This window comes from Coenobita brevimanus, chromosome 67 (genome assembly GCF_032717465.1).
Source record: "Coenobita brevimanus isolate Jiangsu-jjx chromosome 67, ASM3271746v2, whole genome shotgun sequence".
Taxonomy (NCBI): domain Eukaryota; kingdom Metazoa; phylum Arthropoda; class Malacostraca; order Decapoda; family Coenobitidae; genus Coenobita; species Coenobita brevimanus.
This window is the reverse complement of record NC_137020.1, coordinates 32726817-32798905: the sequence shown is the minus strand read 5'-3', so window position 1 is coordinate 32798905 and position 72089 is coordinate 32726817. Positions and strand designations below refer to the sequence as shown.

Sequence of the window (72089 nt, the reverse complement as noted above, 5' to 3'; positions counted from 1 at the left end):
GGCTAGGCAAGTTGGTCCAGACATTTAAGATGAAAGTGACCAGCCTCACTCATCCCTGAAAGGCATTACATGAGCAGTAAACCCGAACTACCCCTTAGATATAAACCTACACTGGCTCAATCCCATTGGAGCACCTTAATTACCCACTAAACCACCAAGCACCAAATTTGGTTATATGGTTACCACCCGGCATAGTAAGTGGTTTCCTAGTGTACAGGAAACTATTTGGCTTGTCTCTCAGTGTAGAGTCACCCATAGGCGGAAGAAAGAGGAATGAATGAAGGAAAGAAAGACAAAAGACGGAGTGTAAAGTCACCCGTAGGCAGAAGAAAGGGGAAAGAATGAAGGAATGAAAGACAGAAGAGGAAGGATGGAAGCAAGGAAAGGGTAGACACCCAAAGCAGCATTACATCGAGTGAGTGCACCCTTTTCCCATCCAAAAATAAGATCCAGTGTCTATGAGATGAACACACACATCAGTACCAGAACTTACCTAGGTTTGGCAAAAGCCTCCTTGACCCTCCCCATCTTGCACACCCCCACACCTGTTGGTAAAAATGTAGTTATTTAGGTAAGGTCACCACAGAATGAAGTGGTATGTTTATAATTATATTGTACTCAGAAATACCAATCAGTCACAAATGTCAGACTGGGGCGGTATTGATTCATCCTGTCACATTACACAGAACTTCAGTAATAAATACATATTACAACCACAAGTCCTGCAAACAAGTATATATTTATTCCAACATCTTGGGGAAAAAATTAAATAAATAAAAATAATAATAATAATAATACTGTAATAATAATGGTGTGTGTGTCTGTGTGTGTGTGTGGGGGGGGGGTAGCATCACTCACCAAGCATAAACTGCTCTGATCCTCCTTATCCTGCACTCCACTACACACCTGTTGGCAAAGATGAAGTCACTTAGATGAGATACACACAGAAACAAGTGGTGTGTTAACATAATGTACTCAGAAATACCAGTCAGTCACAAATGTCAGACTGGGGAGGTATTGATTCATCCTGTCACGTTACACAGAACTTCAGTAATAAATACATATTACAATCATAAGTCCTGCAAACAAGTATATAATTATTCCAACATCTAGGGGAAAAAATTAAATAATAATAATAATAATTATAATACTGTAATAATGGTGTGTGTGTGGGGGAGGGGGTAACATCACTCACCAAGCAAAAACTGCTCTGATCCTCCTTATCCTGCACTCCACTACACACCTGTTGGCAAAGATGAAGTCACTTAGATGAGATACACACAGAAACAAGTGGTGTGTTAACATAATGTACTCAGAAATACCAGTCAGTCACAAGTATTCAGACTGGAGCGGTATTAATTCATCCTATCACACTAAACAGAACCAGTAACAGCATATATACATTACAACTATATCATTGCAAAACTAATAAAGGTATATTGAGAAAAATGAAAAATAAAAAATAAGGGGGTGGGGGGTGATACTGTAGCTGCACTTACCAAGTAACAGTTGCTCTGATCCTCCTTATCCTGCACTCCACCACACACCTGAGAGATGCAGAGATTTAGTGGAGAACGACACAGACATATACAGTGCATTAACTCACTAATCTGTCTGTGGCTATGATCTGACACAGGAAACTAAACTCTTTTCACTTAAACCTTGCCTAAGATGTTATAGAAATGATGGACGGCCATAGCATTGTCTTCCTACCACCAAGCTACAGGAAACAAACTGGATAATAACAAAAATCTGGGACAAGTTTAGGTAAATTAAATGTATACATTTACTAAGTCAATAAAATGCCTCACAGCTGTTCCTTGGCCTCATGGATACTCCTCATTCTGCAGTCCACCACACATCTGTTGGTTATGTTTATGGGACTTTACTAAGGCAGTCTAAAGACCTGTATCAGGTCAAGTTCTGCAATATACTCAGAAATGTACTAGTCACTCATCCACCTCAGTCTGGGACGATACTGAATTTGAATCATCCTGTCTTCAATGACCAATATAACAATAAAATTAACAAAAACAAATATACCAGAGGCTAAGGGCTGGCCCAAGAAAATATAATGTTTTCATCACTGTAGTCAATGCACTCACCAAATGCCTCACAGTTGTTCCTCTGCCTCACAAGCATTATTCATCCGGCACTGCACCACACATCCGTTGATTAATACGTATGAAAGTCTACTTAGGGAAGTCAAGGGATTCTATACAGTTTAAGTAAACACAACATTCTCTGAAATGTACCAGTCACTCACACACCTCAGTCTGCGGTGGTAATGAATTCAATCATCCTGTCTACTCAAAAATAACTTCAAAATTACAAAAACAAATCTACCAGTGGCTATGGACAAAACCAGGACTCTACATGATGCATTTACCAAGGATCATTGAGTACCCCAGCTGTCCCTCGGTCCTCAACACTTCATCCAGCACTCCACCAAATAAATGTTGCCAATGATGGTTGGCAATTTAATTAAGGTTTCCCAAAACTAACCTCTATCAACTAAATACATACCATACTCAGAAATAATACCACTCAGTCACATACCTCAGGCTGGGGCGGTATACAAAATCATCCTGTCAACTAAACGTACCTTCAATAACGGTACTGTACTGCTATCAAAACAACTAATGGAAGTGGCAATATTACTTCAGTTCAAACACTCATCATCCAGCACACAATCACCAATCTGTTGGCAATGATTAATGGTGATTTAATTAATGTCTCCACAGATTCCTAATCAGTAAATATAACTATCATACTCAGAGATACAAGCACCACTCAGTCACATACCTCAGACTGTGAAGGTATAAAATCAGCCTGCCAAGTACAATATACAGAACTTGTAAAATGCTGAACTTTAACTCCAGTGATTATGAAACTGACAAATTATCTTCTGGTGACTAAATGCAGAAAAACAACTCAAAAATGCACTTACCAAAGTTTGGCATGTACCTCGGCTGTTCATCGGTCCAATACATTCTCACTCAGCACTCCATCCCCGACCTGTTGGTATTTATTTATCATGATTAAATTATATTATTCATAGCTTCATATTCATTAAGTTTACATGACATTCAGATATACCACTCAATCATCTACCTCAGACTGGGACGGTATTAAAGATCATCCTGTCAACTACACAGAACTAACATTTCTGAACTATAACAAGTGATTATGAAATGGACCAAAATATAACATCTACATTGGCAGAACCAGAACTCCAGCAGATGAACTTACCAAGCATTTCATAGTCATTCCTGTGCCTCCACCGTCCCCGATCCTGAACTCCAACGAATATCTGCCAACAGGGGTTTATAGGAACTTAGTGAAGGTATCCAAAAATCAGCATCAACTTAGTTCACCCATCATACTCAGAAATAACAGTCAATCATGTAAATATCAGACGGGGACATTACAGGTCATCATGTCTGGTACAATCAGTTCAATATCACCTGACAAAAATCTGTTACCCCTTCCAGTTTAGTTGATGGTCACATGCTGTCAGAATGGAGGATAAATCTGATTTTATTTATTTATTTTATTTAATCCTAACAACCTAAAAAGTCCCATCTCTCCATCCTGAAAGCCAAATTGTACGATATGACTGACTTGTTTCTGTGGCTAGTCACAAAGAAGTGCTATGTATGAGGAGTGGTAGCATTCTCCTTCTGCCACGGAGCTACATGAAATAAACTACAAAAGGATGAAAATCAGGGCCGTTAGAGTAAAAACAGAATAGTAACCAAGGAGACTCATTATTACATCATGCCCAAAGCTTACTGAATTTTGCACAACCACAATTTACACTTAAGATGTGCGAGTGACCAAATTCATTCAGATGAAAAGAAACTAACCATCACTGCCTCAATAACACATACAGCATGGTCCATGTATAGTGCCTTATATCTGGAATATCCCATGTTGTAGGGACGGCTGAGTCTGTTGGTGTGGTGAGTACAGACACAATTGCTGCTTCATGAAACTGTTGTCAACCATGCAATCAATGGACATAAAGCAATCTACAATTCTCCTTTTGGGGGACAGGAAGAGAATTGAGGAAAGTTCATAAGACCAGAAAACAGGGCCACTCAATGACACTGGTACCACACGTCCCTCTCAAGGCAGGGTAGACGCTGGTTACACTGACTGAGCCATCCCCACGAGAGAATTTTTCAGCTATGAAATAAAGGTGTAATATGACTTAGGACACACACACACACAAAAGCAAATCTACCAAGTGCTTCATACTACTTACCATGGTCTAACAAAAGCCTCTACAACTCGCACTCTCTTCACTCCAGTGCATATCTGTTAATAAAATGCATGGAGTTACAGAGTTGCAAATTCAAATTAGTTATAAGTATATATAGGTACAATATACAAAGGCAAGCAAAACAGCAGCAGACTACTAATTCTATAAGATGACAGGAATAACAAGGTATTCTTTAAGTACATCTATTCTCATTGCCAATACCAGTAACAATTTTTAAGAAACAATGAATCCTCTCTGTACATGGTTACTGAACACTTGAAATGACAATCTAAAGCCACTTTAAATGCATAAAATCTTAAAGGAAAATAGTTTACTAACTACTGTTACTGTAGATTAGTTTATAAACCTCGAATGTAAATCTGAACTCGACTAGCTAAACAGTAACTACATATAACTTTTCCAAGATATGTCGCTAGGTATTAATCAGCACAATCTTTTGGTCTCAACCCTACATTAGCACTGAAAACTTTATTGATAATATATTCTGGTTATGCACACTTAAACAAGTAACTGAGTTTTACTCACCCTCTGTTAAAGAAAGACAATGTCCTGGAGAAAAAATAAAAAATAAAAAACAGCATAATCATTATATCAATTTGTAAACAATTTACAACCCAGCTAAAGCAAATATTCCTTGACTACCACCCAGACACAATAATTATGGACAAGAACAGTAACACATCTTACTGTAATAAATGAGACAGTGAATGCTTTCGAAATCCAGTAAACTGATCTCTGAATCCCTAAACTGCATAGCTGACTAAAAACGGAAAGTTATGCTAATCCACAACCATACAGTAGTTTTAGCTAATCTTTAAGATTCCAGGTCTAATATCTAAATGCTACCTATTTATCCAGATGCCATAATCCCATCAAGGATGGCCAATATCTGAATACTACATCAACACACCACAATTTACACATTATAATGGCCAATCATTAAACTCATAAAATCAATGAACTTGTTAAAAAAAACCTAAATTCAAATGTCGGGTAACAAGGAGAAATGTACCAGAAATTACTAAAAAGAGATGCTTCATGTACTATTAAGGAACTTTCTAACATTAAGAATGAGAGATAACAAGGTGAATGACAAACGTGTTCATTTTTCTTCACTTGTTTACTCTTAATGTACACTGAATCACTTCTTGCCAGTAACAGCAGCATCCTCAGCTGCTTCCCTTGCCTTCTTGGCCCGGATGCCCCAGTTACGCGCATATGACCGCTCCTGCAGGGGAACAGAATTCCACCATTGAGCATCCAAGCAACCATAACGCATTTTTTCCCAACCTGATCAATTATCCCCAACTCCTTTCACTTCAGTTGATGACTCAGTGCACTTAAACTGAAGGGTCTGTTGATCTGACTTACAGCTAAGATAATTCATTCCTACCTCACAACCAAGCTTAATTTAATTTCATGCACTTACTACTGGTACAGTAGCTATTGAAACTGCGGAGCTGCCCAGTTGTCAGCTAAAAACAAACCAGATATAATACTCTTATACCAATATGTTATAATACGCATCAGCTACATACATTATGATTTTGAGGTGTAAGATGCAGACTAAACTGCTAAAACGTTCCAAATCTTCAAAGCTAAACAGAATATGACCACTGGAAGCTTCATAGAACCCCTTCATGCAGTGGCACTGACATAACTGGGTGGCTCTGTTGCCCACCCACAGCAAAAGACCTCTCACTCGGCATCTAGTCTTACGGTATTCCCCGTCTTTCGGCGGTTTTCATAAATAGCCACATTACGAAATTTCTCTGCGCTTCCGGCATATATGTTGAGCTGATCGGTACCCGCGACGGGGTCGCCAGCTTGTCGTTGGTACCCATGTGCCCATAGTTGCCAATCTGACGCTAGATCTAGCAGTTTTCATAATAATTTGGTGCCAACAAATAATACATTTTTTCTGTATCTAGCACGTTTGAAAGTCCAATTCAGCACAAAAATCTGAACAGTTCACCCATAGCTTTGCCCATTTTAAAGTTAAACTTAGCACTTCAGAAGATTTCTGCTTGCCAACACCGCATGCACAGTCAACCACCACGACTCATGATTGTCTGGCTTTATGAGCAGGACTTTTCGAAAGTTTGTAAACTGTCGTGCTATTTTACGGTGTACAGTACAGTATGTATGTAAATACACCTAAGTTAAGGTAAGATCATGTGTACTGTATCATTAACTACATTAAAAGTTGCTTATTAAATATTTAGTGCTTTGGGATGACCAATAATACTTGCTAGACATTATAATTGCATTGCGGTGACCAACCATGAGTGCTAGAAACTTTTTGGGAGGTTTTCCCGGTCATTCGGCAGTTTCTGTTATTTCAGCACCTGTTTGGTCGCAGTTTCTGTTCTTTCGGCACCTGCTTGGTCCCGAAAATGCCGAATGATGGGACTAAAGAAATACAGGTTTAGCCTGCAACCCATTGTTCATGCTGATTAACCTGGTGCTACAACTATTATTTCTACATCTCAAAGTTTCCATTGTATACTCTTTATATTGCTCTAATATCAATGAGTAAGAATATGACAATCATACTCAACAACATCAAGTACACTCACCCTGCGCAGAGCATCAAAGACGCAATACCTGCGTTCACGCTTAGTGACGCGGCGGGCCTTCTCATGAACCACACGAGGCTTCAGTGGCATCACTTCACCCTTCAGCTGTGTAGCCAGGGCAAGCTCCTCTGGCTGTGGAAGAGAAAAATCATAATTATCCTCCTGACCTATTTTTCCTACCTAAGGTTGGGGTGAGGTGGGGCCTAGAAAGAAAGCATAACACAAATATGAAGGAGAACTAACTGACAGCATGCCCAGAGAAAAGGTCAGATACTCGTTCATTCATCATTCGTCTCAACAACCCTGACTCCCTCACAGAGCATCGTCATCATCATCTGGACCTCCTTTCCCACCCTAGGGCAGGGTGAGCAGCAACGTCAAGACAGCCAATGTTTGCCCATTTCAATGGGCCACGCTTCCATTCACTCATCATTCAATCTCTCGAAATCCCGGCTCCATCAGATATACCATCCTCAGTAAATGATAATACTCACCAGTTGACAACAGCAAGTAACTAGCAATAAGCAAGGTACATTTATGGGCTTATAAATGTTCTAATTTAAATAATAAGATTTCACTGGGCCCAAAATCATGAAGATGCAGCCAAACTTTCTGACACTTACAGTTGAGTCGGACTTCTTGGGCTTGGCAGCCTTGCGTGGGAAGAGTAGGAGTTTGGATTTATATGTCCTGAGACGCTGCACATTCTGCTGCAGGGACTCCATGGACTTGTTGGTGCGGCGGTGATCTACAGCAATACCAATGGTCTGAGCATACCCCTTGTTTAGACCAGCCCTCTAAGAAAACGGGAACAGTTAGACAGGAAATAGTTCTAAATGTAAATGCATTATACAGTAGGTAATTATGTCAAGAATGATTAAATTGATGGTCTATGCATACCTTTCTTTAGCCTCTAAACAAAGAGGGGGACACATACCGGTAGCCTAAAAATAATACAGAAACTAAATAAATGTACTTATAAAGGTATAAAGGTTGAAAAAATGCATTTATGGTAACTACCAGTACAGTATATTATCATCCAAATAATATATCTTCACAAAATTATAAATGCTGCCACACATCTGCAAGGATGATTCAGAATAGCAATATATCATATTCTTGCAACCTACAGAATATACAATGTAATATCACAGTTTATGAAAAGGTACACCACTTCTCTACACTAACCCCCCCACACAATGATTCATAATTCATGCCATCCCCCCTTAAAATAAATAAATAAAACTTACATGTACCCACCACTCCCCCTAAAAATAGGCAAAAACCCAGTAAAAACTTATTTGTGCCCGCCATCCCCCCTTGAAATAAACAAATAAAGACTTACATGTATGAAGTGAAATGCAATTCAAATACTTCACAAACAAGCAAAATACATTCTAGTTGGGTCTTAGGCACAGAGAACTAAAACTAACAAAGCTAATTATGACGTGTCAAATAAGCTTGGAATGCACTGGAAAGACCATTCAACTAAGCTATAACTTACATTTTCATCAAAAGCATGTAAATTTAAAAACAAGCAAGCATATTAATCCTAAGACACTTGCTACATACCCTCAACTCTTCCAAGGTGAAGCCCTTGCCCAGACGCTGCTTTGTGTTATACCTGATAATGAAGGAAGTTGTCAAAACCATTACCATACTACTAAATACAGTAAATGAACAAAAATAAAATAGAAATAAGTGCAGGGATCAACTCTAGAACTGCCACACGTATTCTGGAGGTAATGGTAAGCACAAACACATTGAAAAAAATGGAAAGGAAGGGTATGGAAATCCAAAACAACAAACTCTGGCTAACATTCAACACATGTTATATTAACAGTGATATCATAATAAACATATACCTGTATATACTGCCTATATGTGCTGTAGCAGACATCATAGACAAATCTGACATAGGAAGGCAATAGTACTATTACCGAAAAATAACTCACTTGAAGGTGGGGCAACGAATGACAGGCCTAAGCCTGCCTAGGGGTCGCGGTGCAACCTGGCGGGCCTTCTGCTGCCGCTTAAGGCGGCGGCGGTGCTTGCGGGCAGGCTGGTTGAACCAAGTGCGCACATATCGCTGCCAGTCCTTGTGGAAGTGGCAGTTGGGAACAATGTTGTTTCTTTTTGGAGCCATGATTTATCTGTGGACAAAAATATGGTGATGCACTACACTGATTAAACATATTTACAGGTACAATGCAGTTTCTTTTCAAAGCAATAACTGGTTTAAGATCATTTACAGGTACAATGCAGCTTCTTTTCAAAGCAATGACTGGTCTAAGATCATTTACAGGTACACTGCAGTTTCTTTTCAAAGCAATGACTGGTCTAAGATGTCACACCTCAGTCCATACAGTAACCACCTTTTTTTTGCTGTATTTTTTGACATCGCCAACTAGGATGCCTTCTAAATTACTTTTCCATCACAAATGCTTCACTTAGTACTTAGTAAATATGGAAAGGAGAGGGTCCCAAGCTCAGAGCTCCATCCAATACTGCATCTGTCAAAATTACACTGTTATGCCTTCAAAGACTTAACTTGCGTAGGGGTACCTCTCCTCCCTTTACTTACACACATGTGATGGAAAATGCAGACAGGACCCTCCCCCCACTCTGGTAATATAAAACACAAATACAAACACACACACACACACGTTATCTGATTATGAACCAAAACTTGATGTTTGCCTACTTCCAATCCTTTTCACAGCCAACGAAGGTAAAGACCACCCAATTAATGGGACAACTGATTTATCCACACATAAAGAATGACCTCAAGGCCAGGATATATATGCATCCATTAAGGTTCAGGAGCTGCCTAGCATGGCCGAGCCAGCTGACTATGGTTATCTCTTTTCTCAAGTGCTTATATTGTATTTATTTCATCAAACATCTGGGTTCAATGCATGTGCAAATGAGCAGAATGTAGCCTGTCATCTAAAAATGGAGGTATGCCTGGCCCGATTGTGGGATTACTGCACTTTTAAGTCAATACATTTCATATTCTTATATATTATTCAGTAATTTAAAATGCATGCTAACAGCTTTCAAGCACTTTTTGGTGTCTAAATTATACCTTACCATTTCCTCATGAACTATATACTGTATTTACAAAGTACAGGCTTTTCATTTTCTCATAAGCATACATTTACAAACTAAAGGCTTTTTATTACTTGTGTTCTACCCCAACACACTGTCCTAGGCAGAAAGTAACCCAGGATTGAAAGTTGAGAGTAGGTTGTTTTAGTCCTCAGCGAAACCCAAGTAATATCAACACTACATGGGCATTAGGAAGGACAACTTAACATCTGAATAAAATCACGAGAGCACCCATTCACAAATGCTGAAAATCTGTAACAGGTTTCACCCAAATTCTACAGAAATACATATACTCTTGATACCTTCACTTGGCCCAAAATTTCATTCTTCAGTACCTTCACAGTTCAGTGGCTAAAAAAGACTATAAAATTGCTCTAAATATTTTCTATTGCACTTTTCATGACTAGAACATATTATAGTGTTAATCTATTTTTACAACTCAGCACTATGGATGGAGATGTGGCAGTTCTGGGCCAAGCTGAAGTAAAATGATTACATCATATTTCATTCAGGACCAACAAATTCACTACAAGATCAGGTCCAGTTACACTTGATCATGTGTAATTACTGAAGTTCTATAATAATACAACTTAAACATTCTGTACTTCCTCAACCGATTTAACCTTGCATCCCTCCAAAAAAAAAAATACTAAAGGCCGGTTCGATCTATCTATCTATTGCCAGATGCCATAATCCCGTAAGGGGTGGCCATTTGACTCTGAGTTATCAGTTCACATGAGCTAAATTGCAGCCGTTTTTTTTCCCGCCGATTTGCAGAGAAAACGCCGATTTAGGCATTTCTCCCAGCAAGGCGTTCACACGTACTGGGACTGCAGAGGCAGGGAAACAGCAAGTGTTTATAAATGAAGATGGACCATCGTACCCATACTAGGTGTGAAGCTCATGTTCTTCCACTTCACCCACTTCAAGATGAGACCTCACAGCCAAGATTTAGCTTGTGTGAACAGGCCTACTGTCACTTGGCTTTCCAGGGGCTTCAGGGGCCGTATGCATTAATTTTCTTAAGCGCAAAACCATGTATAAGATTCCTTGTGTATACATTTAACTCATATTTAAATAACCGTACTTCAATACTCTTGCTCATACCAGATACACCCAAACTGGAATGAACGTCAGTCATAGTAGTAGTAGTGTAAACACACGCAATGTCGTGTTCGTCATCGTTCCCAGAGGTTTGCCTTGTTCGGTGCTTCAATTGAAATTGGCCCGGCCTCTTTCTCCCAATTCTGGCAATAAAAAGACGGACATGTCGATCTCTCCATAAGGGCAAAAAAACGTGGCTGGAATTTCTACCAAGGAGCAAGTTCCAGCAAAAAATGGCCGCGATTTTGCTCGTGTGAACAGCCCTTTACAGTTCACCAAGATACATGCTATTCAATAATTCGTACTACCGTAGACACTGCTGTACACTGTTATTATTTGATTACCAGCCCCAAACATGCTACACAGTTATATTTAACTCATCAATATTGCCATGGCCACTGACCTACCCCCTTAAACGACTACAGGACGATGGCAACTTCAAGCCCGCTGTCCACCAGATTCACATTTCTGGTAAGTCTGGGGCCACAGGTTGTGGTTACGGTCAATGATGCAAATAAATGTGAAATGAACCAAAAGTCCGAGAGAATGAATAACTGAATGCTTAACAGTACACCACGTACCATATTACCAACATATAACAAATTAGCACTTAGGTTTATGTTTGCCAACAGGTAACCAGTACATGCACAGAAATAGGAGCTTTATTAAGCATTAACCTTAAAAAACTACATAATTCACCTTGCATTGTAATTACAATTTGATTGCAGAATGGATCTTAAACTAGCAAGTCTCTGAGAATTTTCCTTCGCTGCCACCGTTATAACACTTAAAAAGCCAAATGTACCTTCACCTGCCACCGCCACACACCATCACATTTATCTTACATTATTTTACTCATCTACTATCACTAACAATGATTCACCGTAAATTTATCACTACCATACACCTGGGTATTAACTTACAGATTGTATAGTCACGTTGACGAGTAATTAACGCCAATATACTAACAAAAACAAAATTCTTTCGACACCCACCCGCTTGGCTCCCAGACACCCACGGAAAGAGCAAAACAAACCGTGGAGGCTGCATGGTTCTTTTCGTAAATTTCTTCTTGTTATTGATATACTATTTCTTTTACTAAACATATATGCAAAATAAAATTAAATTTATTCTATACTATTAAGGTTGATTTTAATTGGCTTAAACTTTTGCATTTATAATGATGGAGAAAACATAGAAAACATTGAATGGGGGAACTTAGAAACTTAAGAAATATGTAACGCCCAAAGTCTAAACAATGTTTCTTAGGTTGCTAGAATCTCACTGAAGGCTCTTATACCTGTAGCCTCGTCTAAAGACAATCTAGAATCTTATTAAAGGAAGAATGAACCTTAATTACATCTTAAATCTCACTGTATTCTTTTGTCATATGTCTCAGACGAAGGTAATGCTGAGCCTCATCATGGTATTACCTGGAATCTGATGGGTATTAAAACATAAAGTCTATGGCAGGAAAAGAAAGAACAAAGAGCCTGCCTGTGTTTGGAGTCAGTCTCCACTACCATCTTTCTCTCCCTCCCCCCCTCTCTCTCTCTCTCTCTCTCTCTCTCTCTCTCTCTCTCTCTCTCATACTGAGTCTATATGTCACTTTCAACTTCCTAGAGAGTAAAATGTTTGGGTATGTTTAAATAAATAGAGAGAGAGAGAGAGAGAGAGAGAGAGAGAGAGAGAGAGAGAGAGAGAGATGTACAGGGGAAGTCCTGGGATTTTTCTCTTTCTATCCTGGTCTGGCGGAAAAGAGTGATCCCACACCAAGAATCAGGACTTACTCTTTTCACTTTAAACTGGCTTAAAATTGCGGCTTCCTCAGTCTTTCTGACATGACACATATTCGTATTCCTACTGGACGAAGAAGCTCGATCCCTAGCGTTTTCTTCTTACCTGTTTTATTTATTTATTTATTTGTTCATTTTGATATGGCACATTAACATTGCCATATGTGACGTTTAAGCAATAAACTTGTGGATACTAGAACGGCATACAAGAGGAGTAAGGTGTAGCATGGAAACTAAATCACTAAGGAAGGGTTGCTAGAAAACTCCCAAGATTACGGGCAAGACTTGACATAGCCACAGGGGCACAGTGTTGCTAGTCTACCTATCGTTTTGCTAGATTCAGTTACTTTAATTAAGCAACAATTAATAACGTTTAAGATTCCTGCAAAGCCTTTCCCATGGTTACATGTCCTCTTCCAGCAATTTTCTGGAGGGTTTTATGTTTAGCCAGATTCTGTCGTCATTTAAGAGCAAGTTTAGCAGTCTTCATGGCCGTGGATCTGACAGCTCTACGTCAGCAACTCACAGCAACATTGCAACAGTACACAACACGGCGCCAGGCTGGGTGGGTAGGTGAAACCGCGCCTTCTCCACTGCTGCCATTTGACTTTTTGTTTGCGGTGAGTCACGAACATGTGGCTGACGTTGTTGTGATGTTCAGTGGCGTAGACAGGTCACGACGGGTGGGGTGTGCAAGGTGTGGTCAAGTCTGTTTTGAAAGGGTCCGATGCTACACATTATCCACACATGATATAATCAGAAATTTCATTGGGGGGGGGAGGACAGGGAGCAGAGGCCTGTGAGGGGGCCATGTTGGAGTCCCATCAACTGCCACTGAGTCTGTGGAGTGGACGATCACAAACTATTGGCCTGTCCTCAACAACCAAATAACCAAACTTACATCACACTTCACCTGTCTTCTTTGTCACCGTCAGTGCCTTGTGTCTGTCCTACACTCCACCTGTCTTCCGTGTGTTTTTGTCTGTGTTGTGTCTGTCCTGTTCTCCACATCATCTGTCTTCTGCGTCACCGTCTGTCATGAGTCTGTCCTACCCTCCTCCTAACCCCAGTCTTTACCACTGGGGTTCCCGGGCCACCAGTAATTATACCACCTGGTGCTGTACCGGAAAACAGATAATGTGATGCAACATTTATTTACGTTCACAAAATAAGGAAAAACTTTAAATATTCAAGTGTGATTAAGTATATGAAGAGAAGCCGTGAAAGTGTCACCCGTATATAGCTGCATGAATAATCTGTAGTGAATTTTATAGCATGTAATTAAAAGAAATGAATAAGATGAAGATAGTGATCTATTTTTAGATAGGACATCCGCTTGAGAACTAGAAAAGCAAGATTGGAACAGTAGGAAAGAGGATTTTTTACAGAGAAATTTGAAACGTGAGAGGAAAATGAAATATGAAATACTAAAAGGAAATCTATCCACCATACTTTTTCTTTTCTCTATCCATCATGACTATAGGGTCCCGGGGCTTGGCTATTTAATCCCGAAATTTAGGACGAGGTTGACCAGCCTCACACGCCCTTGAGTGGCATGATTTCAGCAATGATCCCCAACCTTCCATCGAATTTAAACTACTTCATATTCCATCCGGTTGGGGAGCCTTGACCCACCAGACCACCAGGAGTAATTGGGTTGTATGGTTACCACCCAACGTTGTAAATTGTTTCCTGGGCTAGAAGGCTACAAGGAGGGGGATGAAGGTGTCTTGGATGATGATGATGATGATGATGATGATATCCCGTTACACATCTTTCCTGGTGATTTATTCTGCACGTTAACCCTCAGTGTTGACTTGCACGTTATTGATGGAAATTGTGTCGATGTTAAGACGATATAAATGGCACACTGGAGATGGTTGTAATAAGCAAATTAGTTGCCATGGAAGAGGTGCCACGAAGCCTCCTATAAACACACACACACACACACACACACACACACACACACACTTCCGTCTCTCTCCGTGAACCTCATCTTTCAAGGATGGCGTGACGCGGACGTAGATGTACAAACAACATATAGTTAGTACATCTCATCACCCTCCCTTCTCTTCTTCTTTTTCTCCTCCTCCTCCTCCTCCTTCTCCTTCTCCTCCTCTTCCTCCTCAACACCATCATCATTATCCTTCATCTTCTACTGCTTCTCCTCTTCTCGTCCTCCTCCTCCTCCTCCTTATCCTCATCCTCCTCATCATCGTCATCATCGTCCTTCTCTTTCTTCTTTTTCTTCTACTGCACCTCCTCTTCCTCTTCCTCCTCCTCCTCCTTCTTCCGCAGTTTACTTCACGTAGTTCAGTGGCAGAAAATGATAATCAGCGGCACTGAGTCCGTTCCATACCACTTCTTCGTGACTAGCATCCTATTCTAGTGCTAATCTACTGCTACATCTCAGCACTGCATATTAAAGGATAATTTTAGGCCAACTTAAAGTGAAAAGAATGTATGATAAATTCCTAATCGTTTAAACAATTGTCCTAATCACTCCTCATTACTGTAATTACTTAATATGCTGATTACTCTCTCTCTCTCTCTCTCTCTCTCTCTCTCTCTCTCTCTCTCTCTCTCTCTCTCTCTCTCTCTCTCTCAATCGGTCACGTAATGCCACTGTTGTTGTGCTAATGATGACGATGATACTGTTGTTGTTGTTGCTGCTGATGATAATGATGATGATGGTGATGACGATGATTATGATGATAGTGATGATGATGATGATTATGATGGTGATAGCGATAACGATGATGATGATGATGATTTGAACTAACTCAACAGTAAAAAGTCCGGAATTTCAGACTAAGAGTATTTCGATTCGGGTTGGGAAGTCCGAGAGAGAGACAGAGAGAGAGGGGAGTGGGAGTAAGCAAGGCAGGGCTTTTGGGAGTATTCAGTATGAACGGTGGGTCAGTCAAGGAGTATGAGCAGTATGCAGAATAAAGCACTGAGGGAGAGTTGCCACGAGGCCCCTATGTCACTAAAATCGCTACGAAAGAGGTGTTACGAAGCCTCCTATAGCCCTTAAAACTGAAACGGCATAAAAACAGCATGAAATACTGCGTTAAGGTACGGCAAGGAAAATAAATCGCTAAAGAAAACGACATAAGCTGCATGAGAGAATGTTAAGATACAAGGAAAATAAATCGCTTAAGGAAACGACATAAGCTGCATGAAAGTCAACGTTAAAGGTACAGCAAGGAGAAGAAATCGCTCAAGTAAACGTGCTACGAAGCTCCTATGTCACCAAGAAGTTTTAAAAAGGGCAGGACATCGTTCAGCAGAATAAACTGCTATAGAGAACGTGCTAAGAATAAAACAAAATCGGCCGGATGATCGCGTGCTGTGGTTAAGGAAAAAAAAATGAACGCGTTACGTGTCATTCATGGTTCGTTGATCGCGTACCTGCGTCACACCTGCGCCAAGGCCTGCGTCCCTATATTCATTGTGTAAATTGCAAAATAAATCGCTAAGGGAGAGGTGCTACGTTGGAGAATATGGAAATTAATCGCTAAGGGAGAGGTGCTACGTTGGAGAATATGGAAATTAATCGCTAAGGGAGAGGCGCTACGAATTTTCCGGAATGTAGAGCAATGGCCTACGTCGTTAAAACAATCACCCTACCTTGACTGGCACTACGAGAGAGAGAGAGAGAGAGAGAGAATCGTAAATTGCTATGGAGGTAAGGGTAGTGCAACAATTCCCGGATGTCCTTATGCTTCCCCACCTGCTGAAACGAATCGTGGCGAGAGAGAGAGAGAGAGAGAGAGAGAGAGAGAGAAACAGACAAGAACAGGTTTGTTGAGATAAAATAGCAATAAGAGTAGGAAAATATTGAGAGAGAGAGAGAGAGAGAGAGAGAGAGAGAGAGAGAGAGAGAGAGAGAACAGACAAGAACAGGTTTGTTGAGATAAAATAGCAATAAAAGTAGGAAAATATTAAGAGAGAGAGAGAGAGAGAGAGAGATGTGACCTTCATGCTAAATGGGGGAGAAGGAGAGGGGGGAGGGAGTAGAGGACGAAAAGGAGGGGAGAGGATGGAGGAGGGGAAGGAAGGGGGGGGGGAAGGGAAGAAGGGACGGAGGGAGAAAACCGGAAAGAGGAGGGGGAGGGAAGTGAGAGGAATGAGAAGCGAGTGAGGGAAGAATGATGGGAAAGGGAAGGAGGGGAAGGAAGGGAGAGGGACGTATGGAAGGGAGGGGAAGGAAGGAAGGAAGGAAGGATGGAGGGAAAGGCGGAGGGGGAGACTGACTGAAAGATATGTAATTATGATCTTTAAATTTGCTACGAGACGGATTTGAGAGAGGGAATAAGAGGGAGGGAGAGGGAAGAAGGAAGGAAAAGGGACTGGGAGAGAATAAGCAAGGAAGAGAATAGGAGGGAGGGGGGGAGGGAAGGAGGGAGAAAGAGGGACTAGGATGAAGGAGGGAGGGAAGAAAACAGGATGGAAGGAGAAAGGGGAGGGGGGAGGAAGAAAATAGGAAGGAAATAAGAAGGAGGGAGAGAGGGAGCTAACTGATATACTAATGCTCTTTTATGCTTCTTTTAATGGTCTCTTAAATGCTATTTTCTATTAACATTTAAGGAAAACAAATAATAATGGTGCTCCTCTTTCTTTTCAGATTTTATCCATTGTTTACATTCGGCTGTGCATTCAACCCCCCCACCCCAAACAAAAGCTGACAGACGCAGTGTATGGAAAAGCAAAATAAGGGAGGAAAGTGAAGGCAGTGCATGGTCAAGTACTGTACATATGGCAGGCACTTTATGACCTATAGGAATCCAGAAGAATACAAGATTCTACAAAATTCTCCATGATATTACAAGATTCTTCTAAATTCTGCAAGATTTTTTAAAGATGCTTCCTGGCAGAGGCATGCACTATCTACCCCAAGACAACAGTACAGTTATCCTCACTAAAATTTCACCTTTGTCCTCTCTCACATTCATTTCCCCGCCTAATAACTCATCACCAACAGCTTCACCAATAACTTCACCACCACTAACTTTGTCACCACCCTCACCACCACTAACTTTGCCACCAACTTCACCACCATTAACTTCACCCATAGTTTCTCCACCACTAGCTTCAGTAAATTCCTCCTCCCCACCTTCGCCACTAACTTCATCACCAGTACCTTCACCCTTCCCACTTACTTCACGAGCTTCAGTAACGTCATCACTACTAACTTCCTCATCACCACTAACTTTATCTGGAGTAACTTCACACCCACCACTAACTTCCTCATCACCACCTACAACACCTGCTTCATCCCTTCATAAGTCATCATCTTCACTATATTCCAATTCATCACCAACTTCACCACTTTCCTCATCATCAACCTCACCACTTCTTGCTTCATCATCAAATTCAAGACGTCTGAGCTCACCACCAGATTCAAAAATTTCCGTCTCAGTTCCATCCTCATCATCGTCACCATATTTTTCTTCACCGTATTCAAGACTTTCCTCTTCCGTTCCAGCCTCATTTCTCGCCTCGTTGACATCACCATTTCACTCATCACCAGATTCCTCACCATCCACACCAAATCTCACTGCATCATCATCAACAACATCATCATCATCAAATCCTATGCAAGACACATCAGCATCACCACAAAACACGATGCAACAAAGGCGAAGGACGGAGAAGGGAACAAAAAAAGATAAACCCCTGACTAAGTTACTTCAACATACTGCCAGCATTGCCTTTGCTCCATTTGGGTGAGTATAATACAAGCCTATACTCTGTTCACTTTAACTTAGCCTAAAATTTCCATCTTTTGACCTTGAATGTTGAGCTGTAACAAGAGATTGACACGAATATGATGCTAATAACGAAGAAGTAGGGGAGCGCAGTGATCGTTCGGCCAGGAGGATGGTTCGGCCACTGGCCTTCCTGAATAATGTAGGGGACCTAGATCATTGAGATTTCACATGAAGTTGCGTGATCTTGCCGACAAATGGCACATGTGTTTTTGTTTTGGTTGGCCGGGAAACAGCAACATCAGGTTAGATTTTATGATTTTTCATGACCCCTATGTACTTTTTCGGTGATCCAACGTAAGCAGTAGCTCCATTAATACTTCAGGGTTGTTATCCATATATAGTGCAAATATCATTTATTGTCTATAGGTGACGTGAGAGTAGATAACACTCGAACAGCTTATGAACTCTGGGTTTTGGGGCGCCATGTGTACATCTTTATACATGGGGGATGATTCGGCCACTTGAAGTGAGGGATGGTTCGGCAGGGTTGCCAGGTGGCCGAACCATCTCTCATAATTATCTAATGATTTATTTTCTTTATTTAACAATTTTTTTCTATCTATCTATCTATCTATATACCTAGGCTGCTTCCCCCAAGGAAAGGGAGGTAGCCGAGACAGGACGACACACTCCCCATTTACTCATCCATTCAAACACATTCATTCGCATCTTAGCCCCAAAGGGGAGAACGGACTGATCCTCACCGCACCGCACCGCACAAGGGTCAACTGCGCAATGCAATCAGTGACCTGCAGCAGGGCCCGACAGCAGAGCTGGTTTACCCCTGCCACATCATAACAGACTCATCCCCTTACCTTTTTTCTATAAAATTACATATTCTCTCTCTCTCTCTCTCTCTCTCTCTCTCTCTCTCTCTCTCTCTACTTTCCCTCAGAAATTGATGAAGCTTCTGTTTCAAGAAACTCTATAATTGGAGTATTACCTGAACCAGTTTCACAAAGCACTAAGCGAAGGCAAAGGTATTACAACTTTGGATTTTTGTTTCACTGGATTTAAAATGCGTTAAGAGTAAACAGCATGTAAGAGAAGTAGCTTTCATTTGACTCGGATATTTTCTTTCACAAAATTATAGTTTTATTTTATCTGAGATAGGCAAGAGTAGAGCCATTTAATTTCATTATAAGGAGATTGTTTGTTCCTTGTTTCATTAAAAGGAGATTGTTTAGGTAAAAATAAATCCAATAAATCATGTCAGCACAGATGAAAATTTGGTTCTTAATTTTCCAACTGTATTTAATTCTTTAATTGAGCCCCAGAGGCAAGTGGCCAAATCATCCCACATGGTGGCCGAACCATCCAACGCCAGTGGCCGAATCATCCACACCAAGAGGGATGGTTCGGCCATTTTCGAGACCTTAAGAGTTTGGATTACTGCCAAGAAATGACGTAAGTTTAAGAACTGACAATAGCACACAAAAGAACCAAAAGATGTGGCTTCCTCTTGGAGTAAGCAGATTTTAAGAATTTCTTAAACTTTATTTATTATGATTTTTTTTCGAAAAAGTGGCCGAATCATCACCGCCCTCCCCTACTGTGGAAAGGACGTAGAGTTGTATTATTGCTTTAATCTATCACTGAGCTACAGGACATACGCTGCTGTGGGCCATAAGTCTTCACGTATATTCCTCCTTGTCCCATTTCTCCGGGGATATATTCCTCATAGACCTATGTTCCCACTACCTACCCTTCTACCCTGCTCACCCACCTACCCTATCCATCCACTCACAGACCTTCCCACCCACCCTGCCCCATTCACCTTCTTACCCACCCGTCATACCCATCCACTCACTAGCTCATGTTGTTCCACCACACCCACTCAACCCTGCCCACTCACCCTGTCCCTCCACACCCGCTCATCCACCCAACCCTGCCCACCCACCCCACCTGTCCTGCCTGTCTCATCAATCCATCCGATCCATTTTAGCTAATAAATGATATGGTTAGTTCATTCACTTATAAAAGCTCCAAAATGCTTCCATGCGTTGACCTTGGTCACCTAATGGCAGCTCTCCACGTTTCTCACTTTCTGGCAGCCTCCCTATTCAGTCCCTTATCCCTGAACTCACACTCTGTGACCTCGTCCCAGGTCTTTTTTGGTCTGTCTCTTGCAGCCCTACCCCTGAAATTCACACTTCTCACCTTCCACACCCAATTGTCATCATCCACTCAGCCACCACGTAATAGCAGCACAGCAGTAGTAATAGTAGTAGTAGTAGTATGATGATGATGATGATGTAGTAACTGCAGTAACTGTCCCAGAATACCTGTGGCATCAAGCGAGCTGGAGTGTGAAGACCATGAGCCACCGCCAAATAGCTTAACCATCGCATGTAAGAAGCTGCACGAGTTGAAGGACCTGCTTCTGAACGAGCTGGCCTCACTGGTTGGGCCCGAGAGGTGAGGGTATACAGTATTCCAATTCATCATTGATTTAACATCCACCGTGATTTTTAGAATTATTTGAATGTTTGTTAAATGACAGAGGTTAAAAAATGAGATATAAAAAGAAAAAAAAAGTCTTTAATCCTATAAATCCATTCAAAGTTTGATCTCACTTGGCACAACAAATAATGACTAGTAAATAGGGACAATCCAATAATCAACTCTGGACACAATAATCCCAAAGAGGGTATTATCAAACAAATCACCTCCATGTCACCCTGTTTTCAGCCATCAGGCATCCTTTCCCTCCAACTTATACTACCGTCTTTCATATACCTCCGCACCCCATCCCTCCACCTCATTTTCAGTCTTCCCCTCCATCTAATTCACGTACACTCTCCTAGTCAGTCACACATCATCTATTTTCCAAGCACAATGATTACGGTACTTTATAATCATATTACAATATAACCAATGGCTAAAAGCTTACGAACATGCCACAAATTCTGATCCTCAGCTTTCTTCTTTCCTTACGGTTTCTAGCAACTGTTCAGAAGCACAGTAGCCTAATTGGTTGATTTTGACATCTGGTTGAGCTCCTAGTCCATGGAAAACATTAGCTGTACCATGGGCAACCTCACTATGGGAATTCCTTAGCAAGATGCACACACCATTTTATTTGATTTTGATCTGATTTAAAAATGAGGCATTCAGTGGAATAAACAGTTAAAAACCACCACATCCAATTTCCAAAACAGAGTAAAAAAAAGTGCAGAGTGTACTCCTCCAAACATTTACGAGAATTTCATTGAAGAAAGCTGTTGGTATGGGAAAGCCAACGGGAATTAGGGCTATATTTCATCCAGGACGGGGTGGATGAAGGAGCTGTAATTTGACGTTTCTCAATTTTTTATTTATGGTGCCAAAATGGCTGTTCCACTAATTGCCACTGTTTCTCTGTGTGCTACAGAATGGCAAGACTGTACCAGAACCATGCACAGCGATATCACTTCCTGCTGGGGTATGCTGATGAGAACCGTGCCCTCGGGGAGGAGATCCGAGAGCAGCTGGAAATAGAAGGGGAACAGCAGAGGGTGAAGGTCACAGGTCCTTGGAGTGTGTCCTTGGGTGAGCTGACCATTAGTGCGTGGGAGCGACTTACTTCATCGTCGAAGAAGGTGGTGCTTTTGGTGTCTCGTGAGCTTTTCCAGAACTCCGAGCTCACACATTTCCTCATGCAAATGGACACAACACTTGACATCACACCTGTCTACCTAGAGCCCATGACAGAGCAAGACTTGCCTGACATCATGAAGTCTCTGCCACGCCGTAACAGTATACATGCTTACAATGACAGCTGGGACGTCCAAGCCTTTGTGAAAGACCTTCTTGCTCACTATAATTTTATCCACCATCTCACAACAGAGATAGACCTCCTGAAGGAACTTGTCATCCAGTTTACCAACAATGTTGCTGCCTCCTGTCCATGTGGTGAGTGCTGAAGATGCTGAGAGATCTCCTTCTGTACTATAAACTGTATATTAAGAAGAACTGGAGACCTCGTGGTACCTTCTCCTTAGTGAATGATGTGCATATTACACCTTATCAGTCCTTTATGTTATTTATTTTGCATTAATACTGACACTGTTTCCATCAATAACATACAAAAAGATACTGAGCTGGACTGTGCAAATTAAAGTGCCTTAAGATTTATTATGAAATCCAATAAGCCACTGCAATGCCACTGTATTTCATCCACCACTTCAAGAAAGAAATAGTTCTCCTGGAGAAATTTGTCCAACAATTTACAGCACAGGCAATCCTATGGATCCCTATCTGTGTAAAGAGTGTTGACCACCTTAATAATCGTAGCAGCCAACACCCATTTCTCTTGCTGCTTGTACAGTTGCAGTCAGTTATTACTTTCCACCATTATACCTCTTCTTGTAAATATGACATCATCGCAAATGATCTCTGAGCATAATACAGTACCAACTAAATTTGATGGCTTAGCAACTAGTATACTCATTTTACTCTAACTTGGCCTAAAAATGCCATCTCTCCATCTTGTAACAAAAGATTAACACTAGAATATGGTGCTAATCACGAAGAAGTGCTACTGAAACAACGAAGAGCTGTAGTGTTGTCATTTTCTAGCACTGAGATACGTGAAATAAGCTGAAAAAAGACGAAAAGCTGGGGCAATTAAAAAAAAAAATAGCAACCATGTTTGTGATTCATTCAGGGAACATGTGTGATGGTGGGAGATACGGCCACAGTTGTACCTATGGCACCTTAGTTCAATCCTACTATACTGTACTTGGAACTACACAATCATTATAACACAGAAGCTTTACGTATTAAGGTGTGAACATAAATTGCATCTCACTAGTCTAAAGGTCTATCTATCTATCAATCTATTGCCAGACGCCATAATCCCGTAAGGGGTGGCCATTTGACTTTGAGTAAGTTGTTTTATTGGGAGGGGCACTAACCCTCCACCAACCCACTTGTTGACACGTAGCGAACACATATGGTTTGGTTATATGGTTACCACCCAGCGTTGTAAATGGTTTCCTGGCTTACAGGAAACCATTTGGCTTGTCACTCAATGTAAAACCACCTGTAAAGGAAAGAAGCAATAAGAAGTGACAGGAAAGATGGGAGAAATAGGAAGAGAGGAGGGCAGGCACAGAAAAAGAATGATAAAGGCTAAGGAAGGAGTAGGCAGCACTACATCAAGTCTAAAGGTGCATGACTTTATTAGCAAGGTACAGAAGTTTGTATATGTTTATAATAAACTGTATTCTAATATCTTTCAGCCAATCATTTACTGCCTATCAGGAGCATATGGGACTGAGGCTTGGGTGCTTGGTCCATGCATTATAACTGACTATTAAGTAAGAAGTAAAGATGTGAGGGCAATATTACAGGAGAAGTGAGATGCATACTGCAACCACCCCTTGGATGTAAATGGGCCACATCCAGCTGGAGCCATTTAACACACAAGATCACCAGGCATCCATTTGGTTGTATTCTTACCTGCCAACATAGTATATTGTTTTCCTGGGGTACAGTAGATTAAGTTTGCATTTTACATAAATCTATCTATCTATCTATTGCCAGACGCCATAATCCTGCAAGGGGTGGCGATTTGACTTTGAGTTAGTTGTTTTACGGGGAGGGGCACTAACCCTCCACCAACCCACTTGTTGACACGTAGGGAATCACAAAATACTGTACTATAATGCCACAATTCCTTTAACTGATGCCAATGTGTTGAGCTCTAATGAGTTCTTTTGGAAAAATTGGAGCTTCTGAGAAACAAGACTACACCACTACTGCACCACCATTACCATTTACCATTATCACCATCACCACCACCACCATTACCATCATCATCATCATAATCACCATCAACCATCATGTGTAGGAAAACTCGGGAAGTGCACATCATTTTATTCATCACCACAATCATCACCTGGTCATCACATTTACTCCAGTCTCACCCTACTTCAATTATACAACTGCCTTTCCTACAGTCCTGAGGTGCAACTGACAAACACACGGCTTGTCCACCATATACACTGCCTTGAAAAATGTTTGAGAAGCTTCTGGAGGTTAATCTTGGGATAATTTTGTGTAATACAGTAAATTCTCCAACAACCTGTGTTCAGTACTTAGTCATTATGGAGTTACAATTACTTACAACCTTATGGATGAAAATGATCAATTCACCCATAAGACCATCAGTAACTGTAGGTCCATAACTTGACAACTGAAACCACGTTGATATAGCATTTAGTACTCAAAATTTGCCCACGAAAAAAATCCAGGAGTTTCCACATATTTCCTGGGACATTCATTATAACTGTCTTTCCTACAATTCTGAGGAGCAACAGACAGACACTGCTTCTCCACTGTACATGAGCTTACAATACTGTACAGTACTTAAACAATGCAGCTCTGGACACTAGTTCTGGACAACAGTTTCTTTCATTGCTATTAGATTCCAAAGAAACTTTGAAATACAAAATGCATGCACTATGAACAATGCAGGGTGTTCACAGTCCTGCTGGGTTTTTAAAAATTTACTGAATGTAAATAGGTTAACATAGCGAGATGATTTCAGTCGTCGTCGTCACCATCACATCAAGATCTCCTTTCCCACAAAAGGATAGGGTGAGGTAGAGTCTAGACAGCATGAATAATACAGTACTCAACAGAATGAGAACCAACTAAAGTCAACCCAATTAAAGCAGCACACTCTCATTCACTAACCACTCAAGCTTACATATTATGGAAGTTATTGGAAATTTCACATGAAACACTGCATACGGAAAAAACTGCAGTGTGATAAAACTGCTTACATGTAATAAATTTGTGTAAAACCAGCAGGCCTTGAAGGACACCCCATAAATGGTTAAGTAATACTGTACTTAAATGCTTGTGAGCAATCATTGTTTACCTTTGTGCATTTTATGGTTCACAAAAAAACAAACAAACAGATGAGAATACATTAAGTGATGGCCTGTCAGCTGCTACTGTGCTGTGTAAAACAACTGCCATAACCTTAGCTTCGTCAATTACAAATATTCAATATGTAATAACCTTTGCCCTGTTACAAGTATATACTTTAAGTGTGACCAATGATGTGTTGTAGAATATCACAAAATATTTATTGCTTATAAAGCATGTAAGGTTCCACTCTTATAAACAATACAAAGACAAGGTGCAGCTGTGAGTCAACGTTTCTGCTTAACCTCGACCCCTGACCCTGGCTTGACGTCAAGGCCAGGGTTGCACACCAAATAGACATGTTTCTGGTAGTTTGAAACTTTGCAAGACTGCATGAGAAACTGTAATGTTGATTCATGCAGCTGTACCAAAATAAAGGTAGTTGCCGTTACACAAACATCCCCTGATCCCCCATTCCCCAAAAGGAAGCTAGTGGACTCTAGAAGAGGAAACTTCATCCTGCAGTCCACCCAGTTCATGTTCAGATGAGCATTCCCATAAGCCTGAGGCCACATCAACAATCGCAGTACGTCATCTTCACAAACTGTTCCCTGTATTGTCCAACAAAGCTTAAGACTGGACAAAAGGGACTATTTGGTGTGAAACCCAGGCTATGAACTGTCAACCTGGGGTAGGGTTAGGAGATGGGTGCAAATTGACTCATGAATATAATTACTATGGTCATTTTACCTCAACCTTGGCCAAGATTTTCATCTTTTTTTTGCAGCTTATTTCATGTGATTCAATGGCAGAATAAAACAATACTGTAGTTCTACATCCATTCCATAGCACTTTTTAAAGACTATTATATTTCAGTGTTAATTTATTGTAACAACTCAGCATTCAAGATGGAGAGGTGACGATTTTAAGCCAAGTTAGAAGTTAAGCATGCAATGAACTCAATGCATTATGGGGGAAAAAAAAAAAAGGGGGGGGGATGCTGCACTATACTCTTGAAATCTGCTTACTTCGTACATGGAATGCACAGAGGCTGGGAATACTATACCCTTTTTACTCCAACTTGGCTTCAAATTGTCCTCTCTCCATCTTCAATGCTCAGTTGTAAAAATAGCTTAGCATTATAATGTGGTGCTAGTCACAAAGAAGTGCTATAGATTGCATGTAGATCTGTGATATTGTCTTGTTCTGACAATGAGCTATGTAAAGTAGGCTGCAAAAGGATAAAAATATGGGCCAAGTTAAGGTGAAAGAAATATAATAAATGAGTATCTGCAGATGAGGTGGAATGATAAGGTTCCAGTATGACATAAAATGTATGTAGGATGTTACAGATACTTCAAGAGGCTATTATTGGACTAATTTTGAGAAAGAGAGAGAGAGAAACATGGGTCCTATTCTCAATCGTAAAGCAGCTACAACTACTGGTAACCTGGATGATCAGTGGCCTTGTATCCCAGGAGAATTGGTGAATAACCTGCTTCAGGCTCAAAGGCCCAAGTTACAAACATAATGGCTAAGTGCCTCATGGCAATTACCTAACCTTTACCTTTATGAGTAAATCTCTCATAAAACACTCATTAGGTCATCAGTAACTCTAGCTCTGTAACAATTGAGATTCTGACTCATTTTTACACACCATTATCATTCAAAACTTGCCACCTGCTAATGTTTTGTACACATTCTCTGTATTTACTTATGAAAAGGTGGATGGGAGTCCAAACAAGCCACAAAATTGTCTGAATATGAGTTTTTGTTGCAGCCGCCCCAAAAGAATTTATTCTAAAATTAAGGTGTCAGTTATCACATTTAAGGCAACTGATAAACAGGAAAAAATGAAATGATGAAGTATTAATAAAATGACATTAGGCCAGTACAAAGTATTTATGACCTTAATTCAACCATATAATTTGACAAAAATGTGCAACCGATTATCACACTGACAAATACAGGCTACATAGTGAACGGCTACATCATCTCACAAATTAAAGTAGGAACTAAATGTGGAGGTAATATATGACTCCGCATCCTCAACTGAAAAATATCACACACCAGACGCCTATTTAACAATTATTAACCCCTTGACTCTGATGACGTACAGTATTTATAATTTTATTCTTGCTACGTGCTTGAGGGGGACGTCTTCCTGTGGTGGCACCAATGCACCACACAGAGAACCTGCCCTGATGCACAACTGTTCCTCAACTCCCTCACTCACCACCTACCAAGAGGAGGATGGTGGGCTGTAGTACTGCTTTCCTGTGGTCTACTGCATTCACATTCAGATCAGCATGGGGTTGCAACTATTAATACTGATATTGTTTCTATCTTCACATGATTTCAGGCTCCTTCGGAAAGAAATCAGCTTGTGACAGAATCAAGGGAGACTGTTTCTAAGCCTGCCACTCTAAATGGTTTCTCTACAGTTAACAAAACTGCCTGGAGGTACAGTACAAAAAAGGTAAATAAATAAATAAATAAATAAATAAGTAAACAAATTAAAATCTAAAAAAGTAAGTAAATACATAAAGTCATCAGATTCAAGGGGTAAACTTCATTTTTCAACAAATTTCTTAACAAAGCCTGTCGTTGTTTAGCAATGAGTTGAGAATCCAAAGACTAAACGTATGTAGTATATTACAGGTGTACTGTACATACAAATAAAAGTTTTCTGATTGTCAATTTATGTGAAAAGTGTGGTGCTGGTTGTACAATGAAAAATAATGTACAGAGTAATAACCTGAGAATTTTACGATACAGAAAGGAAAACACATACAGTACTGAGTTAGTGGCAACGTACACTACATGGCACTTTCCTGTATTAGACTTATATTTGCTTCCGAGGGCCTTGTTTTATGGGGGCTGAAGAGAACTGATCCATATGAGCAAGGAATAACACTTTCTGTCAATGGAGAAGTGACCCACCCAATTCTTCACATATGGGTAAAGGTGTGAAGCCTTTTGAAGTGTGGGGTTAAAAGTGTACAGGGAAATTTAAGCTAATGAAAGGGACAGGGATCATAGGTAATTCCAAGATAAATTCTGTATTATTTCAGACAGGAAAATTTTGTGTACTCGTGTCTACATAACTCTTATAATATTTTAAATAAGCCACACGAGAAGCCTGACATTTCCATTTAAATAGCTACTTTTCTCTTTATGGAGGCAGCTTCTGGTTTATTAATGAGGCAGTAAGAAATAAAGGCAGACAGGAACAAGAAAATAATCCGATGATAAAGGTTCTTTCCTCATACAGTACTTTAAAACAAAATCTCACTTTATGAGTGGCACTTGTCTGGCTTTACTTCCGAGTGCCAAAAGTAATCTCAAACCATCAACTTACAAATCAATCTTCCCCTTGCTCTTCTTAATGCCTTTTTTACTGTCCTTTCTGCCACTGCAACCTACAAGTTCAAACGACAAAACCTGGAGGATGACACACACACAAATGCAAGAAATACAGGGTGTTATGGGATGTGTGAGCAACTTCAACAGGTTATTATTGGGCTAATTTTGAGTAGAAATGTATCATCAATGTGGGTTCAGTTGTCTGCCACTAAAGAGCAACAATTACTTAATCTTATGAGTGAATCAGACAATTTCCCCCCATAAAGTCAACATTAAATGCAGCTTCATAATGGCTGAGAATTGTACCCATAATGAAATAGCATTTTTTTTCTCTCTCTCAAAATTAGCCAAAGAATAAATTTTTGAAGTCTCTTGCACCTTTCTTGGTGTACCCTGTTTCATTCACTCACATTCATTCACATTTAGACATGTCTTTGACAAATTTCTACAAGTTGACAAACACACCTCACTCATAAATATAACAATCTGTACAAAAACCCTAATTCTACTATATAAATCAGTAGCCTCTTAGACCATTATATACTTTCCCTATGGAGTCCTGTTTCAGGATCTTCTTCAGTGCTGAAAAAGAAAATTATCACAGTTAGACAGCAAATTATATTTGGCACAACCTACAGTACATTATCACCTACATGTTCTCAAGCACTGGGCCACAATGAAAATGGGAAATGAGAAGAATGGGGCTTGTCATATTGAAATGACTGCGGTGACCAAACTGCACATCTTTACACTCATGCACAATGCGCAATAATTCTGCTTGTGTTACAATACAATCAAATTGTTGGCTTATTTTACCACACTACTGTACATAATGCTAACAGTATCTGAGAAGATTCTGATACAAATGTAAATCATACCATACAGGTATTTCCTTCAAAGGAATAAACAATGAAAATATGTTACTGGTATACAGTATTTAAGTAATTATCACCACAATCATGTTACTGCAAAAATAACTCCAGGCTCCCCACTGAACACTCACCCTCTTTCTCCTCCTGTGTGAACTCTGCCTTTGGGAAGTCCACATCGAAGGTGATATACAGTGTGCCAAAAAGGTTGTTATTGTCATAGCTCGGCATCCCCTCGCCCTTCTTGCGGATCCGAGCACCCGGCCACGTTGGCTTCTCCCTCACAACATGTACCTGGGAATAATGGTGTGAAGGTGAGATGTACAGTGCAGTATGTGTATCAAATCAACCCCCCAAATGAACTATATCTACCATGAGTGTTAATATTCAAATCAACAGGTAAAAGCAGCACTATACATCAATGATAATCTTTCAGTAGTTTTCAATTAAAAAAAAAAACATTACATTGTGGCTGTCAAGGTGCGGGATGTCGAGTTCAAATCCGAGCAATGCCTCCTGCAATGAGAGGGTCACGTTGGTGTAGAGGTCATCACCACGACGCTCAAACCTGCAACACACAAAATGCCCTTACAGCTCATTCGTCTTAACCTGTTCTACCCCAAAACATACTAAATTCTAACACTACAAAAAATTTGCATAAAATTTTTATTCTAAGATTTCTTAAGAAAAAATAATTGAAAAAAAAAAAATCCTAACCAACACTTGGATGCAAACACTTTAGGGCTACATCCAGTTGGAGCACCTTAACCTAACTGACCACCAGGCTCTAAACCTAAAGCCAACCTCACCTTGAATGTGGCTGTGTGCGGATACGTATAATGAGGTCACCGGGGTCACCATCAATGTGTGGCTCTCCTTCACCAACAAACTTGTGCTCCTGGCCATCCACCATCCCGGGCTCGATCTCAAACTCGAGTGTGCGTTCCTCATTCACCAACCTGGTGTGATGTTACAAATTGGATGGTTACCTCTTGTTCTTCAATTTTGTGGTTTCATAAAGTTTTTGCACAAAGGTATTTTGTTACTATGCAGATTAATGAGAAAACCAGGTATGGAGGTCGATGAAAAAAGATCAGGATGATGATGATGACACTGAGCATTACCCTGGTGAGTTGTAATACTGTCTATCACTTCACTCTATTGATACTGTGCTATCTTTATGTAGTTTTATGGAGACACTGCTACATCTATGAAGATCATGAAGCACTCTAACACTGTTCTTTCATACCTTGTCCTTTATATAATTGCTCTTATCACAGATGCTGCTTCGACTCAATCAAAAGGTTATTCACAAAGGAAAAAAAAAAAAATGCAATTTCAGCATGAGAAAAAAAAAAAAAAAGGTGAATCAATAAGAAGATGCTTCACACAGGAAAGAAACTCTTTTCACAAAAGACTACCCTAATCTTGATATTCCCCACACTGTACGCACTTGACATTAGGACACTCATCACAGACTTGCTGCTGTGTCATCTGGAAGCGTCCTGGCCCCAGCTGCCGTGTCACCATCTCCTGCCGGCAGTTACATCGCCGTGTTCCTGCTGATGGCCGTGCTACTGGCTTGTTGCGTACCATCTGCAGGGGAAAAATACACATATTCTATCATCAGAACTAAATCTATCAGCATGCTATCACAACAAAACAAATATTTGTTGGCACTACTGATTACTGTAGACATGATGATGGATGTGGATGAATTTTGAAGATGAAAAGCCTATACAAACAAGGGTATGGGGAGTTAGAGAAGAGTATGGATAAAAATTCAAGATGTACTCCACTGAGAAGGTTGACCGGTACATAAATAACCAGGTGCTGTGAGAGATCTTCCTGTGATGGCACTGACATAACTGGCCTTCAACTCCCTCATAAGACCACTACCTGTAACAGTCTACTTGTTGGCTATATGGTTACCACGGAGTATATTAAACAGTTTCCTGGAGGGCAGGTAATCATTTGGCTTGTCACTTGGCATACAGCCATCTGAAAATTGCACCACATTGAGAAAGTGGATGATAAATGTTTTTAACCACTCACACCAACACAGACTGAATACTGTACCCACCTCAACAAAGTTACCAACATAGAGTTCCTCCAGTGTGACCAGCATATCCATGGTGACGTCTCCTCCCCTGGGCACCTCACGTTCACGCCCCCCTCCTCCGCCTCCGAACCCGAAGCCAAAGTCCCCAAAGAAGGAGGCGAAGGGGTCCATACCTCCAAACCCTTCATCCTTGGCCACACACTCCTCTCCACATCTGACGGTCACGCGTACGAGTATGAGACCTATCACTTAACTTTAGACTCCCAGACTCTGCTACACGTCTTAACTCTTAATCTGTCAATCATAGCGTAAGGGTTAACCAGTCTCTGATTTTTTTATTCATTCTCTAATAACGGTAGTATAACATCATCTCTAAACAGTACGGCATAAACACTGTCATACTGCAATTGCCCATTATCCACCAACACATACTTGTCATACTTGCAACACATCTGTCATCCTTATCACATACCTGTCACTGTCTTTTTCTGTCCTATTGTTATACACTTGTCATCATGCATTTTACAAGGAGTTATATACTGTACCTATCATACCTCTGTCACACCTGTCAATTCTACTTCTTGACCAGCAGTAATATACCTGTCATGTTTGTCTTCAGGCTGTCATACAACATACCTGTAATATTTGTCACACTTGTCAATTGGTCTTCAAGCTGTCATACAACACACTGGTTATACCTGTCACACCTGTCATATACCTGTTAATTGGTCTTCAAGCTGTCATACAACACACTGGTTATACTTGTCACACCTGTCATATACCTGTCAGTTGATCTTCAAGCTGTCATATAACACACCCATTATACTTGTCACACCTGTCACCTCTATCACACTTATCACCTACCTGTCATACTTCTGTCTCTTCTCCTCATCCACCAGCACCTCATAGGCAGCTCCCAGGTCCTTGAATTTATCCTCTGCATTTGGATCGTCTTTGTTTTTGTCCGGGTGGTACTCCTTGGCCAGTCGTCGGTAAGCTTTTTTGATTTGGTTTACATTGGCATCACGAGGTACACCGAGGATCTTGTAGAAGTCACGGCTGAGGAAAGGGAGGGGGAGGTCAGTAAGGAAATTAAACTCCTTTTACACTAAACTGGCCCCGATTATTATCCCTTTGCAGCTTATTTCATGTAGCTCAGGGGCAGAATAAGACAATGCTATGACTACATACATTCCATTTCATAGCACTTGTCTGAGACTAGCACCATTTTCTAGTGTTAATTTATTGATACACCTCGGCAATCAAGGTGGAGGGAGAGATGTCATTTGTAGGCCAAGGAAGAGTAAAATAGATTAATTCTTTGCCAAACTGGTGTGACCTTTCCATATTTTCTATTGAAATAAGTCTTTCACAGGTTGCTTATTATTTTTCTAGGATTACCACAGCTGCTGGGGATTTTTGAAAACTTACCTCTAAAACATATAAATGGGGATTTAGAACGGGTAAATATTCCACCAATGTCCACCAGTAGTTTGCCATATTTGAAGTTCCTAATGAGGATTGTTACATTTGAAAGCTGGCTGTCAAACGTAAGTTAGGTTAGGTTGCATTAGGTTACGTCTGGTTAAATCATTAAGTTTCCTATAGCTTTGACACAAGATACACTGATACATCCAGTCTGAATAGTGACTGGTAAACAACAGGACCAGTTGGAGAGATTGTCGGTAAACACTGCAGCAGGTGACCAGTCTGCTTCCTTTAATATCCCAAATTAGGTATATTTTGTTTTTTTCAAATCACTCCTTGCAGTCACAAATCAACAGTTGATTATCAGTGTTGCATATGAACCAAAATTACTTACCTTCATATCGTGAGTTTGTTACAATATAGGTGGAATTGCCGCTCCCGTTAGGTAAAGCAGTACTTAAAAAGGGTACAGTACAAAGCAATGCATGACTGTAAATCAATACAGTATACATATGTGTGTGGTTTTAAGCATCCTCTATCACTCCCCATTCCACTTTAACTCATATCTCACAGATGACGGTACGAGAGACCAAGCAGCTGAATGGACCACACACCCATTCACTCACCATTCAAACCTCAGGAATCCCGACTCAACCACACAGGCATAACCCAGACATTATACAACAATACTTTCCTCCAAGATCCGCCCCTGCCTGACATTTAAACGTGGCGGGTCGAGGCGGCGTGGTGGCCCGCGCTGATTGGCTCTGGCACCCACACCACAATAACCACTAAAATAGACACGAAATACCCTACACACCATCTGTTCATCAATCATCAGGGCAAACTAACATCAACTCCAGGCTAAAAATTGCAGTTCTAATGACTAAAACCCTTGAAATAGTAGTGAGCATCATCAATCAGCTGATCGGTAAGGAAGCTCAAACATCACTTATTAAAGACGTTAAAAGTTATTTCATTGCATAAAAATGAATTACCTCCATCGCCTCAAACATACCTGAGCCTTTCCATGGAGAAAAAATACCACTTACCCCGCTTCGACGGCCACAATAATGAGTAATAAGCAGAGTGCCCAACTCCACCTCGGCGTCATTTTGACAGAACTGTGACTGTCTGCTAAGGTTATACATCTAGTGGAAACAGATCACCAGGAAAAATATATCTAACGTAACAAATTGACCAAGTAATAGTAGTAAATTATATTTTTCATAGTTAGAATGTGCAAAAATTTACATAAAGATAAAAGAATTATACTAATAAAGCGGTAAAGTTGCAATATCTTAAAATGTATAAGAGCAAAGTAGGCAGACGACGCGGCCTCATTCTGGAGTGCCACGTACTTCTTACAATATATTCAGTTTAATGGGATTGTAAGATAAAATACGACCTAAACACTATATGGGATTGAACTTCTACCGTGCACCCTTAATTTAATAATTCAAGTGGTAAACCTGTACCTCTCATGGGTAATTCAGTTTCTATTGAGTAAAAGGTAACTTGCCACAAGTGCCTTTTTCTAGCAAGTTGTATTAGCACCCTGTACCTTTTACAGCAATAAACAATTCCAATCAATTACTCATATACAAGAACATTATTTCACACCATATTTTAATGTTAATATCTTACTATAGTTCGGTATTCAAGATGGATAGGTGGCACCTTTTTAATTTATGTTTAGTTAGCTAAACGGTGAGTAGTACAAGGAGTCTGGCATTTCATTTAGTCTTTGAGTGAACTTCTGTTTATTAATGTCTATGGTGCGAAAAATGAAAATAGATAAATATCAAAGCTGGTTTATAAAAGAGGTAATTTAAATTGTATTATTTTTTTAGTGCTTATTTTGGGTATATTTGGGTATATTCTGTCAGGTTGCTGAGAATGTAAACACCACACGCTGCACGTGTTGTTGTCGGGGGCTCGGGGGTTCTGGGTGGGTGCGGACAGTGAGTTTTCAATTATTATCATTATTTATTGATTGATGGAAAGGTTTAGTGTTGTAAAGGTATACGCAATACTTATACAACAAAAGAAGGTGGTGGGTTATTATAGAATTCACCTTTAGTGCTGCAAGATTTTTGTATCCAAGGATTACGGTACCATAATTTTGAACACAATCCATAAAGTCAGTATGAATTAAGAGAGTAGGACGTATTTATCGTGTAGTAATTTAGTTTACAAATTGTTTCAATGTGATTTAGACTGAAGGTAAGAGCCTACTATGCTGTAATAATTTCCATTTTAACTAGCAGTTTAGTACATTAAATAATTCACCAGTATAATAAGCGAGACTGTGTATGCACCTATTGGTGCTTTAATGCTCGCCTCACAAGCTTGTCTCTTGTCTACGTATATTCTAATCTGATTGGGTTTTCATTAACTTATCATAATTTTTCTTAAATTGATTTACCGTGGTCGAGTGTACAACATAATTTGGCAGTTTATTCCACAGGTCTACTACCCTTTGAGAGAAAAAGTTTTTTCTTATAGTCATTCTGACTTGTTTCTTGAAGATTTTCTGAGTATTTCATCTTAAGTTATTATCATTTCTTTGAAAGAAAATGGAACTGTCAATGCCCTCGAAATATAAGTACATCTGTTTTAGCAGAAGAGTTCCTGTTACCATATTTTTTTGAACAGTATATTTTTTTTTGTGTGGCACATAATGGCGAAATGGCCTTTCTAATGTATTTATAATATTTTCTTGTCAAAGAGGGGGTCATCTGTAGCCACTGGATTTTCTTCAGAAATTCATGTTTATGATGGTTTTATGATTGTCTTGAAAATTACTTCCTGTGAGCATGGCGTGGTGCTCTGGATCTTGCAAGACTTACCGGGTATTTAAAAATGCTTTTCGATATAATGCCATGTATCAGTTTTGTCGTAAATGCTTTATTTTGCCTTGGGAGGGAAGGAAGGGGGAAATATCAAAAAAGGACATCTCCAATAAAAAATGCCATCACATTAGCCAGAAGTCAAAATAAAATAAATGAATGAGGTGATGTAAAAACTTCCAAAATGAGCACCAGTCTAACCCATACCTTGCTGTTCCTCTCACCAGACTCATCATTATGTTACCCTCCGTAGCCAGGATTGCCTGTGATGGGCATCTCATTCTCAGCAGAGTTGGTTATTATGGATAAAAGGCCCAGTGTACCATAAGTAAAAAGAAAACCTTAAAACAGGAAAGCTGTGGCCACACAACCCTTTACTGTGTAAGAGATCTGCCATGCTAGTACAGAAACTTCTCATTATATTAGTTTTGTTATTTACTTTCAGTAAATTGGAAAAAAGTTTGTTAGCACTCAAAATAATCATTACTTGTCCATCATTATCAGCATATACTTGCTAGTACCCCGTATAGCAAATTGCCGATAGAGGTATTGATATTTTGGTACATCCACCACTGACAAAAAAGCGAATCACATGGAGACACAATTTCCATTTCAAGACAAGGTGAATGTTAGCATTTTTGTCAAGAATTAATCGACTTTCACTTTATTTCAGGTTCAGCCTCCATCATCATCAACAGGCATTACATATTACTGTATAGAGGAAACTTTGTTAGCTGAAACAAACCTCTTATCATTGACTTTAGCAGTGGAAATGAGCTACTTGAGAGGAGCATGTGGAGTGACATGGAGGGACAGTTTGACGAATGAAGAAGTGAAAGAACATTGTGGGATGGATGTGGATGTGGTTGAGAAGATTAGGAGAAATACACTGAGGTGGTTTGGACATGTGGAGAGAATGGAGAATGAAATACTGACTAAGAGGGTGTATGTAGGTGAGGTGGAGGGAGGGGAAGACCAAGGATGAGGTGGAGGGATGGAGTTGAGAGGTATATGAGGGAGGGGGGAGTGAGTTGGGGGGAGGTAGTCAAGTGGTGGGTGACAGAGCGACTTGGAGGCGTTTTGTCTGCGGCCACCCTTTGCAGGATTAGGGCGTCGGGCTATAGATAGATAGATACAGTAATCCCTCCACTATCCGATGTGATAGAGCCAAAGGCATGTCCGGAAAGTGGGCCCCTGGCCCCTGGACTGGTACTTTGGACCCTAACCCAGCCTAACTTTGAAAGCCACCTAAATAACTCCCTACTGGACATGCATAGCACCTATTTAAACCTATTTAAGACCCTATTCACACCAATAATGGACATAAAGCATGAAATAAATGAAAAGGAACCAAAGAATGAGGAATTAGAAGTGACTTTACCTCAGCCAGAGTAGTTACAGCACGTTTGTGGCTGCCTTTCTAAGGTTTTGGCAGTGGTGAAAATGCTCTTGAAGCACGTACAGTAATCCAATGTTGTGCTGCACTTAATTCTTTGCACTGTGAGTTATAATTGTTTAACACTGCACATTGTTAATCACTTCACCACGGCTGTTTAAACTGCCAATTTGCACTCCACAGTTGATCCTTTGCACTCTAAGTTCAAATTTCTTAACACTGCACAACACTGTAAATTCCCAAGTGGTCTAGTGGCGAGGTATTGCAGTTTATTCACTGTTTATTCACAAAAAACAAGCACGTGTGACTTCCAGTGTGATAAGCATCTACTCACAATCGAAGTTAGGGAGTAACTGTTGAGTGTTGATGTCGGGGAAACAGAGTTGCCAGATCGCAACAGCCACATTACCATTCTCCTTAACTTTCATTACCAAATTTAACTTTTCATTACCAAATTCATAAAGCTAGCGTTTATTCTTCACTAATTATATATACTGTACAAGTGGAAATACATGTAATCAGTCTCCTTATAATTAACAGCATGTTGATTATTTTCATGCTATGTAGGGCAGCAGATTAATCAGAGAGAGCAAATAACCCACCATCCCCATCCTGTGTATCCTCATACATGTGAAAAATCCGTTTGGTAATGCATTATTCTGATTCAATACCAACGAATTTTTCATGACCAAATTGGCCCACATTTGGTAATGAAAAATACCAAATGGCAACCCTGACAGGGGAGGGGGAAGGGAGGAAGGGGTGAAGGGGCCTTGGTGTAACAGCTGTTCAAATTATGGGTGGGAAAAAAATTGGAATTTTTTCGAATTTTTTGTGATTTTTGGCCCATTTTGGGAATATTGGATCCCAGGACCAAAATATCTGGTAAGTGGGGATGTCCGGAAAGTGGGCGTCCAGAAAGCATGGGGATTACTGTAATTCAGTTTCTGTATCTTACAGTATGGAGACTTATCAAGCTCTGTCAGCTGCCTTGATCAAATCTACAACCCAAGTCAGTATTGAAGTCAGTTCTTATGCAAATGGTACCACTACCACTACACCAATGAAAATGGACACTGAAGATTCCAAACTAAGTGTCAAAAATGGCCCACACAGTGGTCTTCAGTCCTCTCCAAACATGGCTGCTCCATCTGCATCATCCTGGCCTGACCAAACAGCTAACATATATTCCCAGGTAGGTGTGACTCCTTCCAAGTGTACTGTTTAGGTGATGCATTTTCCTTATTGGGCTTTATGCACAGATGAAATATATTTAAGTTTTAATTAGGTGACAGTTTGTTTGTTATAGGTAAACATTACCTTGGAACTAAACTTAATATACAGTGTTAATAGCTCTTGTGTTGGATTTTGATGTTTATAACATTATACAGTGGGAGCATGTTCTGTGTTCTGTCAGTTTATTTTTAGTGTATACATAACATTCTTCTTGTATGTATTTTTGGACTGATTGGCCTTACTATGCATGTATAATACATATAGTCCTGAAAACTTGACATACCGGTACTTTTCTCAGATTTTTTGTCTAATCCTTTAAAATGATTTTATAGCTTCAAAGTGTAACAAGACGTGTAGGAACCACCACTGGCAAGGAAAACCAGTGCTAAAACACCCATCTCAGACAAGGCATGTGTTGTTTGGCTTAATATATACTTGGTTACAGTACAGGGCTAGTTTAATTTGAATGGGTCTTGTAGCCTGCTTACTCTGTGAGTCATTTCATTCGAGTTACAAATACAGACAGATGCAGGTGCTTTACTTATAAGAAGCAAACATGTTATGCATTTGCTCACAAGTGTTGCCTCCCTGTTATAACACAATTCTTTATTTCACCACAGAAATCTTTGGCAAATACCAGCATGTCGTTACTGGCAGGATATGGTGAATCTGATAGTGAGGACAGCAGTGCCAGTATGGAAAATGAAGAGCAGGAAGGCAAAGAGACAACCAGCCAAAGCCAAGCTTGTGATGTGGCACAGATGACCACTACCTTCATGGCAAAGAGCAGCGACATCCATGATGACAATGAGGGAAGCCTGGGAAGTGCCATACCAAGAAACACCATGAATTCAAGCTCATCCATACCAAAACAGGGTGTAAATTCAAACTTCTCTATGTCAAAAAAGGATACAAATTCAGAATGCACCGTACCAAGACAAGACACAAATTCACACTCCTCCATACCTAGGCAAGATGCAAATTCAGATTGCTCCACACCAAAACAGGGCACAAATTCAAACAGTTTCATATTAAAACAAGATACAAAATCAAATCAAGAGAGTTCCATATCAAAACAGAATACAAAATTAGACAGTACTGAGGCTGTGGAAACCACGTCCAGCAATTCACCAGCAGTTCAGGCTAATGAGGACAGAACCTTAGTTAAATCCCCTGCTGGTCCCCTATCCACAGACAGGTGTAGTCCAGGAGGCGTGACGAATAGCCTTTTACCAGACCAGACTAATGTGGTTACCGGTACATCCAAAATGTGCACCCAGGGAGGAACAGACAAACTGTGTGAGGACCAGGGATTTGAAGTGGATGTCATAGGTGGATACAGGTACATGGCGACGTATGAGAGTGGAACAAGCGATTCGGAGAGTGATTCGGAATTGTCTTCAGAATGTTCATCATCAGAGTTGTCGGAGAGTTCATCTGAGGAGAGTGCAGATGGAGAAAATTCTGCAGATGAAACACTGCCTAGAAATTATACAGGATCTGAAAAAAAGTACGTAAACCAGGAAACCACATATAGTACTATGTTAGTGTTATGACTAGTGTTATAGTGCCAACCATTGGACACTTGATGGTCTAATGGGGTAAGGTGCATCAGTGGGATGTGGCCCATAATGGTTTAGATGTAAGGAATGGTTGGGGTTTACTGAATGCCACTTCATTGGCAAGCAAGTAGTCACTTTCCTTTCAAATGTCTGGAATGAGTAATCTTGCTCCGGGCTCATGCACTTCTGATTGGACAATACCAGTAATGCCTCCCATGGTTTGGTATAAAATCAGATGATGCCATGCCCTTCCACTCACCCCTATGACCCACTCATATCTCATGAAAAGCAACTGCAGGCAATGAATGAAAGAGGTGAAGGAAGGATACAGGGGTTTGTAACTGAAAGGAGAGTAGACACTAGATGATATTTTGCATGTAGAGGTCTATTCTAAGTTGAATAAAATCATATAAAGATAGCAGTAATAAACCAATAAGAGTCACTGCCCTCCTGTTTTTGCCTTCTCTCATCTCCTCCCATCCCATCTTCACCTCCCCTCTTCACTCCCTTCCCTCCTTTCCCAATCCCTCTTCCCCCATCCTTTCCCATGCCCTCCCATCTTCTCTCATCCTTACCCGGTCCCATTTCCGCCCTCACTTTCATTCCATTGACAGTGACACCAATCACAGAATGAAGGAGCTGAAGGAAGAGTACAGATTCTTGCTGGTGAAGGGGGAGAAGACTGTAGACGATCTCCCACCAATAGAGGATTTGCACATCTCTGTACCCAAGGAGAAGGCAGACATTATTGGCACTATTTACAGCATTGTGGAGCAGCAGGGTGAGTGTGGAGGGAGGCATTGATGTATGGTTCTCTTAGCTCTTAATTATCCCATTCTTCTTTAGGCATTTCAACCTGTAAAGCTGATTTGCCATAATTGCTTTGTTTTCACCTGGCATACATCCCTGGTCCGTGAACGCTGATTCATTGATCAGATGTAGCCAGATTGGAAGATTAATTTGATTAGTTCCCGAGTAGACTTATTCCCGCCTCATTAGTATGACCTATTTAATTTCATGCAGCCACAACTTTGTATTCAGGTTGTGGGAATGGCCCAGTTTTGTCACTAGAAAAAGGGAGTACTAAAAAATGCATATAATTAGGGCTTATGTTTCTTTCCAAACCAGTGGTGGTAATAGGTCATCCTAACCTCCTGCTAATTGACCTTGACTCAGTGATGTTCCTGGAGTGCAGTGGTTGAGGGTTGGGCTGAGTCTTTGATGTTTTTGGCCTGGTGCAGCAACCAGAGAGTGTTAATACTGACACCATTAAGCCTCCCGTGGCTGCATTTTTATTGTTCTGTTTCAGCTAATAACAAACAGTTTTCTTCTGCTGAAACTGTGTCATCGGCCCGTGAGATATTTTACCAGCAGAAAGAAACTAAAAAGTTTAAAAGCAACTGCAGCTTAATGGAGACTTACTTAAATATCTTTTTTTGACAGTGGTGGTAGAGGGCCATCCTGATGTCCCGCCAGTTGACCTTGACTCAGTGCTGTTTCTGGAGTGTGGTGGTCGAGCGTTGGGCCGAGTCTTCGATGTTTTTGGCCCTGTGCAGCAGCCGTACTATGTGGTGCGCTTCAACTCGTTAGACCATGTGCAGGTGGCGGGGATCAAGTGCGGTGATGCAGTTTATTATGCCCCTACCACTGACCATACCAACTTCGTCATCCTCAAGGAGCTTATGAAGTACATAATATTTCATTTTCTTTTCCTTGTTTAGTGTTTCCTCTCCTTGGCTTAGATTTTCATCCTTAATAGTTGTTTCCCTGTACCATTCTCGTCTGGTACAGGCAGCCCTCGTTGCAAATAATTTTATCTTCGTCATTTGTTGTTGTGAGGTACATACATCATCCAATCCCACATTGCCCCATGAGGAGCGTAGGAGCACGGGGCTAGGCAAGTTGGTCCTGACATTTAAGATGAGAGTGAGGTCCTAGGTGAATTGAAAAAAGAAAAAGGCCGGCCAGTGCAGCTGCAATTCAACTCATCAAACTACATGCAGGAGGCAGGGGTCAAGTGTGGTGGGCCTGTTTAGTATGTCCCATCCACTGACCACACGAACTTTGTTATTCTCACAGAGCTCATGAAGTCATTTTCCCCTGATTTTTTTTTTTTTATCCAGTATAGCCCTTTCACCTTAACTTGGCCTAAATTTTTATAGCTTTAACTCCTTCAGTTACTGGTATATGTAGGTGATGATCATGTTTATAATGCTCCTGCACTTATTATTATAGTCCTTCATTCTTTTCAAGGAGCTCATGAAGTAATTTTTTGTTGCTTTCGTTTTAAATTGTCTGTAAATGTGCTGTGATATTGGATTGACTTACCCTTTTTTACTTACATTTATTTACTGTATTTAATTGCAGCATTTAAAGTTTCTTGCTCTTTGAACTGTACCTCACCTCTTTTTTACATGGGAAAAGATCTAAATGATGATGATGATGATCTACCTTTCTGTGTATCTATCTGCTGTCAGACACCTTAATCCTGTTAGGGATGGCCACAAATGAATCGCCTCCAGATCACCCTGCCCTCCACCATCAGGCAGCTCTCTCTTGGACTTCCACAACCCCTTCATGTACCTCTCCACCCCGTCTCTCCACCTCGTCCTCAGCTTTCTCTTCACCATCCACCTCAGTCACATACCTTCACCTTCTGTCTCCATTCTCTCCACGTGATAGTGTCTTGTTATTTCTCTTACAGGCAACGTGGAAGTGATGCATGCAACAAGTGGGGCCATGAGGTGCCACAGCACGAGATGGTAGACTTTTCTGATGATGAGGAGGAGGCCAGGGCACGTGGAGAGTCCAAGCCCTCAGAGGTGAGTGATTGAGAGCCATATTCTGAGTTCCATGGCAGGTTTTGTGGCACATATGCTTTAGTGATGTATAGTTATGGTGATTCTGAATAGGATTTATTTTGCTGTCTGCAGCCTACCTCACCCAGTCCATGGATGGGAAATGAGGTCTGGATGATGATGATGATAGAGATGGTAATGATGATGATGTTGGTAGTGATGGTAATGATAACAATAATGGTGATGATGATTGTTTTTTTCCTTCCAGTATTCTTCATCCACCGACGAATTCCAGCCCTCGAGAAAACGTACCCGAGGGCCAGATCACCGTGAGGGGCACCACAACCCCTTCCGAGGGCCAGATCACCGTGAGGGGCACCACAACCCCTTCCGAGGGCCAGATCACCGTGAGGGGCACCACAATCCCTTCCGAGGCCCAAGAAACGGTGGTAACGGGGTTTGGCAGGGCCCGAGACACAGGTTTGCTGCCCATGGTCATTCCTCACACCCAAAAATGAATCCTTGTATGCCACCTCCACACTCCCACTTCTCTCCCATTTCTCCTCTCCCTCCTCCACCTCCAGTCTCTCACCCTCCTCCACATCCTTGCTCCTTCCTTCCTCCACCACCTGGTTCTCTTCCTCCCCCACCACCTAATTGCTCCACATTTCCCCCTCCACGTTCTTTTCCTCCTCCTCCTCCTCCTCCTCCTCCAGGTCATCCTCCTTGTGCTTCGGCTTCCTCATCATTCTCTGCTCCTCCTTCTCCCTCTCCTTCTCTGTTCTCCACTCCTCCTCCCAGCCACAACCCCCAACATCCTCCTCACACAGTTTGGTCTCAGCGTCAGTCAGCATTACAATTTGGTGGTCCTCCCCGGTTCCCGAATTTCAGACACGGTTTCCCTGATCCGACCTGCCCTCCCCCACCACCACCCATGCAGAATCCCCCATCAGATCTATGTAATCCCCCTGAAGGACCTCCTGGGGTGGATTCAATGGATGGTCCACGATTTTTTGCACCTCCATCTGGTCCTCATCATACACATGGTCCATTTAATCCTCATGATGGACGTCCAAGGACAGATTCAATGGATAGTTCACAGTTTTTCTCTGGTTCACAAAATCCTCCACCACCTTTGCCTGTCAATCCAGGTACAGATATGCAAAATATGACCATCCCTCCTCCGCCTCCCCTTCAGCAGGGTCCACCTCCAAGTTTCCCCCCAGAGCATTTTCTTCCTCCTTGTGCTCCTCATCAAAATATGCCTCCTTCAAATATTCTTCCTCCAAATGTACCTCCTCCAAATGCTGTCCCTCCACAACCAGTGGTATTTGACCCAAGCCAGGCACCCCCTCCACCCCCTCCTCAGTAACCCTATGACCACTAGGATATCTCTCATCAGAATTGTATAATGTTAAGGTAAGGTAAAAGTGGGGGCAGACACCGTGGGATGCTTGGCCTTGGTGCTTATCTCCTTAACTTAAACCTTTTGAGCCTTTGGCTGGTTTTCACGTCTTTTCTTGGACTACAAGGTTGCTGCATCATTCAAGTTACCACAGTAACCTCCCCAGGATGTTATCCTAAGTAGCCTACCTAGTTTACATACCAAGCCATGAAGGGTTGATGAACACCTTAATTGAGTGATGCCAGCTGCTTGCACTGGGATTCAAACCCTGGAGCCAACGTGCTGACAACTTCACAGTCAGTGTAATAGATTGCACAGGAAGGTGGAGTGCTGCCAGGTGGACCTGTCTGACCAGTGCTACATGGAAAACCGACTTAAAACCAAGAGTGACAGTGATGATGGAAAGGGTGGTGCTCCAGTCACAGAGAAAGTGTTGCTTTAGGTAGTTGTAGAAGTAAAATAAAAGACATATCAGGTATAGTGAAGAAATTAATGATGTATTCCTATTACTGAACTTACCGTGTGTGTATTGGCGTTCGATTTTGCAGGAAGTGGATTTCCACTTTTTTTTTTTTCCTCTGTTCCCTCTAGCTTTTTATTTTATCATCTCCAAAATTACTGCAAGGATTTTGTCAGTACAGTAAAACCTCAATATAATGGACTTCAGAGACCGGAATTTGCTTTTATTGGAATTGAGGAGCTACTGGACTAAATTTGTATACTGTATATCGGAAAAAGTCTGATAAAGCCAGAAGCAGTCCAGACTGCCTGACCACTTCACCTATGTTCACCGCAATAAGGAAAATAAAAGACATATTTGTCAGTGCACAGTACAGTATTGTTATACTGTATATATTATACCATCGGATTATTGTAATACTGTAATGGTAGTGAAAACTGTTTAAAAACCATAAGTGCGATCCAGACTAATGCCTGATATATCAGAAATAGGCCGGGTTAGCAAGGGGAAGTCTGGATGTCGCATTTATTGGAATTTCGCTTTTTTTTGGAATGGCTTGGACCTCAATTAGTCCGTTATAGTGAGGTCTTACTGTATTGAATGATACTTGTGCGAATTTCTACCTTGGGTTTTTTCTGGCTGATGATGCATAACGTGTGCCTGTAGTCACAGTTAGAAAACAAAGTACTGTCTGTAAGATATGAGTAACCGTGAGGTGCCATCAATTAAAGATTGTGATTGTACTGTATAGGCTGTGAAAACTTAGCTGGTGTATTGCATTATGTAGTGATGTAGCTAGTGTACATTGTGGAATGGCTAATGAAATATCTTGTTTGTTATTGATGTTTTCAGTACGTTACATCTTACTAATGCTGTTTATCTTATGCCGAGGATTAGTAAACACATTTTAGATAAATAATTTATATAGCATAACATATACAATAATTGTTTGTTGCAGGAGTTTGTGACCTAAATGCATTGAGCATAAATTTGTATACTTTTGTAAAGCATTTACAAGGTGTCTCATCAAGTCTGTTGTTTTAGACAAAGTGTTTGTGCTTAGTAACATGACATATTTATTTTACCACAAGTAAGTTATCCATTCACACCAGCTGGCCATCTAGTTTGTAAATACAGTACATCACATGTATGGTATTAAAGTGACTATTATTATTATATTCATGTAATATTCATGTAAGTGAATTATTATGGATTAGACTATTAGAAATCTATATACAGTTGCTGTAAATTAACAAACTTGACATTTTTGTTACATATGAATTATAACGTTAAAGAATGACCCTCCTCGTATTTATATTTGTTACCATAGTCTGAGTGAATTTCTGCCTGAATTATTTATTTAATTAATTCACTAAACTTGAGCCTCTAAAACAAGCAGCATTCTTTTACCCAGGAGTATTAAAATATTTTAGGCATTCAAGCTTGCAAAATGCCTTAAGAAGTTTGGTAGATTAAAAAGTAAAGGTAGTAGAGATACCGTGACTTGTGATTTACAGGGTCTCCATTGTTTTGTATTATAGTTTCTAAAATTTCCATTCCTCCTTCTGGCCGTCTGTAAGTCATATCATTATATGAGTTAGAATAATTAAAACTTAGTCAGCCAAACCAATTTAACTGACAAAACATTGCAGTGTTTATACGCAGCTGTATCCAATCTAATATAACATTACATTTTACTGAATGGCAGGAGCAGGAATGGAACTTTGGAGGCAAAAGATGTGGTAGAAAAAATTATTGTGTGGATTATACACACTTAGAGATAAAAGTTCATCTAATTCAGTGCATCTTCTTACTTGGGGAATGTTTATCACATTCCACCTTGAAGAGTTATACCAGAGGGAATCATTTATGGACAGGAAAACATACCAAGCCTCTCTCAGCTTAGGAATTTTGGCCAGTAAAGGAAAGTGAAAAGCAGAAAAGATGAAATATTAGTGAACTTTTGTTCCATGACAAAGAATGTTTGTTGGGTATATTTTATGGTGGAGATTGTTTGAAATATTCTGAAAGGTATCAGACCAACCCTGTGTGAGTTTCTTTGTCTTCTTCTCCTTCTTCTTCTTCTTCTTTTTTTTTTTTTTTTTTTTTTTAACCATGTGTACTGTTCAGTAATCATATTTAAATATATTAGCATATCCTAGGCAGTATTTGTACTAATCTGATAGTTGAGGCCATGTTAACCTCCTGGAAGACCTGAATATGATAATTTCTTTTCCCAGAAGCAGTGTAATACTATATATATATTTTTTTTTTTATACTATGTACTGTTCAGTGTTCATATATACATATATTAAGATATTCTAGACAGGATTTGTACTGAGGTGATAGTTTAGGCCACGTTCACCCCTTGGCACACCTGAACATGATACCTGAATATGGTAATTTTTTTTTCTCCAAAGCAGACACGAGTGTTGCATCAGAGACTTAGAGAAACATAGAAAATATATTAATCAAGAATATAATTTTTCCCGACATATGTGAGCTCGTCAAACAGCACTTAGGTTATTGATTATTGGTGTAAATAGGCAACTTCTTGCATACTGTATATCCTCCCATACAAATACAAGCTAAAAATTCCTCTGTATTCACCCTTACTGTCACATCATAATGTAGGCGAGTTTTCATCAGTTATTGATGTATTGCCCAACCAGTCTGAACACCACTGGCAGGGCTCGTTGTTGTTACAAAATTGTATCCACCTTGAACAAGTTGACTATTTAATTAAATTTAATAATATTTTATGTTCTCAACATAGTGGAACTTTTTATTGACCTGCATGGTGACAGCAATAATTTCTGATGATGATGTCGCCTTTAGGATGAAAAAGGATTATTATTTGACTTGGTAGGTTCAGAATAATTGATCATGAGACTGATTTTTTATTTATTTATTTTTTTAAAGTTATTTTTCCCCTGAGCTAGACCTAGATAGATCATATTGCCCTGCAAGGGGTACAGGAGAGCGCTACCCCTCCCAGCAAAGGCAGCTACCCGGGCGGGGCGTGAACTCTTGACCTCACGATCTCAAGTCCAGTGCTTTACCACTGAGCTCCCCTGCTCCCCTAGAGACCCTGATGGCAGAGGACAATGTGAAATGCAGGTGATTTGTTTGTGGCCACCCCTTCCAGGATTAAGGCATCTAGGTAAAAATAGATAAACCTGTCATAGAGGCTTATAAAGTAACATAAGTTTAGTTCCAAATCTGTGACCCAGAGTAGCAGAGGAAGATGCATCAGTGTATGTGAAAAATAGGAAATGTGCTGCTAGGATTCAGAGTTGCACACAATGCTCACCTCACTGTAAAGTACTGTGCTGTTAAACTGTGTATAGCACGGTACTTATACCTAGTGTCATGACATAAACTCTGTCAGTATGGCGACAACTTTTTATAGTAGACTAAGTAGGTATTTCTATGCTACCTCAGGTGTAGAAAGGGTCAGAAGTAGTTCTCATGAATTTCTTGAATGTAGTGTTTTGTGTGTGTGTGTGTGTGCTGTTTCTGCATCCTCTTTTATCATGACATAGCCATCACTCATTGAGCCATACATGATAAGCCATAGCCATAATTCTTCTATGGTGTTGCCTCTAGTCTTCAGTACTGTATGAAGAATTTTACCTGCATACTGTCAGGGGTGTAAAGATATAATGGAATGAATACCCGAGTTTCGCCTGTACGCTGTAATCTAAAGAAACAATGGGATACCTGAATTATACACACCTGCTGTTGATGGGCGTAAAGATTGCTGCTGTTGTTGTTGTGGCCCCAGGTTTATCTGGACATGAACCCAAAGAACTGCAGGCTAAAGGTGCCCTCCTGCAGTCCACAATCCTTCTTTCTGGTAACAGGGAGAAGGCTGTGGCACATTTGTAATTTTGTATACCTGGTCAGTGGAGCCACTCCATTATACTGGTACCACCATATGAAGGAATTCTCCAGCACTAAGTGTATGGAAAAATGAGATACTAAAGAACTGTAGTTGAGATGAAGGATATGAAGTGTGGAGTTTACATAAAATGGGAAGAATGAGAATGAAGTACTGTACTGTACAATGCACAAAATGAACTGTACTGTTTCAGATAGTACATAAGCATTATATATATATTAAACTGTATATACTGAGGACATGACTAGATATGAAAAATGATACATTTCAATCTTCAGATTGAGTGAACAGTTACAAACATGAAGATATGGAAAAAAAATATATATATATATGAACAAAAATTGATACCAGTTGCTTTCCTACTTACAGACCTAATTGGTTCCGAGAACCAGTTGTCACTGAGAAAATTTTAAAGTCAAAATTCACTTATGCTTGAGGCAAAATATTGTAGAATATTGTACCCCAGTGCCTTCCTAGTTGCTGATGTGGTTATTTGTATTAAGAAAGCACTGCTGGTAAATATTGCAACTTTTGTTACATAGTTTTACAGTGAAGGCAAAATATGGGTATCAATGCTGTATAAAATATTTTGCCGAAAAATAACAGTAAATGCTCCTCAAAAAACTTCATATCCCCAAAAGTTGGTAACTTAAAAGCTCATGCAAGTAGGGGAGCAAGGGTACTTTTAATGTTTTATGTCATTCACAGGTTTAAAACTAGAGTATGGTTCTGAAATTTAGATTATTCTGGGACAATAACAACTTTTCAAGTTCCTGTGTGATAGATTGATCCTCTTGTGTGGTTGGTGGAAAGGAAACCATTTCTTGAAGGAGAACATTCTTGAGGTCTATGGTGTTGAGGTGAACATAAACACCTTCCTTGGGCTGCAGTGTGAGTACCCTGGGGTCCAGCTCCACAGGGTAGGGAGATGAGGGGCTGGGGACCACATCTAGCCCAGACAGTAAACAGGCTAGCCCAGCTTTCACACTCAGCATTGCAAACTTCAGTCCTGAATCACCAGAAGGCTTAATTAGAATGTCATTATTCAAATTTTAGGATGACAGGCAACATAACTAAAAAATTTATGTAACCTAAATCATCAAAAGGCTTAGTTAGAATTTTATTAAGCAAGTTTAGATGTGTCAGACAACATAACTGATCAGTGTATATAATCAAAATCGTCACAAGGCACAGGTAGAATTTCATTATTTAAGGTAATATAACTGGTGAATACAGTATTCTGGTTAGTCTTCACAGTCAGCACTTTAAGCTTCAGACGTATATAATCACAAGGTATATTTATAACTTTGTGCATTAAACTTTAGATTGCTGTATTTCATAACTGGTGTGTGTATTGTATATTAAATCCTCTACTATACATCCCCTTTCCACCTCTCATTTCCTACCACCTTCCTCCTCTCCTCTCATTTCACTCAGTCTCTCCACTCCTCATTCTCTTTACTTACCAATACAGCTGCGAGGTCCAGTGCCAAAGGGTAGATAGGTGTAGGGACATAGCTTGCCCCATCTGGCTGTGGAGAGGAAACGCTCTGGTTTGAAGCATAGCGGGTCCGGCCAGTGGTGAGGGTCGCGGTGTATACTCCACACGGGTACCAACACAGCTGTACCCACATCCACCTTCACTCCACATTCTCCCAGGCTGTATGGAGTGCAAGGAGAAAATATGTTAGAGAGATTAATGCTACCCACAGGTGATTCTGCAAGTGACAGGCCAAAGGTTCTCCTATGAGTATGCTCCAAGAAACTCAAGAAACCATTTACAATATTGGGTGGTAACTGTAACCAAGAAATGGACATGTGGTGGTCAACTGGTTAAGTCACCTCACCTGGATGTTTCCAATGAGGTTTATAGCCCAATGAGAGATTGATCTTTATTGCTAACAATACTGTACTGTATTATCCAGTACTCAGGGGCATGATACTGGTCTTCCTCGCTGTAAGTGTTAGCCCTTCCTGTCCTGGTGGTAGGGCATTACAGGATTGGAAGAAGGATGGATGAATGATAATGCATACTTTACATACTGTATATATATCTACATTCAGCCAGACATTCATTCTGAAGGGGATGGCCTTGAGCAAAACCATCCCGGTCTCGGCCACTTTCATACTTTCTCCGTCACTATTTTTAGATTCTACCTGACTTCATCATTATGTGTGAATGAGTCAGCAATATATTTTTGGTGCTCATAATTATGCTGATACTGACCTGTAACTTTTGGTGCAGACCCTTTCAATGACAGGTGCAGCAGGGTACAGCCTCAGCACCTCATTAACCACAGCATCCAGGTATGGTAGTGAGGTGAGAACATCATGCGGCACTACACCACCATTTCTGTGTGCAGATACCATGCAACAGATCAACACCTTCATTATAAGAGCTTCCTTCTCTGTTTCAGCCTTCTTCCTTGTTTCTATCCCTCCCCTTTCCTTCTACCTCTGCCTTCTACCCTGCTTCTACTCCTCCACCTTCTTTCCCTTCCTGCCTTCTTCTGACCTTCTCATTGCTTCTTTATAAACATTCCTTTCAACCTGTCTGCCCAGCTCTCTCTGTTTCTTTTCCTTGCCTCCCTTCACCCTTAGCTCCCTCTGTTTCTCCCTCTCCACATTTTCCTTGTCTCCCTTCCTCCCTCCCTTTCTGCCTTCCCTTCTCTTCATACCTGAGAATGGTGTGTGCTATTTCCCTCCTCAACTTGGCCCTAACTGGGTTGTGGTGGGCCAGGAGATGTAGGGCCATGGACAGGGTATTGGCTGTGTTGTCATATCCAGCCAGTAGGAACAGGATGGACTGTGCTGCCATCGTGTCATCAGAGAGACCTGCAGTAGTAATAGTGGTTGTTATACTAATACAGTACTCTGCTATCAGTATGTATTGTAAGGGCTGGATTCCCTATTCCTTACATGGGTGGGCAGCACTACTATATATACTAAAGCTGTGTTTTATGGGTCCACAAGAGACTGTCTTCAGAGTATTTCCATCTAGGTATGGCCTCCAGTTGTTTACATGACTTTGGCTTTCTTTTGTTCAGTTCTTCCTGAGAAGAGCAACTTTTTTGTAAGCTCCCTGCCATTGGCTCTTTCATTTTTGCGTTCAAAACTGATCCTTAGGACCAAGGGACACCATTTCTACTTCCTTCTGTCACTGCTTATCTCTTCCACTACCCTCCACACAATGAGTCTCTCTCTCTCTAACCTTGCCTGCCATCCCTCCATGTCTCCATCAGCATATCAATAAAGTCGCCTCTATGTAGACCTGAACTTCGTCGCATCTTCAATGTATGTGACACCACCTGGCGGAAGAAATGGAACTCCTCGCTGGTGAACTGCAGCCCAAGAGAATGGGCCACCTCAGCTATTTTAGGAGCCACTGCCAATACCAACATCTGTGGGTGAAGAAGGGAGTTACACAGACCATACAGACTCAGAGGTCCTTTTGAAAACTAGGATTTCTCCATTCATCCATCCATCCATCATCCAATCCTTCATTGCACCATGAGGTGCATAGGAGCCTGGGGCTAGGCAGTTGGTCCTGACATTTAAGATGAGAGTGAATTTGTCACTAGCTCATTTTATAATGAACTCCTCACTGATAAACTGCAGGCAGAGGGAGTGGGCAGTCTCTGCCAGTATTGGAGCCACTGCCAGTGCTAACATCTGTAAAGTGAAGGAGCTACATAGGCACACACACTAGGAGTTACATAGGTACACTGACCCCAAACTCTTCAGCAGAGCTGGAATTCATCACTTGTAAACTGCAGGCATAGGGAATGGGTTGCCTTTGCTAGTTTATGGGTCATTATCAGCACTGTAGTTCCATCCTACAATTTGATATGCCTGAGTTATGAGGTAAGAATGAGTTTCCTTGGTTACTAGTCAAATCAAAACTACAGTTTGACTACATTTAGTTATCTGTTGAGCTGAAAGGGGTAAGGGAATTTTGTCAGGTTATAACAAATGCATGACACTGTATAGCAACTGTAGGTGTGCAAGGGGATTACACAGACCAAACAGATCCAGAGGTTCTTTGTGCTCGCATTAAAAGAGTAAAGTGCCATACGAGCATATAAAAATGAACAAATGAGGAAAAAGTGCTAGGAACCTAATCCCACAAGTATATTTGATTTATAAAATAAATATTTAAGATTTTACAATCTATAGTTTGTGATTATGCACTGAGAAGAGCCATAAAGTGCAGCCTTATCTTTTGAGTTGATAAGAAATAATTGCAGTGCTGATAGACAGTTACATAACTTTCTGAGCCTTATCTACCGTAGTAGCCTGTTCAGTTTTCGTCAAACTGAGATAGTGTACGCAAAATTGTCGTGAATGGATACGAGATAGGTTACTTTTAGAACCTGTCATGCACTAAAACTGCAGGGCCATACTGTAGGTGGCTTAGGCTAAAACTAAAATTGTGACAGGTGAAAGCCTCAACCATCCAGTCATTCGATGTAAAGTTGCTTTCAGGTGACTCTGCACTGAGTGACAAGTCAAATGATTTACTGTAACCCAGGAGACCATTTGCTAAGGCGGATATTTAGTAATATGGTCAAATGACGCCTGGTGGTCCAGTGGGTTGCGGATCTCTAAAAGGATGGGGTTTGCTGCTCAGTGGCTAGGTCGTTCTTGCTTTACATGTCGGGAATGACTAGTCTAGCTCTGGGCCCCTACGCTTAATGGGACAGTAAATCAATTATCCTAAGAATGATGGCTGGATGGAAAAGTGATTTAATCCCCTAGCTAGGCAACTATGGCCATATAGCCCCGCTAGGTTACAGGAGCGCGCTACCACTCCCGGCACGGCAGTCCCGGGCAAGGCTCGAACTCACAATCCCCCGATCACGACTCCGATGCTCTACCACTGAGCCATCGTGCCCCCTGGCTAGATGGAAAGAAAAATGTTGCAATCAATCAATCTTAAAACTTAGGGCAGTCACAATGTCTCTGATTTTCCGCCAAGAATGCTGATTATACGAATTAGAGTTTTAAAAAATCTTGAATATATGTTAAACACATCAAAGCAAGCACTCTGTACCTTTTACAACAATATATATTTCAATTCAGTTCAATATAGAAGTAATCTCATGAGCTGAAGAAAAAGTCTGGATAACCATACATATCTCTTCCCTCCATGAAGGTGAATAAATATATAAGTAACAACTCGATATATTTAAAACACACATAAAATAGCATGGGAGTAATTTAATGACCACAAAATCAACGTAAAAACATAAATTTGGAAAACCGTACTGAGGATCAGGCAGTCAAATTTTAGGCGGGAAACTCAATGAAGTTACTGAAGTCAGTTGATGAGAGGCAATCAAAAGGGGTGGATACATCAAACTTTTCCCTCCTCAGATAGTAGTCATGTGTCATACTGAGCTTCATGCAGTCGATAGATACAAATTTTCTTTAATTACTTAGCGAAAGAAAGTGATAAGTGGCCTTGATACAGTCTAACCCATTGCCTTAAAACGGAGGTGATAGACAGTCTAGAAACCAAATGTGTGAAAACGTGACTGGGTAGACTGCCAACTTTCTGAAACCGTAGATGCCAACATTGTCTGAAAACGTGGATACCAAGAGTCTTAAAACGAACCTTGATAAATGGTTAAGCTTAGATTTCAAGAGTGCTGTAAAGCGGACCTATTGTGGAAGTGATTAGATGACACAAGTACCTTAAATTGCGGATACCGACAATAGTGCTTAAAAACGGACTTCGATGAAAGGTCTGCTGTAGATACCAACAGTGTCTTTAAAATGATCAAGATAAACCCAGTGCCAATATTAAACGGAATATCCTTGGTGCCACGGCGGGGGAGGACGAGCTATGGGATTTTTAAGCTGTGAAAGGACGAAAATAACCGTCATGTTAAACTGAACAAACTATAGATGTGTTAAAACGTACCTTGATGGCTCTGACTGGTGATAGTTGGAATATTCTAGCGGCCATGGTGGGGAAGGATGATGCGTCACTAGTCAGGGCGTCACATTCGATGCCGAAGGCGCAGGAGGCGATGGTGTCCATGGTATAGCGACCACACAACTCACGTGCCTGTTAACAAATGCACAGGTTAGATATAGCATTGTGAATTACTGATGCTGTGTTAGATATTATTCTGAATCACTGAATGTTACGTTAGATATTATTCTGAAATGCTGAATGTTACGTTAGATATTATTCTGAATTGCTGAATGCTGCATGTGTTAGATAGTTTGAGCTACTGAATGCTGTTAGATGCTGTTCGAAATACTGTTGTTTTTCTGTATGTCCTATTTCAGTGACAGGTTTGAACATCAAGATTTTTTAATATCGTTACCGCAATAGCCATTTTTTTTTACCGCTATACCACACACGTAAATTACAAAAATAAGATATAATGATTCTGAAATAGCCTACTGGTTGTGATTGATGTCCTCTTTCAGTAATGGTTTGATTGTTAGAATTTTTTGCCATAAATCATAAACAGTATCTTAACCGCCATTACACGTACAGGCTACCGATTATCAATAGGAGTGTTAAATGTACTGTATGTCCTATTTCATTAGCGTAACATGATCAAATATAACGATTTTTTATAGTCTTGTTGATGGTGTCTCTCGGGAAGTGCGGTAATGTATATTTTTTCTAAATAACAGAGGAAGGAAAAGCAGATGAATAAAAAAAAAGAAATATTCCATACACCAGATTACTGGCGTCCTCCATTCATAAGAAATCTGTAACAGTTGGACTTGAACAGCTGTAGGTTGAAGTTTGGGGGGGAACAACTCAGGGGAAGCGAGTTCCAGAGAGATGCAGTTCGGGGAATGAAAGAATTCTGATAGGCAAAAGTTCTGCAATTTGGGTATGTGGCATTCCAGTCATGAGCGCTGCCAGATGCCCGTGTAGCCTGAGGGAAGGCATGGAGAGGTGGCACAATGGACGCAACTTCGTCTGAGCATTTGCCGTAAAAGTATCTGTAAAATAATGCAAGGGAGGCAACATTCCCTCTTGTAGGGGAGGTAGTTTAATAGCCTGTTAGTTACTCCAGTTAGCATGCATTAACCTCTCCACAAACTTACATGATAATTTTATATAGCTGGAGACCTCTTGTAAAGGAACTAATGAAGGTTAGAGACTAAAAAACTACGAAGGTTATTATCTAACCCCTCCAGCTCAACAAACCTATTTTAAGGTGAATGACGTGTGCATATAGCAAGGAAACTGATATTAGACAGTGTGTTAAGGTCGGGTTTGGTTTGATTTAATAGCTTATGATAATTTTGCGTGAAACTAAATCTAAATACATTTGACAATAATATATACTGTGCTTGGAGGGGGATTACCTTATTGATTTGAGATATCGCGGGAGAGTTGAGTGATAGTGTTTAATCTGGGGAAAAAAAAAATAGTACAGTATATTGAAAATTAATCATGGCAAAGGTGGGGTCAGACGCAATGAGGAGTTAGCAGCGGTGCTCATCTCCGTCATTGTGCATAAATAACTAATGAAGGTTATGAATCACCCACCTCGACATGTCCCAGCTTTGCTTTGTCCTTAGCGAGTGTGGCAAATGCGTGTGCGTGTGTGATGAGCAGCGGGTAGAGCCTCCTCGTCTTAGTGGCGGTGAAGGCTGGCGACACCACACTCCTGATGTGACGCCAGTGTGACCCACGGGCGTTGGTCAGCATGTCGTTGGCGATGGGGTTCACCTGTAGTACAGCGGGTAGGTATGGTTTTTGTTTTAACCTGTAGCAGAGTGGTTACATTGTGGCTTCTGCCTTGACGCTGAGGTAAACGCACGAGTCTTGTTTCATTGCTTGCACTCAACCGACTACACCAATTGAGGTAAACAGAGGGGTGACAGAGCTGGTACTGGCATCCATGAAGTTTGTCATGTCACCTGAGAGTTCTTAGACTACCCCATAATTAGACTTGGCCATCCAGTGTTTGTAAATCCTAGACATGCTTCTGACCAAATCGACGCGGTTAATGCCATAATTGTTTAACTTCTGCTCATTCGACCTAGCCAACCTAATTCAGTTTGTCTGGCAGCTAATCTAAAAGTCTCATTCATTGTAGTAAAACAGTCACATCCACTCTGACTCTGGCACTGGTCTTACATATGATAAACTGGAGTAAAATAACAGTGGACTCATTCAAGCTATTAACTCCTACAGTAATTTACCTTGGCCAAATCGAACGTCCTCCTATCCGCAAAGTGGTCAAAATCCCTGACGAGGATGCTCCTGATCAGCTCCGGGTTACCGATGAAGAGACCCGGCTTAAGCATGTCGTAGAACCCACAGAAGTCTCGCCCATTGTACTTGTAGTACAGCTCGTCGAAGAACTGTGAAGAAAAGAGATGGCAATGAAAGTGTGATTATACTCGGTGCAATGTCAGAGCATCACTTTCGTCATTTTCATTGTCATGTTGTCATCATAATCATCAACATTATTACCTCCGCCAACGAAGTTGGAGGAGGTTATGTATTCACCCATGTTTGTCTGGCCACACGATATCTCCAAAAGTTCTCAGTGACTTTCAGTGAAAGTTTGTGGAAGGATGGACCATGGGCCAAGAATGAATTGATTAGATTGGGCGGATCCGGATCCTGCAAGTGCATTGACGGAGGTATGCGCACTGTGAGTGCTTTCTAGTTGTTACTGTCGTCCTCGTCATCACCACCATGGCACGTTGTTCAGACCCTGCGTGTAGTACACATCCGACTTGCCATGCTTTATCTCCGCCAGCAGAGTTGGAGGAGGGTACAGTTCACCCGTGTTTGCTTGACTGTCAGTTTGTGAACAAGATATCTTAAAAAGTCATCAGACTGCAATGAAATGTGGTCGATAGGTGGACATTGAGTCAAGGAAGAGCTGATTAAATTTTGAGGTGGATCCGGATCCGGTTGCAGAAATAAATAATTTACTGGAGTCGGCGGAGGTATGCCATCTGTGAGATTGTGTAACAGCAAGCTAAGTCCGTATTATCAATAACTTCCACCAAAGAAACTGGACGGAGGTTGGTTTATCAATAATGGCTGATACTATCGTTGACGTTTTCTCCGGCTACTTTCAAGTTTCATTGTGTATAGATCTGCGGACATATTTTCCACATTTCACAACCATACAACCTTACACATCTCACCATGAAACTTACAAGCTCGTGAACTTCGCTTTAACGACACAGTCCTTCAACATAACCTCAATAAAAAAATCTCTGGGAGCACCTGTTTAAAGTGGCCGGTGTTACTGCAGTCCACTTGATATCCAGCAACAAGAACGCCTGTAACCTTCGCCTTCGTCACATTCATTTTCAAACTCCAAGACTGCATATCTCCACTTGTTAAATATCTCCCCACAATCTCATTTCTATCAGTAATGAACACTGATGAACCACATGGAACTCCCACAGCAACCGGGACCTGCAATCTCACGAGAGTACTTCAGGCACCTTGATAAACAGAAGGGGCTTAAACAAGATATCTTGGACAGTATTTTTAAGCGATTTTGAGCCCCTTGATTCCCGGTGACATCCTTTCTATATTCGTTTCATTTTGACAAGGCCTAAAATTGTTATCTCTTCATTTCGAATGCCGAGCTTTAACAGTAGAATAACTACACTCTGCTTTGACTAGGTGCAAAATTGCCATCCCTTCCTCTTGAATGCTGAGTTGCAACAACAGATTAACACTAGAGATATGATTCTACCCATTTTAAAAATTTAACTGAGCCCAAAAATATCTCGCCGCCTTGAATGCTGAGTTGTTAGAAGATATAACACTAGATTATAATGTTACATGCATTTTACCTGAACTTTGTCTGAAATTGCCATCTCTCCATCTTGAATGCTGAGCTGTAACAGGAGATAAATACCAGAGTTTGGTGCTGGCCACGACGACGTGCAGTGAAAAAGATATAGGACCGTAGTGTTGCCCCCCCACAAACTCAATGGCTGTTAGCTGGGCACGAATCCATCTTAGAGCAATGCAAATGCCCTAAGTTATTGTGTCTGTCTACACCCCTTCCCTCTCCCTCCTTCCCACCCCCCATTCCTAAACTGAAGGCGATGGTGATGCCAAGAGAGATAAGATGATGATAGTGACGATTATACTGAAGATTAGTTGTCCCGCCTCGCTTTTTTTTTGTTTTTGTTTTGTTATTGGTTTGTGAAGATGACGATGATGATATGAAGACTTGAGATCATGCCTATTGACCTTGGGGTGGTGATATGCGTCGCTTTTACTCTCAACTACAGTCACGCACACACACACACACACACACACACACACACACACACACACACACACACACACACACACACACACACACACACACACACAGGCAGACAGACATATAGTTTTCCAAGGATGTGAGCTATGCAGTGTACTAGTGGCACGCGCTCTCGGCAATGATGCATCTTGAGAGGGGACTTTCGTTTTGTATATACGAGCATGTGACTGTTTTCTGTATTTGCAGGCAACGGAATGGGCCGGGAAGTGGTTTGTGCCGGGAGAAAAGGCTGTCCACATCCTGAACTGCGTTAATGTGAGAATACATCAGTTTCAGCTCGATTTGGACCTGCTTGAGGTACGTGATGTGATGTTATGTTAAATGTTGTATGGTGGGAATTTGTTAGGTAGGTAGCTATCCAGGATTTATGCTTGCCCGGGAAGTGGATAGATATTGATTCATGGTTAGTCACACCGTCGAGCTATTAATCTTTGTGTGTGTGTGTATGTGTGTGTGTGTGTGTGTGTGTGTGTGTGTGTGTGTGTGTGTTTGCGCGCATGCGTGCTGGGAAGTTACCACATGACATATTAATTACCCTTCTCCGTACACCTAGTGTGTTTGATAATTTGAATAGATGTGACAGGTGAGTCATTCAAAGTGTCCCAGTGCAAATACAGCGTCCTACCGTCCTGGTGTCCTACACTACACCACTGTCTACAGTCACTGTACTTTAGTGTCCTGCTCTCCTAACCTGCATCACGACCGTCTTCAGCCACTATTTTAGCGTCCTACCTTCCTTCTATCCTACACCATACCATTGTCTGCACCCACTCTGTTTCAATGTCCTGCCTCCTATCCCACACCACACCACACCACACCGTCTAGTTGCCGTTTTACCGTCCAGCCCACCTCTTATCCTACACCACACCATCTGTCTGCAATCACTGTTTCAGCGTTCTACCCTCATCCTATCCTACATCATACCACTGTACCACACCGCTACACAATATAGGTAGAGGAGAATACGGGCCAGTGAGACTAATTTATGCCGCAGTGGACTCTGTAACCCGTATGGTAAGCATGTAGAGGCCCTGACCTATTGAACCCAACGGCGAATTTAACCCTATGACGACAAGGCCCCGCTGCTGTGATGATTAAGCTCGTTCAGCGGTGGTAAGGATGGAATTGTTAACCTATATACGGAGGATTTACACTCTGACCCAGATTTTTGTCCTGCTTCAACTTATTTCATACGGCTTAGTACTGGTATCATTTTCATAAAACTTCTTCGCGACTAGCATCATATTCTAGTGATAACCTGTTGTTATAACTGAGCCTTCGAGATGGAGAGATGGCAGTTTTAGGCCAAATTAGTGTTGTTGTTGGTCAACCGCAGTCTGTCTGACAGTCAACCACTGGGAAGCAACAGCCCCTGCAGGGCCGTCCCTTGCAGTGGTCGTCCCTTGTGGCTGTGGCAAGGCTCTGAGAAAAGTGTGGAGGTTTGGTCGTGAGTGGATGCCGCATTTGTCTCTTCATCCATTTAATGGGAGCACCATAGTAGGCTCCACTTCACCCCATGATCTGGTTATTTGGGTACCAACCAGCGCTGTAAATGATTTCTTGGGTAACAGGAAATGATTAGACTTGTCACTCAGTGTACAGCACCTTAAGTGGAATGAAGAATAAGAAAATGTGACAGGAAGGAAAGGGAATGTCAGGAAGAGAGGAGGGCAGAGACAGGAATAGAGTGATAAAGGTAAATGAAGAAGTAGACAGCACATCAGGTGAGTAGATGATGGTCGCCATCACCTACCGCTCCAAGTTTGAGTAAAGTAGGTATAGTGAGAGTTAAAGAGTAAGGGCATGGGCGTGATGCTGATCCTGTGCCAGTTACATTCATCCATCGGTGGCAAGAATAAGCACCGCAAAACAAAGTAAACCATATAGCCCCCTGAGTTACGGAGATGAGCACGGAAGCGAAGAGTCTTATTGCATCATTCATTTCACCCCTACCTCTGCCTGTAACCCCAGCCAGTTCTAATAATCTCGGGGAATTTTCACAAGCATTCTCAATTGATATCTTCAGTCGTAGGACGTAATTTGCATTTGTACTGATATTCACTCCAGGCGATTGTATACAGCACAATACTTGGCCCTCTGAGTGTATTGGGCTTAGTGACCAACAACAACAGGAAAAGCAACATCAACAACATCACCACCACCATCACCACCACCACCATCAACAACAGTAAGAGCATTGCTGTTGTGTTCACATGTCTGACCCACAAAATCGGCAGTTTATCGGGAGTCCAGGCAGTGGTAATCTCACTAGGTTAGAAATTCACTGTGCTAAGACTAACAGGAAGGTGAAAAATAGTGCCACTCTGTACCGCCTCACCCCACCCCTATACCACTGAAAGTGTGACACAGTATGGGGGTACAGGGAGGAGAACGTGGTAAAAAAAAAAAAAAACTCTGTCTGTCAATCTATCTACCTAACCTTCTGTTCTTGTGTCTGTATATCATCCACACCTTCCATGCCTCTTTTCTCAGCCTTGGATGGGGTAAGGTAGGGTAAAAGGCTAAACCCCGACGACCAGTTGAACTGAACTGAATCGGTACAGAGACCCAGGAGGAACAAGAGCAATCCGAGATTGTAAACCTCCGCCAAGGAGGAGTGTGGTAGATCTAATGGAGATGTTAGTTTCGTTTCGTTTTTGAAGGCTCCATCATGCTTGCATGCGTCGGCCTTGGTCATCTAATGGCGGCTGTCCATGCTGCTCGATCTCTGGCAGCTTTCCTATTCAGTCTCTTATCCCTGAGGCCGACATTGTAGGTCCGATGATTTCCCAAATTATACTTTTAGTTCATGATACCCAAGAAGGAATACTGTGGTCTTGCAACACTAAATCAGGATATGGGTTTTTGTTTAAAGCTATACGTCATTGAACAAGTATATATTTAGTGTTAACATGACGGCAAATGTCACAAGGAATTAGCGCATTACTCTCACCACTGCCAGCGGAACAACACACGTCCTGGGGCTAGTTGTCGTTGGTCTGCCATTGTTTCACGTATAATATTATGCATGCATATCTCTCTCTCTCTCTCTCTCTCTCTCTCTCACCTCCATGAAGGGTCGCGTCAGGCCCATACGACTGAAGGTATGACCCAGTAAGGTGGTACCGGGAGGGCATGGTACCCCTCTTTCTGCCCAGTACCGGTGTCTCTCTCGCAAGTACCGGTACACCAGTAGGCAGCAGGACAGTAGCAGGAGGGAGGTGATTAGCAGGGAGGTAGGGAAGACGGGGTGAGACTCTACTGCAGGAGGTAAACATTCCTCTTCTTCAGTGCTGTAAACCTCGGCCATTTTGAAAAGCAGGATTTACTGAAGCTGTCTTGTGTAGGAATTATATCAGGAACTTATATCACCAAGGCACCGTTAAGTCCTCATAAATTAATATTCTTGAAAATGTTTTGGATAATAATAGTTCTTAAAGGATCGTATTATCACTCCCGATATTACCCCAGATATAATTGTCAAAAGACAGGTGTATTTTATATATTTATTTATTTATTTTTGGTGATAGTTATACTCAGGAAGTTATTATCGTTCGTGCACTGGACATTAACATAGATACACCAAGAGCCTTTTATTTTCAACTGTTTCTCACTGTCACACCATACATAAAGTGCCACATGTACTTAAATTTCACTGGGGATGTTCATTAATCTCTGAAAATCGGTGACAACATTATATAGTTTGTCCGTGAAGTTGTTTTGGGGTAATGATGATATTTTCTGGATATTACTGTCACTAGTACACACCACTGGTAAATACCACAGTATCTTCGTTTACCCCTTGATTTTTTTTTTTTTTTAGCTGTTTTGGGTAAGCTTCCAAGAAATCACTTTTTCCTAGTGTACTGGGCCACTCCTAAAACTTGAATGCTAACTCGTGGTTGCATGAAATTCGATGAGTCTTAGTCTGAGGTAGCAATGTGTCTTCTTGGTTTCTGGTCAGATTAAGCTTCTAGATCTGACCACGCCTAGCCATCCACTGAGCTGAAAGACGTTAGGGATCTTTGTCAGGCAAGAGTAAAGAGTCAGAGGAAATAGTCTGGCAACAGCAAGAATGAATGAATTAGGCGTCCCCGGTTTGAAGACGCTAATGACATTTTTATCAGTATACGTATTCATATTAGGGGTTTCGTGGCGTCTCTTCCCTAGCGATTAATTTTGCATACACCTTGTTATTGTCTTGATGATATTTTTTTTCTTTACCAACACAGTTTGTATTGGGGAGACACACGAGGCATTATATACTCTTACGATGCGATGCCTTAGTTGAATGAAATCGTTTAACGTCAGTTGGGATATGATGCAAGAGTTGTCCGAGCCATGAGAGGGTTAATGGTGGCAGTATTAACACTCCCAGGATGCCATGACTCAGCTGAGTAGTCATCTGGCGTTACTTGAGAAAATGTTGGAGTTGTCCCGACCATGAGAGGGTTAAGGCAGAATGTGCAGAATAAACTGCTGAGAAAGACGCTGTCCGGAATGTCCAGAGTCAGCAGGGTGTTGACACCAGTGTTCCAAGCCACTCCTTGGTAGCCACTATTAGCATCACTTTGTTTGCGATTTGTTTTTGGTATGGCACCTTTTGTTGGTAGTCGGTGGGAGAGCCCTCTATCCACTCTCCCGATCTTTGCTCTCTTCGAGTGACTGTACGCTGAGTGACAAGCTAAATGGCATCTTGTTAACTTGGAAACGTTGGTGGTAACCATATAACCAAATGACGCCTGATGGTATCATGCGAAAGGATATAGAGGTGTTTTATACAGAATAAATCGCTAAGGAAGAGGTGTTGCGAAATACCCAAAGACATTTAGAATACGACCTAAATCGGTAAGAGAGAGGTGTACCGTGGAACATCCTTAACCACTCAGTTCCATAACGTAATTTATGTTTTATTCTTGTTTCTGCCAGACGATTGGATTCAACATTGGAAAGGCACATATACTCTATTCACTTTCACGAGGCGTAGAACTGCCATGTATCCATCTTGAATGCTTAGCTGTAACAATAGATTAACACCAGAACATGGTGCTAGTAGAGAAGATGTGCCATGGAAAAGATGTTGAGCCATAGTATTGTTTTTTCTGCCACTGAGCTACGGGGAATATGCTGCAAAAGAAAAAAGAATCTCCACCTAGTTAAAATGAATGACCTATCGCAATAAAAGGGATTAAATGACTATGTAACCCTTTCAGTTAGGACATGCACAAAATTACTAGATGCAGGACATTCAGGGTTCTAGTGTGGGGGTTGGCTGAAGTCGCTGAAGTCTGTGGGGATGAAGCATGTTTCTGAAATGCATTAGTGAATGATGTACCGATAGGGTCGCTCTTACAGTCTCTTCTAAAGTCTCCTCTGAGCTAAAATCGTCAGGAGATGGCAAGAATACCTTAAAATAAAAAAATAAAAAAAAGTCCCAGGCCTGGCTCAGTGCGGTCAGATACAATATGCAGTGTACATTGCTGAGAAGTGAGACTAGACTGCTGAGAAAGGAGACTAAATTGCTGAAAAATGAGTCACTGCAAAATCTTCAGAAATATGGGCCCATGTTCAAATTACTGGTTCGCAGCAACACGATCTATCCTCCCCGCTGACTGGAGGGTGACTGAGCTGACCTAATGCAGTGCCTACCTGACTGACACTCAGCTGATTAGCACCCGTGATGTCATCAACGGATTATGACGTCGCTGTTTACCCCTGACGCCATGGAATCCAGTTGTGTCGTATTTTGGCGGGATATTGTCGCTTCACCAGCCTTTTTTTTTTTTTTTTTCCCTCTGCCATCGACCTCCAGTCTCTGTAATGCAGTGTGTTCATGGATCTTAATCTTTCCAAGACGTGAGATTTAGTTTGGCTAGTGTCGTACGGTCGTGTTCAGCTTAGGAGTGGCTTCCTGTCGTCTAAAGATTAAATAAACAGATAATTAAATGAATTTAGATCAAGAATAATCAGATGGCACAAAGACGTCGCGCCCCAGCATTGACTTTGTCCCGTGATCCTGACCTTTGATTGATGTGCACCAGTATCAGATCACTTATCGCCATCCACCCCCACACAAAGTTTATGCGAAGTGTTATTCAGATCGGATCAGGCACTGGTGAAGTATTTTGTCAACATATAACTATACAGTCACACATATATACAGCATACCATACCATACCATACCATAACATACATACACACCGGAACTTACAACCATATGACCACACATAATACATACATACAGACAGTACACAAGCACAAATACATCCACAAACACAAGAAGCTTGCCAGAAACACCAACGCCACACCCCTGTTATAACTACACACACACACATACACACACACACACACACACACACACACACACACACACACACACACACACACACACACACACACACACACTCAGTCACGCCTACATACTCCCTTGCACAGTATACTCTCCCTCATACACCCACACACACCTTTACATACACGTCCATAACACTCCAGCCACAGATACACATGTCCACCACGTGATCTGTGCTTATCACTCGCACACACTTAGCTAATCTTGGTCTAAGGAAGGGTTAGTCATGTACCCTCTGCCCTTCTGGAACTGAGAGAGAGAGAGAGACCATACTGATGACCTCTGAGGGAGCGTTGTGGCAGCTTAAGCTCCTTTGACTACGGCTGTTGGGGTGCACCTTGCTGTTTAGGTGGCGGTGCGTTAGGGAACACTCAGGTATTATTCTCATTGTGCTGTCATTGTTAACGTATGATTATCTTTGTGTGTTCTCTTTATTAACTCCTTCAGTGCTATGGATCCATCTTGAGCTGAGTAATATCGCCAGCGGTAGTAAGAATAATATTTACAACCAGACGTCTTGCAAAGGAATAATAATAATAATAATAATAATAGTGTCCATCGACCATTCAGATACAAAGGTAAAGAGATGCACATTTATCGTTTCATGAGTATGCGATAGGGAACACTCACAGTCTCTCTCTCTCTCTCTCTCTCTCTCTCTCTCTCTCTCTCTCTCTCTCTCAGTTTATCTATCTGTCTACCTGTCTGCCTGTCTATCTGTGTCTGTCTGGCCATCCTTCTATCACTCAGTCTCTATCTCTCAGCCACAGCTTCTCATAATTAAAGCTCTGATATCTACCAAGCATAAACACATCTTCTATAAATGTAAAGAGATGCACATGGGTCATCGCGTGAGAGAGTGATAGGGGACACTGATATATTCTTGGTTGTGTGATAAGGTGGTGATGCCTGGTTATTGTAGTGGGTTATATCTTGCTCTAGCACGGAGGTCAAAGCCTGTGGTGACGCCATGACAACACCACCACGCCACCATACTTCACCACATCACCACACTTCATCATCACTACACCACACCACCGCACTTCACCACACCACCACTCTTCATCACCACTACACCACACCACCACACTTCACACCACCACTACACCACACCACAGCTGCACCCCACCTCCACACTTCACCTTCACCATACCACACCACCACTACACCACACTTCACCACACTTCATCACCACTACACCACATCACCAAATATCACCACCACTATACCACACCGCCACACTTCACCATCACTATACTACAACACCGCACCACTCCACTCATATCACTGTACCACACACCACCCGCACCACATTCACCCCGCGCATATCGCACAACACTACCACACCACACGCATACCTAACCATCACACTCTACCACTGCGGTACGGTGGCACAGAAAACCTCACGCATACCGCACCACACTACACTGTCCTTCCTCATACAGTGCCATACAGTGCACCACAGTACTTTACAACGTATCAACAGCTCACAACAATACACCGTAACACATCACCACATACCACAATATCATACCACACTATACAACACTGCACCACACCATACTCTGCCATGCTATACAATATTAAACTATACTGTACTATAGTATACCATATTATACCATATTACACCACACCACACTACAGTACACTGCACTATACCATACTAAACTGTACTACACTGCTCGCTACTACACTACACTATACTGTACTGTACTGTACTGTACTGTGCTATACTATACTATACTATACAACACTACACTGCTAAACTACAATACACATTACACTGCACTACATTACACTACACTAAATGAATCACCACATTACACTGCACTACATTACACTACACTAAATGAATCACCACATTACACACGTTACACACATATACTCACTCACACACACACACACACACACACACACACACACACACACACACACACACACACTAACCCCTCCCCCCCGCTCTCTCTCATGGACCATGCACCGTTCAAGTACCTGCATGACTCACAGCCATCACAACATGAAGTCACGGTCAGAAGTTCATTTACACTGCGTTATCCCTTTCGTTGCCACGGTCGCATATGGGAACTGTATTAAGGATAAGATGGGATGATGATGATGATGATGATGATGATGATGATAGTGGTGGTGGTATTGGTGGTAATGATCATGATGGTAGTGGTGGTGATGATGGTGGTGGTGGTGGTAATGATAGTGTTGGTGTGGTAGTGGTGATGGTGGTGGTGGTGATGGTAATGGTGATGATGCTGGTGGTGGTGGTAGTGGTGATGATGCTGGTGGTAGTGGTGATGATGCTGGTGGTAGTGGTAGTGATGGTGTTGGTAATGATGGTTGTGGTGTGGTGGCGATAATGATGATGATGATGGTGATGACAATTGTGATGTGCAACGTTACCAGAAAGATGACATGAAAACTGCTCTTACAGATTGACATGCTTTTCCCTGCTGTTCATATGCCTGCAGTTTCGGTTCTCCTTCCGTGTGTCAGCCGTAAATGTTTTCTTGTACAGTCAACCTTTATTTTTATTATTATTATTTTTTTTTAGGCAGTCGTCCTCCCAATATTTTTTTTTTCTAAGCAGAGTCGTCCCCCCAGCATTATTTATCTATTTATTTATTTAGCTATTTTTTCGGAGTCTTACCACCTAACGTTCTTCAACCATCCGAACTTTGTTTTCTTTTTGTTGAGGTAAATTCAACTTCCAAACGTTTTTACAGGTAGAATCAGATTCAGCCTCCCTACGTTTTTCCCAGACTACCTTTCGTAGACCCTCCAGCGTTTTGTAGGCAATATTGACCCTCGTCTACCTCTTTTTTTTTTTTTTAGGTGACTGACCATCGAACTTATTTTGTAAGGTCACTCCCCATGTGTAACCCCCCTCCCCTCCCCCCCCAAAAAAAAAATGTTACTGGGGCTGGATGGCTAGGTAAATGATCTAATTCTCGAGACACCTGGGAACCTTTTACGTTGGTGGTTCATTCTACATAGCATCCTTAACTGTTCCGCTTTATGTGTTTTCAGGTTAGTAAGAGATATCAAGAGTCATTTTTGCACCATTATCACTCGTCCACGTTTCAGAGTGCTAAGTCCTTCAATGACACGATAATTTTTTTCTTTTTGAGCAGTGTACCCCAGCTGGTATGATTGTTCTTTGCGAGACGACTTATAAAAACAACAAGAACTCTGAAAACTGTTTTAGATTCTTTTAACTTTCGTTCTGTTACATCACTGAGTTAGAGTAAATGACTATAATGTATATGTAAATAGAAAAGTAAAAATAGATAATTAAAATGTATGTAAAAATCGAGTTTCGATGATCACTGTCACCTTTTCTGGTAAAGCCTTTTCCCGTGGTAAGGGTGTGTGGAAGACCTGGTAAGATGTTTAACGAAATCCAGATCCTAAAACTGTTCTTTGTCTCAGCTTGGGATCGATCTTGCGCCCTTTCAAACAGCAGTCCCACCACTGGATTACCAGCCACCCCTCTCCCCCACCTCGTGGATGGACACTGTGCCTTTCTCTTTGTACATATTGCTGTTGTTCTGACTACGAGTTACATTTCTCCACTCAGCCATCTTGCCATCGAGGGACAGGGAGTGAGTTGAAGTATATTTGTGTAGGCTAACTGGGTAATGGAGTCACCTGGCTATATTTGTGCGCCCACGTGTAGATAACCCTCTCAAGCACCTGAATAAACACTAGAACGCAGATGGCGAGATAGGACAGTAGCAACCAAGGAATATTTTTTAGTCTCCAAGCATGATAGCTGAAAAAGGCCATCGAACGCGTGATAGCGGGAGCAAGAGGTCGTCACGAGGCCAGTAGAGTGGCTTCGTTTGGGAGATAAGGTGGAGGGACATGTGTGGAGGAGAGGGAGGGAAAGGGTGGGTGAACAGAACAATAACTATGATGCTGGAAAGAGGGAGAGCATGAGAGGGAGGAGGAGAAAAGAACAGTAACTATGATGATGAGGGGGAGAAAGCACGATAACAGAACTATTGATGAGAGCAATAACCGGAAGACGGAACCTGCTTAAATTGGTGCCACCGGGTGAAGGCGTCCCACTCCTGCGTCGCTGTGGTCCGTAAATAAAAAAAAAAATATATATGACGTCACTTCCGATACAAAGATCAACAACGACTTCTATAAAAACAAACGCTTTTTTTTTTTTTTTTTTTTGCCACCGTACTGAAGTTGACCCCAGAGGAGGTTTGACAGATACCCGGATGATGATGATGATGATGGTTATGCTGCTGCTGCTGCTGCTGATGATGAAGATGATGATGATATTGGTGATGATGATGATGATGAAGAATATAAAGAAAAGTGATAACGAAAGATACAATATCGATGCAGACACAGATAGATGAAACTACTGATGAGGACCTAGGAGTACCCAAACGAAAACTTTGTGTGTGTAATTCACCGGGTCGGAAAGGATCACTTGATGGTCGTGATCGTCAGCTTTTACCCTCCCGGAAGGGAGCTGAGAGCTCATATAGTCCGATCTAAGGGCAAGGCTGTGACCTTCACACACGCACACACCCGTCCCCTTGCTCAAGGGGGACAGTAACCACCCACTTCGTCAGTGAAACTTTTCGCAACCTGAGCGAGGCGCGAACTCCCGTCCACCAGTTGGCAAGCGAGAACGTTACCACTGCACCAGCGAGCGGTGTGTGTGTGTGTGTGTGTGTGTACTGAAACTGTCCCTGGAAGAGGTTTGACCCCTGTAACAGATACGCAGATGAGAACCCTCCTGATAAAGGGTTCGGTCCTAGATGCTGTGACGATATTTATAGAGAATCTAGAGTTAATTTCTGAAGCTATGTATGCTATGTTCACGTTAGGCTATATGAGAGAGTGGGGTTTAAGTTGGGGAGAGGGCAGCGAAATGGCAGGGGACAGGGCAACATGGAGGCGGTTTGTTTGTGGTCACTCCTTACGGGATTAAGGCGTCTGGCTATATGTAGATAGATAAGTAGACGGTACTGTAGTCTCTGCTTTCACCTGACAGAATTGGGTCACTAATAGCTTGACTAGGAAGTCGTGGCTACATGAAATTCGATGGACCTTGGTTATGATATAGGAATGAGTCTCCATGGTTACTAGTCAAATCAACCCTCGTTTGACCACACTTGGTATTCGGCTGTCAAAACGTGTTAAGGATCTTTTTCAGGTTTAAGAAGACGTGCAATAGGCGTAAAATTGCCGTCTTACCATCTTGTGTGAAAAACTGCAGCAAGAAATTAACACTAGAATATGATGCTGGTCACGAAGAAATGCGATGGAAAGGATGCAGGGCCGTAGTACTGTGTTGTTTTGGCATTGAACTGCTAGAAATAAGCTACAAAAGGACAAAAAACTCGGACAGGTTAAAAGATGAAAAAATTATAGTCTCATTTGTATTAATTTACTACGCTCAATGTAAGTGTACGAGAATTTATAAATGTAGTGATGGTGGGGCGCTTAGAGACACATATCCGCACATAACCCCCATCCCAACTCCCCCGTCTCCCCCCCCACCAGTACTACCCCACCCTTCCCAAAACCTCTACTTCCCATCCCCATCCCAACCCCCACCACGATGGCCAGTCCCTTCCAGCCCCAGGCCCCCATCCCACCACCACCCTTTCCTCCCACCCCCGTACAATCACCCCCCCACCGCTACTTCTGTTGTTGCTTATCTCGCCTTACATCACACGTTGAGATATCTTTGGACACGTAACCAACCCCTTCAGTGATAATGCCATCTCTCTCTCTCTCTCTCTCTCTCTCTCTCTCTCTCTCTCTCTCTCTCTCTCTCTCTCTCTCTCTCTCTCTCTCTCTCTCTCTCTCGTTATTTTTCAAAACACGTCATAATATTCTCCTTTGTTGTGTTTATCATGTTATTATTATTAACATGGTCTGCATCAGTAATATACTAAAAAAAGATGAGGCATAATATACAGAATTACTCGCCAAGGAACAGGTGTCACGAAGCCTCCTGTGCCGCATGGAATACCTACCTTAAATTCCCACAAAACGAGACAGAGAGGTGATAGAGAAGCTAGGAGACGTTTTTGTTATGAATGGACTCAGAGGCGGGGCGTTTGGTACAGTACGTACAGAAAGATATATAAGTGATTCATAAAGGTACATAAGAGATACATAGGTGGGTACGCAGGTGGACAGAAGCTTTGGTAGGTACATAAAGAAGATGGGATGGTAGGTGAAGGTTGATGCATTGATTGATAGATACAGTAAGCTACATACAGAAAGGTACATAAGTGATACATAGCTGGATACGTAGGTGGATAGAAACTTTGGTAGATACATGAAGAAGGTAGGATGATAGGGGTAGGTTGATGCGTTGATTGGTAGATAGATGATTGACGTATAGATGAAAATATTTAAAGTAAAAAATGGGATGATAGGTGTAGATTGATGCATATTATCCGTGCATATAGGATCCGGATCCGCCCCCAAATTTAATCAGCTCTTTCTTGGTCCATGGCCCACCTTTCCACAAAATTTCATTGAAATTCATTGAGAACTCTTGGAGATATTTTGCGAGATATTCCATATCCGGATCCT

General features: G+C 41.3%; 3 protein-coding genes and 4 non-coding genes across 7 annotated transcripts; all 7 read right to left on the bottom strand.

The window, feature by feature from the left end:
* Positions 1 to 612: 612 nt before the first annotated feature.
* LOC145405655 (small nucleolar RNA SNORD31) lies at positions 613 to 679 on the bottom strand. The gene has a single exon (XR_013898398.1). It is a non-coding gene; the product is annotated as a small nucleolar RNA SNORD31 (small nucleolar RNA).
* Positions 680 to 969: 290 nt separating this feature from the next.
* On the bottom strand, positions 970 to 1036 carry LOC145405665 (small nucleolar RNA SNORD31). Its single transcript, XR_013898408.1, has one exon. It is a non-coding gene; the product is annotated as a small nucleolar RNA SNORD31 (small nucleolar RNA).
* A 270-nt stretch (positions 1037 to 1306) lies between these two features.
* LOC145405666 (small nucleolar RNA SNORD31) lies at positions 1307 to 1374 on the bottom strand. The gene has a single exon (XR_013898409.1). It is a non-coding gene; the product is annotated as a small nucleolar RNA SNORD31 (small nucleolar RNA).
* A 1152-nt stretch (positions 1375 to 2526) lies between these two features.
* LOC145405680 (small nucleolar RNA SNORD31) lies at positions 2527 to 2596 on the bottom strand. The gene has a single exon (XR_013898422.1). It is a non-coding gene; the product is annotated as a small nucleolar RNA SNORD31 (small nucleolar RNA).
* Positions 2597 to 5389: 2793 nt separating this feature from the next.
* On the bottom strand, positions 5390 to 12107 carry RpL13 (ribosomal protein L13). Its single transcript, XM_080276947.1, has 6 exons — positions 12078 to 12107; positions 8823 to 9020; positions 8440 to 8491; positions 7491 to 7664; positions 6868 to 6999; positions 5390 to 5516 (listed from the first exon to the last, which is right to left on the bottom strand). The coding sequence occupies exons 2-6, from the start codon at positions 9011 to 9013 to the stop codon at positions 5430 to 5432; spliced, it is 636 nt and encodes a 211-aa protein (XP_080133073.1). The 5' UTR covers positions 9014 to 9020; positions 12078 to 12107; the 3' UTR covers positions 5390 to 5429.
* Positions 12108 to 29196: 17089 nt separating this feature from the next.
* shv (DnaJ heat shock protein family member shriveled) lies at positions 29197 to 34355 on the bottom strand. Its single transcript, XM_080276863.1, has 8 exons — positions 34294 to 34355; positions 32678 to 32872; positions 31835 to 32027; positions 31205 to 31347; positions 30561 to 30710; positions 30217 to 30319; positions 29886 to 30045; positions 29197 to 29464 (listed from the first exon to the last, which is right to left on the bottom strand). Exons 1-8 carry the CDS (start codon positions 34353 to 34355, stop codon positions 29400 to 29402), a joined length of 1071 nt encoding a protein of 356 aa, XP_080132989.1. The 3' UTR covers positions 29197 to 29399.
* Positions 34356 to 49570: 15215 nt separating this feature from the next.
* Positions 49571 to 62459, bottom strand: LOC145405615 (putative cytochrome P450 6a13). The gene is made up of 9 exons (XM_080276942.1): positions 62217 to 62459; positions 57042 to 57203; positions 56383 to 56565; positions 54781 to 54927; positions 52066 to 52255; positions 51533 to 51689; positions 51082 to 51207; positions 50321 to 50514; positions 49571 to 49863 (listed from the first exon to the last, which is right to left on the bottom strand). Exons 1-9 carry the CDS (start codon positions 62457 to 62459, stop codon positions 49571 to 49573), a joined length of 1695 nt encoding a protein of 564 aa, XP_080133068.1.
* Between the last annotated feature and the right edge of the window lie 9630 nt (positions 62460 to 72089).

What these genes read in the sequence shown, in the direction of transcription:
- RpL13 (XM_080276947.1), bottom strand. Translation starts at nt 9,013, where the DNA reads ATGGCTCCAAAAAGAAACAACATTGTTCCCAACTGCCACTTCCACAAG. An exon ending in CCAAGAAGTCCGACTCAACT is followed by an intron (nt 7,000 to 7,490) that starts GTAAGTGTCAGA and finishes TCTCTTCCACAG; the next exon opens with CCAGAGGAGCTTGCCCTGGC. An exon ending in TCTTTGATGCTCTGCGCAGG is followed by an intron (nt 5,517 to 6,867) that starts GTGAGTGTACTT and finishes GTTCCCCTGCAG; the next exon opens with GAGCGGTCATATGCGCGTAA.
- LOC145405615 (XM_080276942.1), bottom strand. Translation starts at nt 62,459, where the DNA reads ATGGCCGAGGTTTACAGCACTGAAGAAGAGGAATGTTTACCTCCTGCA. An exon ending in CACCAGTCAGAGCCATCAAG is followed by an intron (nt 52,256 to 54,780) that starts GTACGTTTTAAC and finishes CTTCACCCACAG; the next exon opens with ATGTTGGTATTGGCAGTGGC. An exon ending in ATAGCACACACCATTCTCAG is followed by an intron (nt 51,208 to 51,532) that starts GTATGAAGAGAA and finishes ATCTGCACACAG; the next exon opens with AAATGGTGGTGTAGTGCCGC.
- shv (XM_080276863.1), bottom strand. Translation starts at nt 34,355, where the DNA reads ATGACGCCGAGGTGGAGTTGGGCACTCTGCTTATTACTCATTATTGTG. An exon ending in AAGAGACAGAAGTATGACAG is followed by an intron (nt 32,028 to 32,677) that starts GTAGGTGATAAG and finishes CGTGACCGTCAG; the next exon opens with ATGTGGAGAGGAGTGTGTGG. An exon ending in CACACAGGAGGAGAAAGAGG is followed by an intron (nt 29,465 to 29,885) that starts GTGAGTGTTCAG and finishes TTTCTTTTTCAG; the next exon opens with CACTGAAGAAGATCCTGAAA.